General features: G+C 55.4%; 2 protein-coding genes and 1 long non-coding RNA gene across 3 annotated transcripts in view; 2 read left to right on the top strand and 1 right to left on the bottom strand.

The window, feature by feature from the left end:
* The window catches only part of LOC133775812 (USP6 N-terminal-like protein), a 14,308-nt gene extending 4,322 nt beyond the window's left edge, over positions 1–9,986 (top strand). Inside the window, exons 7-16 of the mRNA XM_062214298.1 lie at positions 837–885; positions 1,892–2,012; positions 2,651–2,745; positions 3,132–3,197; positions 3,855–3,954; positions 4,338–4,490; positions 6,008–6,635; positions 7,751–7,861; positions 8,354–8,393; positions 9,951–9,986. Of these exons, the coding sequence (XP_062070282.1) occupies positions 837–885; positions 1,892–2,012; positions 2,651–2,745; positions 3,132–3,197; positions 3,855–3,954; positions 4,338–4,490; positions 6,008–6,635; positions 7,751–7,861; positions 8,354–8,393; positions 9,951–9,986 (1,399 nt within the window). The remainder of the gene's footprint in view (positions 1–836; positions 886–1,891; positions 2,013–2,650; positions 2,746–3,131; positions 3,198–3,854; positions 3,955–4,337; positions 4,491–6,007; positions 6,636–7,750; positions 7,862–8,353; positions 8,394–9,950) is intronic.
* A 29,470-nt stretch (positions 9,987–39,456) lies between these two features.
* LOC133775810 (USP6 N-terminal-like protein) lies at positions 39,457–54,152 on the top strand. The gene is made up of 12 exons (XM_062214297.1): positions 39,457–39,557; positions 43,090–43,159; positions 43,322–43,407; positions 44,672–44,711; positions 45,149–45,223; positions 45,675–45,782; positions 49,309–49,429; positions 50,070–50,164; positions 50,557–50,622; positions 51,275–51,374; positions 51,758–51,910; positions 53,428–54,152. Exons 1-12 carry the CDS (start codon positions 39,457–39,459, stop codon positions 54,150–54,152), a joined length of 1,740 nt encoding a protein of 579 aa, XP_062070281.1.
* A 3,178-nt stretch (positions 54,153–57,330) lies between these two features.
* Positions 57,331–60,941, bottom strand: LOC133776255 (uncharacterized). Its single transcript, XR_009868367.1, has 3 exons — positions 60,561–60,941; positions 58,781–58,882; positions 57,331–57,457 (listed from the first exon to the last, which is right to left on the bottom strand). It is a non-coding gene; the product is annotated as an uncharacterized LOC133776255 (long non-coding RNA).
* Positions 60,942–69,549: the final 8,608 nt, after the last annotated feature.

Here is a 69,549-nt window from a genome sequence, read left to right as displayed (position 1 = left end):
AGGCGAGCGCCACTCTGGTTCATTGCAGGAACAAGCACAGTGGCCCAGGCCCCCGGCAGCACCCAGGGCCATTTCTCACAATGAGAGACACACCTTCCACACGAACCCCAGCACACACGCACATGTACACAACCACTAATACAGCGGAGTGCAAGAAAACCCTTACACAACATTCAGCGTTGTGTTCACAGTCAGTGGACGCAGGAGGAGGCTGCACGATGCTCAGTGGGGACACGGAGAAGCAGCCCGTGTCACAGCTGCATCCTAGAACGGGATTCAGGGAGAGGCAGGACGAGGCTCAGCCCTGGGCTGACCTGGAGGCCTCTCAGGTGCATTCTGCTGGGGGAGGAAGCGTCCCTCAAAGGCTACACATGCTGTGATCCACTCACAGGACATCTGCAAGAGGCCAAACCCTGGGACACACAACAGGGCAGTGGTGGCCACGGGCTGAGGGAGGTGGGGAGTTTGGCCACAGGCGGCTCATGGGGAACACATAGGCCACAGGAGCTGCTCCCTACCAGGCTGAACGTGCATGGGAGGCTGACTCTCCATGGCTTAGACCCACGGGACTGCACCTCCCACAGTGGGATGCTCACTTGTGCAATGAACACCCACCCAGGAAACGAAACTGCACGTGACTGCACCCTGGGAGGAGTGTGTGTCCCTGCAGGCAGCGCCCACCCACACAGTGGACAACACGCAGGTGCCCTGACGACATCCCTGCTCATGAGCAGAGTGTCACGGGCCCTGCGTGTGGATGTCTGGCTCTGTGAGGCAGAGCCACACTGAGAGCCTCGGCAGCACAGGACGCACAGCCTCTGTCCTCTCTCTTCCAGCCAACAAGCCTTATTCAACATCCTGATGGCCTATTCCGTTTACAATCCTGTGAGTATTCTGGGATCCTATCACAGGTGCTATCCCGGCAGTCCCTGCAGGGCACCCCTGGTCACAGAGATCCCAGCCTGGGTTGAGGGGGCCTCTCTCTTCCACAGCTCCGAGGAAGAGGGGTAGAGGCTAGGCTCCGGGCCTCCTCGGACCCAACCTCAAGTTCTGGGAGGAGAAAGACAGCCTTCTCCTGGGCTGGTCTCCAGACCCCAGGAGCTTGGCCGCATTGGGACGCCCCTCCCAGGACTAGCATTCCATACGGTGGGGCGGGGGGCGAAGGCAGGGCAGAGCAGGTGTATGACTTTGCTCATCCAAGTGGAGTCTGGGTCCCACTGATGCCGTTACACCCACCAGACATGTGGTTGGACCCCTGGACCTGAATCCCACTCCACACAGCGCCATTGCCACAACAACCAACTCAGACCTTTTTTCCCCATGCGTGGAGCAGGTGCGGGGCTCCATGGGTGACCCAGCAAGGCCTGGACATCCCCATCCCCCTGACCTGCCACTGGCCAACCCTGCCTGGTGCCCTGGTTCCCAGGGGGCCTGGCACTCAGGAAGCCCAGGCCTGCACCCGTGACAGAGGCACACCTCCTGTTCTGGTCCTGGTAGCACTTCCTGGCTTACATCTTCCTCATGTGAGAAGGGGCCACCAGGTCACCCGCAGAGCTCAGGGGCCCAGAAGCTTCCCTGGGCGTGGGTCTGGATTCCCACAGCAACCGGGCCCATCTGACATCTTGGGAGTAACAGCTGCCCATACTTGAGGTCTCCCCCCTGTGCTGCCTAAGCTCAGGCCCTGCAAGATTCCCTCCAGGAACTTTGAGAACTTCCATGGCTCCAATTCTTGGGCTGCTGACACCAAACGGCAGGATTCAGGCACAAGGGCTCGCTCCCCAATCTTCCTAGACCCTTCAGTGGGTGACCCTGATCTCCCTGGGAGGTGGGCCATCCCAGGAGGTCATTCTTGCCAGGGGAGGTCTCCTAAAGGCATTCTGGGATCTTGCAGGAGGTGGGCTACAGCCAGGGCCTGAGCCATGTGGTGGCGCTGCTCCTCATGTACATGCCCGAGGAGGACTCTTTCTGGGCCCTGGTCCAGCTCATGCAAAACAGGAAGCACGCGATGCACGGTAGGTGGATGGCGTGTGGGCCCCAGTGCATGCAAGTCTGTGCACGGCCCTCACTGGCTCCTGACTGTGCAGGACAATGTCCCTGGAGCGGGGGGGGGGGGGGGGCTCCCTAGAAGCCAGGGCTGGCAGAGGCCTCCCAGACTGAGCCAGCCCCCTTCTTTCACCGCCATCCAAAGGCCCTGCAGCTTGGCCATGGCCATCCTGGGTGTGGGAACCTTCAGAACAAGGGATCCTGTCCTTGTCCAGGACTCCGGTCGCTTCTGGCTCTTCTGCCTCACACATCTCCACGCAGACTCTCAAGCACAGAGCCACACCCAGGGAACTTGCAGAAGGCAGCATCCCCTGTAGGGTCACCCCCTCCTCGCTCCTGAGTGTCAGAATGGTCAGGAGGCACCCAGTTGGACAGCGCTCACCCCAGCGAGCTCCAGGGGGCAGCCTGGGCTGGGCTGCACACAGTCAGTCACCCACCTGCACGCACCTCCCAAGCAGATCCTCTGCCCTGGCCATGTTCGTTCCCACCTGCCCCTGTTCGAGCCTCCCCTGACCCTCAATGCTCAGAAACCCCACCCCGGCCTTGGGCTCTCCAGCCTCCTAAGAGGAGGAGGCTCTAATGTGGGGGTGTGGCCGATACTACTCAGGTTTCTACAAACCGAACTCCCCAAAACTGGAGCGATTCCAGCACCACCTGGGAGACACCGTGCATCGCGTGCTCCCCTCCCTGGAGAAACACCTGGTAAGTAAAGTATCTCCTTTCTCCTCTCGGGGGCCCTGTGCTCAGGGAGGGGAGGACAGAAAGGGGTACTGACTCCTTCCTGGGCCAGGGCAGGCCACGTCCTCACCAAGGCTTTCCTTGGTTACTGGGGTCCGTGGCAGCTTGGGTGTTGGTGTGTTTTCTAGCACTTGGTCCCCCAGAGTTTGTGTAGACTGCAGGGAGACGCTGTCCCCAGGGCAGAGTGGACTGAGGGACCTGTGTCCCTTCAGGAACCTGCATGGCTGGGAGAGGGGATGCACCTGCTGCTGGGCTTCCTGCACCCAGGGGCTCTGCCACAGGGCTCAGATGAGAGGCAGTCAGGCCTGGGCCCTGGGCCCTGAGCCCCCTCTGCCTCTGCCTCTTCTTAGGAGAAGGAGGGTGTGTGCCTGGAGGACTCCACCGCCCACTGGTACCTCCAGTGCTTCCTGGAGGGGGTAAGTGCCCCGGGGACCCCTTGCCCAGGGAAGCTCCTGCCCCAGTGCCTGGCTCTCCTGTCCTGGTGGCCTGTGCCTGAGCTGCCCCAGCCCCAGCACACACAGGAGGGAGCCTGCTCTGCAGACCAGCAGGCCTTGTCCTGCTACGAGTGGTCCAAGCTGAGGCTGAGCCTCAGGGCCAGCAAGGAGGGGACAGGTCCCACCAGGACCCACCCTGAGAGCCTGGCAAAGGCCAGAGCCCTACAGGGAGAGGCAGGAGATCCATAGACTCCCAGTGGCACAGGCTGGTGTCAGCGCAGCCCAAGGGCTGACCCATCCCCCAGGTCCCTGGCATGTCTGGCATCTCCAGTGTGGCTTCCAAAGTGTCCAGACCCCCAGGGTCCAGGAGAGGACATGGTCATCCTCTCTGGGTCTGGTTCCCTGAGTGGGCGGGGATGTGGCCATGAGGCATGGCCTCACCTACCAATGAAACGAGTCCCCCACCCTCCCCTCCCCTCCCCTCCCCTCCCCTCCCCTCCCAGGAGGAGCTCTGGCCTTCTTGTGTGATGCAGCCTCCTGGAGTCTCCCTCTGTCCTAGGAGAGTGACACTGCACACCCACCCTGTGGGCCCTACTGAGGCCCTGACGCGCGGGGTCCTCCAATGCCTCTGTCCCCCAGGTGCCGTTCCCCCTGGCTCTGCGGATGTGGGACGTTTACATCTTTGAGGGCGAGCACGTGCTCACCTGCATGGCTTACACGGCCCTCAAGATCCATCGCAGTAAGTCCTCAGGGCCCACAGAGGCCCAGGTGCTGGGGACGGAGGAGCTGGGGACAGCCCTGCCTGTCCCTCGTGAGCAGGGCTTGAGGGAGGGATGAGGAGGTTTGTGAGTCCTGGGTTCCTTTCAGGAGGGCACTGAGAATCCCCTGTTGCACCCGCAACCCCAGGCCCCCTCCCACCACAAGGAGAAGTGGCCAGGGTCATCGCCCAGGAAAGTGGCCCCTGAGCAGTCCCCTCCCCTCAGTCAAGTGCTTGGCTTGACAGCATGGGTGTCTAAGGGGGTCTGCAGCCCATGTCTGGGGCTGGGACAGGGCTTGGAGCAGCCATGGTGGCTGCGCCATCCCTAGGGCCCCTCCCAGCCTGACGCCCACCCCCGTATCTAGAGCGCCTGCTGAAGATGCCCCGGGACCACCTCCGGGAGTTCCTGCAGGTGACCCTGAAGCAGGCCTGGTCACTGAGCGAGGACGCAGTCATCAGGCAGCTGCGGGCCTCCATGCGTGAGCTGGGGAAGCACCAGTGCCTCCTGCCTCCCGAAGGTGAGTCCAGCACCCGGCCCCGGCCCATGCTCCCTTGGGGATTCAGTAGTGGGAGTGCCAGGCCCTGGCAGCCCCGCCCAGGACTCACCTCTTCCTGGTCCTCCTTGTCCTCCCTGGGCTCAGCAGTTCTGCTTTCTGAAGCTCTGACAGCATGGCCTGGCGGGGCCTTGGGCAGCTTCCCAGAATCCTCCTGTGGGTGAAAGCTCTCCCCCCACAACTCTGGGGCTGGGCTGTGGAGCTGTCCTCAGGGCCCTGTTGGTGGCTCTGGCTCCTCAGCTGACCCCCACTCTGGAGTGCATTCGAGGCCCCGCCCTGAGCAGGTGCCCTGGCTCTGTGGCCCCAGGAGCGCAGAGCACAGCTGGACCCCCACTCCAGCAAGATGAGAAGCAGCCCTGCCTGCCCAGGGGGCCTCTCCCCGACTGACCCCACACAGGCTCCTGGCCCGATGACCACAGCTGTCTGCACACAGGACCCTCCTAGGACAGGGGTGGGCAGGGCTCCCACCTGCATATAGGCAGGGCTCGAGGGAGGTGGGCCTGTGGGAGACCCTGCACACTGCAGGCCAAAGCCAGCCGGCACTGGATCCCCTTCAGCCATCTGAGGACCCCTGGAAGGCCCAGGTGCCCTGGGCCCAGTTGTGGGGGCCGAGTGCACTCCTGTGAGCAGGGTGGGTGCAGAGGCAGGCGCTGGGGGCCCCCGCAGCAGAACCCAAGTGCAGCTGAGTGTGGGCTCTGCAGTCCTAGCCTCGGGCCAACAGAAGTCAGCGGGACCCAGAGCAGCGCTGGCTTCCGGTGGGGAGGGGTGCCCGTACTCGTGCCTGCTCCTGCTGCCATCAAGGACCTGAGCGCCTGGGTCCCCATGCACAGCAGAGATGGGTTTGTCCCAGCTCTAGAGGCTGGCAGTGGGGGCCCAGGTGCAGGCTGTTCAGGCACTGGGGAGGCCCCACTGTGCTTCCAGGTGCTGCCTCCCCTGGGTGCTCGTGGGACAGAAGCGGTGACAGCCCAGTCTCACCGGGAAAGGGACAGTGGCCTAGATTCAGAGGACATGGCACCCTGCCAGCTCTTTAGAAACCGCACTCCCTGTCCCTGAGGGCCTGACCCAGACTCCATGTCTGCCCCACAGCCCCTGCTCTCACCTCCATCACCTTAGGCTCAGTTCCTTTCCAGCCATTTAGGAGGGACTCAGATGCGGGTAACTCAGCCAATACACTGTTAGGGCACAGGAGGTCAGGTGGGGTAGGTGACAGGGTCCTGAGTGGGTGCCTCGGTCCCCAGAGATGAGAGAGTGAGGCGGGCAGGGCAGGGCCATCCACCCTGTGGGGCTGTGCAGGAGGAGCCCGAGGTGTCCCAGGGCTCCCCTGGCCCAGGCTGCACACACCCTCCCCTCTGGGGCCAGCAGCCTAGGAGAGTCCTCAGCGTCACACGGGGTGATGGGGACCCCAGGGGGAGGCTGGGGCAGGCACCCGGCAGGCCAGACGGGGGCTGTGGAGAAGCAAACCGCGTCTCTTCTTCTTCCAGCCAAGGCCATCGAACGGTGCGGCAGGCCCCTGGGGCGGGCACACGTGTCCCAGAAGCACCTTCCTGCCCCCACTGCTCCGAAGCCCAATATGGCCATTCAGGACACAGCGGCAGTGTGGGAGCAGACCAGGGGTCCCCCTGCCTGTGCGGTGCCGATTCATCCTCCAGAAAGCTTTGGCCTCCGCATCGCCGTGAGGGAAGGCAGCCCAGAGCCCCTCGGCCTGGGCTCCCCTGTGGGGACCGCAGAGTCTCCATCTGTGGGCAGCCCCACGGAGAGCTCGTGGGGGAGGGGAGGCCTGTGCCAGTGCGCCAGTCTCCCTAACCTGAGCGGGCCAGGGCCCAGGGAGGACGACTCCTCCGATGATGGCAGCCGGGAGGGCCTGTGGATGTGGGCTCCTCCACAGGCCTTGGAGCCCCCGGAACCAGGGCCCATGCAGGCCGTCCCAGCCTGGGGGCCACGGCTGAAGACTGCCCCCTACCGGCATGGCAGCCCCACACAGTCTGGGGACAGTCATGGGCTGGAGCCAGCCAGAGCCAGCCCTGGGCTGGGAGACCAGGCCTGCGTACCCTCCCTGGCCCGACGCCGACGCCTCCTTGCCTCCTACTCCATGGGGCACCTGGATGATGGGTGCCTCCTACAAGAAAGGCCAAGCGCACAATGCGTCCTGCCCAGGCTGGGCAACAGCCTTCCGTGCGTCTACACGGCATCCTATATACTTGATTGAGCCCCCCCACGCCCAGCTCTTCCTTGGGCCAGAACACCCCGTCACTGGAACGATAGCAGTGCTGGGAGGCACTGTACTATCCCCCCTACTACCCCCCACCACCCTCAGGTGGTGCTGACCCCGTATTAAACCATATCATTGACACGAGTTGGCTCCAGTTTGTGACCCCGGCACCCAGCTGCAGCAGAGCTTCCCCGTGGTCCTGGAGAGTGTGGGGACGCTGTGTGTCTACCTCAGTGTCTTCACGGCCAGATGCCGCACAACGTGTCCCCAAACTGTTGGGAGTGGCAGAGTTCCCGGCTGCTTATTGATTCAGACCTTCCCATGTGCTAGCTCTGCCCAGTGTGTAGAGACTTCAGACCGCCCCCCTGCCCCAGAACGGAGGCCATGCTGGACATAAGCAAGGAATGTGAGAGTTGTCTATGGGCAGCCCCAGAGTTGTGGCAGGCAGAAGTAGTACATGGAGATCCCTTGGCTTGGGCTGTGGTGCTCCCTGGATACATGGATGCCAGGCTTGGGGAGGAGCATCCTTGCCAAGGGCAGGGGAGGCAGCTGGGGCTGTCCCTGCCCAACTGTCCCTAGACCCTGTGCTTTCGATGAGTCCTACTCCTGGGACCCGGCCGCCAGGTGCCCACCTGCCTGGCTATCCCGAGGGCTTCCCTGTGCTGGTTCACGTCTGCGTGAACAGCACTCGAGCTGTGTCCACAGGATCTGGGCACCAGCAGAGCAGTGGGCAATTGTCCAGCAGGTGCCTGGGTCAGGGGCCAGGCAAAAGGCTTATTAAACGCAGACTGAGGGATTGCCAGGGGTGTGGCATCTAGGGCTCTGGACCTGTCTGCAGGTTCCCAAAGTTCAGACGGGCGTGGGACTTCTTGTAGCTTAGGGCCCTGCCCCCAGGTCTTGGCTGGGAGGAGTGGGGCTAGGAGCAGGAGTCAGATTAGAGGCTCGGTGGCTGGAGGGTGGGCTGCGGTGACCAAGTGGGATGGAGCCCTCTCAGTCTGTGCCTGGTGTGACTCAGCAGCCCACCTGAGCTCAGGGATGGGGGCTCTGGCTCCATGTTGTGCCAGAACCTGGAGAAAAAGGAGCAGAGTGGTGGAGAGATGGCCACGGTCTGGGCTGACAAGGATGGGTGAGGTGTGGAGCCGGCACCTCAGGCTGCCAGTGCACAGGGGAGGGTGGTGGGCAGGGGGGCACCCTGGGAGGTGTGGGGGTCCCAGGTGCCTGGAGCCCCAGGTGCACACTCACAGCACTGAGCATCTCTCAGGCAGGCCACCCGCACTCGGTCCGTTCCAGGGTGACTTCTTGGGGAGAGCTGATGTGGGGACACTGCTCCCTCACCCCTGGGCAGCCTGGCCCTGCTCAGGACAGAAAGCCCCCAATCGCTGTGGGGGTGCTGCCACACGCCCAGGAAGCTGAACCTCTGACAGGCCTGGAGCTCCCCACTGGCAGCAAGGGCCCCTGCCTGGCCCAGGGCTCCCTGTGCTCACGGTCACCAGCCCCTCCCTTCCCGTCTCAGTGCCCTGGGCTGAGAGGATGAAGCTGGTCCTTCCCTGGCCCACTAGGGTGGTCGTGGAGCCGCTTGTGGTCCTGTCCTCACCTCTCCACCTCCCTTGCTTTCCAGTGAGCAGAAGTTGCCCCAGGACAGCACCCCGGGGGCCAAGGTAAGGACAAGTCCTTGGCCATGGGCCAGTCACCTGGGAAGCAGAGCTGGGTGGAGGGGGCACGTGGGGCTCGGTGATTGATAGCTACCCGAGACCCTGCAGTTCAGCATGTACACCCCAGCAGCTTGGACTCCATGCTTCAGCCAATCAATTCAAGAGGCATCGACCCCAAAGCCATCCAATCAAAATTTTTTTTTTCTTGACAGGCAGAGTGGAGAGTTAGAGAAAGGTCTTCCTTTTTGCTGCTGGTTTACCCTCTAATGGCCACTGCCACCGGCTCATCGTGCTGATCCAAAGCCAGGAGCCAGGTGCTTCTCCTGGTCTCCCATGCAGATGTAGGACCCAAGGACTTGGGCCATCCTCCACTGCCTTCCCGGGCCATAGCAGAGAGCTGGCCTGGAGGAGGGGCAACCGGGATAGAATCTGGCACCCCAACCGGGAGTAGAACCTGGTGTGCCAGCGCCGCAAGGCGGAGGATTAGCCTGTTAAGCCACGGCACCGGCCCATCCAACCAACTGTAGTAGGTCCGTTCCCGCCTCTGGAGGCACTAATCGATTCTTGGAGATGTCCTTTGAATTTCCCGGGGGATGAAATGATTTGCTAAATGGTACCATGGTGTACAGAATGTCTCAGAAAACCCTATAAAAACCCTGTTAACTGAAGGGTCGGGGCTCTCAATTCAGGCCCACTGTGTCGGTGTTGATTGAGAGACCAGGCCCGGATCTGCAACAAAACTCTCGTGTGCTTTAAAAAAGAAAGAAAGAAAGAAAATGAAACATTCAGGTTAGCTGTAACTCTTAAATCCTCAAACAGGGGCAGGCGCTGGACACAACTGTTAGGCCTCCACTTGGAATGCCCACAATTCCTCACAGTGCCTGTGTTGGAGTCCCGTCTCTGCGCTCTATTCCAGCTTCCTGCCAAGGTGTGCCCTAGGGGACAGCAGCTTAGGCCTGGCCAAGGCCTGGCCTAGCCCTGGCCATTGCAGGCCAGTAAGGAGTGAACCAGTAGATGCGTGGCTGACCTCTGTCTCCCTCTTTGTCTCTCTTTCCAATAAATAGAAAACATTTTCCTCAATTCCCACCCAATGATCTCCTCCTCCACAGGAGAAACAAGCAGTGATAACCCACCTCCTCGTCACTGCTGAACAGTAAGGCGGGTGCTTTCTTCGTGGAGGGCGCTGGAGGCTCTGCCTTCTCCTCACTCTGCACTGGCAGAGACGGTGTCGGCTTCTTAGCAGCTGTCGCCCCAAAAAGGTTATCCTGGAGAAACAGAAGGTAGAACGGTAGGACAACCTCCCCCACCCAGCGGAAAACCTAAGACTGTCTCCTGCCCCAAAGTGGCAGTGAGTTTCCAGTCAGGTTCAGAATACAACAGCTTTGGAGAGAAAAGCTTCTTTTTATGAGATGCAGGGAGCGAGCGAGTACGCTCCCATTCACTGGTTCTCCAAATGCTGACAACACCCGGGGCTGGGTTAAGGCTGAAGCCAGCAACTCAGTCCAAGACTCTCGCATGGGTGGCAGGAACCCAGTGACCAGAGCTGTCACCGCTGCCTCCCAGGGCTTGCACGAGCAGGAAGTCGGAGTCCGGAGCTAGAAGCAGGTCCTGACCAGGCACTCCAATGTGGGACGCTGGGCATCCTATCCACTAGGCCAAACACATCGCCTCTGCACACTTTCTCTCTTACCGTCTTCACGTCTGCTGTTTGTCTTAGCTGTCACTAACACCTCACTTACTGTCAGCCGCAAGGCTGAGACAGGCCCAGTCACTTGTTGAAGATTTCTGGCTTGCCAATGGGCCCGGAGTCCTGATGCCACGTCCTATGGGCCTGGCCTGCCCAAGGGGCCAGATGGACTTCTGTTCCTCATTTCTCTCCCCAGCTGTGGAGTCCCCACCCCGGGCTGGGAAGAAAAGCGAGGGCTCCACATGGCCACCTTCTCTCGTTCACTCCTACCTTATCCAAGACTGCTGTGGTGAACATTGGGCATAACATGGATCCACCCTCTACAAACAACTTCTCAAAGGCAGGTTCCAAAACATGACATCTGGGGCAGGCACCTGGCTAAGACATCAATTATGATGCCCACATCCGACATGAGAGTGGCCTGGGTTCAGTACCCAGCTCTGGTTCCTGCCTGGAGCCTTCTGAGAGACAGAGGGGATGACCTAAGCAACCGGGTTCCCGTCACCCACGTGGGAGACCTGGATTGCAATGCTGGCTCCTGCCTGCAGCAGCCGGCAGCTTCAGACATCTGGGGAGTGAGGCAGTGGAGGGGAGCTCACTCTCTCTCTCTCTCACTTTCTGTCTGCCTCTCAAAAACAAGGAAGTGAACTAAGGAAATAAGAAAGTGAAATCTATAAAGCCTTCCATGACAGGGTCATGAGTCTGCTGTCCTCCCCATGGTACAGCAAGGAAAACCTAGAGAGTCATTGAAATAGAAACAGATATTTTTGTGACATAGCTTGAGGAAACCAGTTTCCCCATCACCACCTTCTACTGTTGCACTTCTGGCCACACGTTTACCTCGGCAACTGTTTCCCTGTAAACTTAAAATAAATTATCCATGTTGCAACAGCCGTGCTTACCTCTTCCTCTTTGTCATCGAAAAGGGAGACTGACGTGGGCAGCTTGCTAGGCAGGAGAGATGCACCTTTTGACCTGCTTGCATTTTGAGAAGAAAACAAATCCTGTTGGACAGAGATTCAAGGTGCTGGTTACTCCATGTTATCAGCTTGCAGAGAATCAGCCAGTACAAAGCACCAGAGACTTGGACATGGTGGCTGCCAGGTGTCTGGGCCGCTCTGGTCAGAGAGGGAAGGCAGCTGAGACAAGGCTTAAGAATGCCAGGGCTTAGGAGCAGGCGCTGCGGGTCGGCAGGTTAAGCCGCCCCTCGGGATGTCCACATCCCATCCTGGAGTGCTGGTCCCAGCACCAGCTACTCTGCTTTAGATCTAGCTTCCTCCTGACATATACCTGGGAGGCAGTGAACAATGGCTCTAATACTTGGGAGCGTGCTGCAGAGGGGCAAGGCCCCTGCGGAGATTCCCCAAGACTGGGCGCCTGATGACAAGGCTGAAGGTCTCCAGCAGGTGACAAGCGAGAATGTGCAGAGCTGAGCGTGTGGGCACCCTCGGGCAGTGCCTCAGGTCAGGACTTTGGCTTTGCTGGACCCTGGATAATCACTAACTCATGCACAGGAGCTTTTCATGAAAGGTAGGCACAAAGGTGTGACTGACACCAAGGGTAAGCCTGCTTCCTCAGAATTCCTAAGCATCCATCCTGGCTGGGAGTGCACAGGCCAACCGTGAGAGCGCACCCTGACATCCACACTGGCTTGCAATCACACGTCAATTTCTGCCAGGTCCACATTCCGTTCCCATACAAGTTTCCGATCCTTTAAAAGGCTGGCCAAAAATTAATCCTACAAGGACCTACATCTGCAATAGCAGTGAAGCCTGTGAGAGCCGACACCACTGTGCCTTGGAAGGCCCTAGGCTGTCTACAAACCAGGTCTAGCAACAAGCTGTGACTAGTCAGGATAAATGGCGGTGCCACACACTGCACCACGGCCACTGGGGAGTGAGACACGCTGGTCTCCGTGCTGGTCAGCCTACATCTCCCTGTAGACCAAGAAATGATCGAAAATCCAAGCATCCTACACCATCATTTTCCTCTCAGGAGGCGCAATGGATTCGATGCCCAAAGGGTACAATCCTGTATACATTCTGCTTTCCAAGACTGTATGATCTCAAGAGGTTCCGTTCAAAGAACGGAAATGATTCTTTAAAAAGTCTACTTGAATGCATGGATTCCCCAGTGTTGTGCATCAAAGTAAGCTTCACTTTTTAATTCCATTGTTTGGGAGCTTGCTGAAGTCCCTGGTACCCTTCCTGAGAAAAACAATTTGAGGAAGTTTCAAACATCACATGCACACACTGAGACCCAGAGCTGAGAAAAAGAGAGAGAGAAAAAAAAGAGTTCTGTACCTCAGTGTCCTCCTCATCTGAAAACAAACCTTTGTGAGTCGTTGTGTCTGATGAAAGCTTGAGCTTTTTGTTGGAAGGCAGGGTTGCCTTTCGGGGGCCGGGTGGGGGTAGGAGAAAACACAGAGAAAGTGAGGATTAACAACAAGACACCTGGAAATGAGGACTGACCTGACCCCTCATTCAGAAAACGCACTGAGTCTGCTGAGAGTACACCTGGGGAATAAAGGTGCTGCGTGTGCACAGCTCACACAAACCACAGAGGGAGCGGGCACTGGGCGCAGGAGTTCCCATCTCACTTGGGACGCCTACATCCCTTATTGTGGAGTGCCCCGGTTCAATTCCTAGCTCTGCTTCCCATTCCAGCTTCTTGCGATCCTAGGTGTATGTATCCTAGGAGGTAGTAGGTGAAGGCATAAGCAACTGGGTCTCTGCCACCCACGCGGAAGACCAGATGGAGCTCCCAGTTTCCAGCATCAGCCTTGCTCCGCCCCAGCTGTTACAGACATCTGGGGAGTGAACCAGCTGGGAGAGCTCTGTCTCTCACTGCCTTCCCAACACATACAAGTAAAAGAATACAAAGGGAGTTATGGGTGCAAGTTAGGAAAGAGGGAAGAGGAATAGCTTGAGAAGTTGTGTTTCTCATGACAGACAAGGCCTGGGCAGCGTGAGACGGTCCAAGCTAGGATGTGCCAGGCAGAGGGGACCGCGTGACAAAAGAAAAGGCAGAAGGCACATGTGGTCCAGCAGACGCTGGGTCACGTGCGCCCTCAGAGACGCAGAGCCAGGCTGCCTGAGGAGCCCTGAAGGCTGGGACAGGTGGCAGGCAGGGCAGAGTCGGGCTCCACAGCAAAGAGAGGGCATGATGAGAAGTGCTTCCCCAAAGGAGCAAACGGGGCAGGACAGCAGGGGAGCAGCAGCGGTCGCAAGGAATAAAGACCCACACGCCACACAGCCCACTGGCTGAGCTCGGGCCAATAGGAGCACCAGTGAAGACCATGAAAGGTGGTAAATGGAACAGTAGATGGGAAACAAACAGTCCATGGTTCCACATCAACACTACAACCTACTCAGAAGGCAGCCAGCCCGTAAACATGGAGGAGACACAGTACCAGACAGACATTCTTACACCCCTAAGGGACAGCTGGCTCGGGAAAAGACCATCAGTGGTGTGAGAACCACCGAGCAGGTGGCTGGCACACAGGGTGCTTGCCTAGTGTCCGTGTCTCACTCAGACACCCACTTCCTGATGGCAGAGCAGGACATCGGTCCAACAGAGACTGTGTGGTGGGCACCATTTTAGCCTAGCGACCAGGCTGCAGCACCTGGGTGGGGGTAGACCTGAGGTGTCTCAGGAGGAGACACTGTGGGAAGTACACACCTTGCTTGTCTGTATTCTTGTCAGAAACACTTTACGTGGGGCTGGCATTGTGGCCCAGCAGGGTGAGATGCCACAGGAGATGCCTGGATCCCATACCCAAGGGCAGTCCATATCAGGGTGCTGCTTCTGAGTCCAGGCTACTTCTCTTTCCATCCAGCTCCCTGAAAATACGCCTGGGAAGGCGGCAGGTGATGGTCCAGTACTTGGGCCCCTGCTACCCACCTGGGAGACGGGGATGGAGTTCCTGGCTCCTGGCTTCGGCCTGCCCAGCCCCGGCTATTTTAGCCATTTGGGAAGCACACCAGAAAAAGGAAGAGAGCTTTTTCTCCATCTCTCCCCCTCTGTTACCCTGCCTTCCAGTGAATACATATGTAAATTTTTTTTAAAAAAAAGCAATGTAGGCTGGCGTCATGGCTCAATAGGCTAATCCTCTGCCTGTGGCACCAGCACACCGGGTTCTAGTCCCCATTGCTCCTCTTCCTGTCCAGCTCTCTGCTCTGGCTCGGGAGTGCAGTGAAGGATGCCCCAAGTCTTTGGGCTCTGCACCCGCATGGGAGACCAGGAGAAACACCTGGCTCCGGGCTTTGGATCAGTGCGGTGCGCCGGCCACAGAGCAAGGCCGCAGCGGCCATTGGGGAGAGAACCAATGGAAAAAGGAAGACCTTCCTCTCAGTCTCTCTCTCTGTCCACTCTGCCTGTCAAAAAATTAAAAATAAAAAAAAAGCAATGTTTACAATGAATGTAACCATAGCAAAAATCAGGTAAATCCGCATGATATTCTACAAAAAAAAAAAAAAAAAAAAAAAAGAAAGAAAATAAAAGAAAGAAACTGGCTGTCCATAAAAAGAAACAAAACGCTATAAAGGCTATCTGGAGATGAGAGAGAGAGAGAATATTAGGATACAGACCATGCAGGAAGATGGTTTTAAATCAGTCTCACTGTTGGGTGTTTTTCTGGGGCAAACTGGAGCCATGTGAATGCAGGCCAGACATCAGATTCTACTGCAGAATCATTGTTCTTCATGGGCTGTTGAAAATGGTGCTTTGATTTTATGGGAGTCTTTCCAAAAGGTACTTCATGAAATATTTAGGGGCAAAACACCATGATGGCCACAACTTTGTACATGTAAATGTAGAAAGGTTCAGAAACACAAAAGGATTGGCAAACTCCTAGGAATCACAGAACCTGGATGGCAGTTGGCTCCCTGTTTGTCCTACCCACTCTCTCTGCCTTCTCCCACTTAGAGGTTCTTGGGTCTAATCGTGAAGGGGCAGAGTATGTCCCTCTGGGTTGCAGAAGGGAGAACGGGCTGGCCCACGCCATGCCTCACGGACCCTTCCCTCTGGCTCACCTTCTTCTTGGCTCTTGCTTTATTTTCATCTGTCTGATTCACAGTATCTTCTGGCAAAGCCGCTGGTTTTTCTTTGAATAGATCTCCCTCCTCTTTGTCAAAGATATCGGCACTAGGTTTGACTTTGTCTCTGAAAAGATACCACAGCACAAAATCACACCAAGGTAATGACAACAACAACAAATTCCCACCATAAAATCCATAGGTTCAGAGTTCTTTCGGGCTGGCAGCACTGTGGAGTACTGGGTAAAACCACCACCTGTAGTGCCAACATCCTATGTGGGTGCCAGCTCGAGTCCAGGTTGTTCCTCTTCAGATCCAGCTCTCTGCTATAGCCTGGGAAAGCAGTAGAAGATGGCCCAAGTCCTTGGGCCCCTGCACCCACGTGGGAGACCCGGAAGAAGCCCCAGGCTCCTGCCTTCAGATCGCCTCAGCTCTGGCTGTTACGGCCTCTTCAGGAGTGACCAGCGGATGGAAGACCTTCCCCCATCTCTCCCCATCTCTCTCTCTCTCTCAGCCTCTGTCTCTCAAATAATAGATAAACCTTAAAACACAAAAAAAGTTCTTCCCGTCTGGAATAAAAAGAAAACGTCTGTTGTTTCTTGAGTAGTTATAAGGAAGCATTAAGGGGAACTGGAAGTTAGCCCTGGAATTTGTCAAGGCCCACCACAGCAGCTCAGACAGTTTAACCCCGGCCGACACGCCTGTCCAAGCAGCAGCACCCTATGCTTACAATGGTGTGGGCTAGCTTACAGGGTGAAGAGAAACCTATGGAACGAAAGATCACTTACAAGGGCCATCCGAGGCCACCACAGGTATCTGAGACGTAAGGGCTGGCTCTGGCTGTTTTAAAAAACCACACTATACAGAAATGGATTAAAGCTAAGACGGAAACCCCCCTAACTCTATCTGCCCGCTCAAGCAAGCAAGGCAAGCACGGGTCTCCCACTGCCCCGTGGGGTTTACTAACATATTAACAGGAGCGGTCCACAGCCAGGCTTTCACGTGTCAGAAAACCAGGACAGTGTCTACCCATGTGCATTTTCCCTGTCCCACTTACTGCACCTAGGAATGTGCCCAAGCTGAGCTGCCTGCCCCTCCTTCTTTCTAACAGCCCAGAGAGGCCAAAGTTGGAAGAAGCACCGCTTGCTCTCCTGGCAAGCATTTGGCTGTTTTCACTTGCACAAGTGCCTGCCGCCCTGAATGATGCAGGGAGTTGCTGAGATGAGGCCACTGCTTGGGCAATGTCCCCAGAGACCAAGAGATGTCAAGAGAGGAAAAAAAAAAAAGCAGCACCAACTTCTCTGGGATTCTGGGTCCGTTCAGGATATCCAGCCCCTAGGAGCTCTGTGTGGCCGCAGGAGGCACACCTGCCTGCCGGCCTTCAGTCGTGCCAGCCGGCCTAGATTCGAGCGGACCATGGAGCTGTGCTCTTTCTACAGTGCTGAGGCTACCACCTGCTCACAAGCTTCACTTCAGCCTGACTTCCCACCCCTGCCACTGGAAAGACAGCCACGTGCAGCTGCCCTGCTTCTCAACGCTCTCTGCTTCTGCCAGTTCCGCTCCTCGCTCACTCCTTTTCCAAGTCCTTGAAATGTGCCTGCACTTGGGTGACCCACCCTTCCCTTCTGGGTCTGGCCACCCCTGGTGTGACCCCCCCAAAGCAGGGATCCCCACCCACCAGGGCACTTGTGAGAAATGCAGATGCTCAGGCCCCATCCCACACCCACCGGAGCAGCAGCCTAATGCTGACAACAGCCTCTGTTCCCCGGAAGTTTCTGGGGCAGAAAAGAGCAGTCTGTTACACAGAGGCCTCCGAGGCACGCGACTACCGGATACAGACAGAACAACACGACTACAGGAAAGCTGGGGAAGGAATTATGGTACTGAACACCCCACAGAGCTCTGGCAGCTTTGTCCCGTTTCCGCTCAGCATGTTTTTTTGTGTTTTCTTCCAGGCTAAATCCCCAGCAGCGGAGGCCGGGATGAGCACCTGTCTTGGAAGGTTTGCTGTGAGATGCCGCAAAAAAGTAATCGTAGTCCTCATCATCATCAGCAAACAGGCCAGCGGGAGCTGGGGGGGGGGGGGGCTCTTCCTGGGAGGGGGCTGCTCAGGCTTCTGGGGTCCCTTCCATGAGGGTGCAGAGGTGGCACCAAACACAGCAGTGTCCCCTGTGGGTGGAGAGACAGGACCGCCACACCCTGAGCTGTGCCGCCTACTAAGGACTTCATGTTCATCCACCACACACACTGCCTGGGCCCCATCACCTGGCAGTTACCATGACACATGTCCCCACATGGCCACCAATGCCACTTGAGACATCAGCAGTGTAGCTGAGTCCACGTGCCAGCACCGCACCCTATTCCAGCTTCCTGCTAATGTGCTCCTGGGGAGGCAGGCGGTGACAGTTCGAGTCCATGGATCCCAGCCTCCCACATGGAGATCTGAGCTCTGGGCTCCCGGCTTCAGTTCCAGCTCTGGCTCCTGACTATCTGCCTGCTAACGCAGACCCTGGGAGGCAGAGGTGATGCCTCAAGTAATGGGGTTCCTGCCTCCCACAGGGGAAACCAGGGTTGAGGCTCTGACTCTCAGCTTCAGCCTCAGCCATCTGGGACGCCTGGGAGTGAAGTAGCAGATGTGAGCCCTATCTTCCAAATAAGTAACAATGAAAACAAAACACCCAACAGATGGTCTAATGCAGGTTGAGACAGGGAATTAACTGATCTCCAGCCTACAGGGAAAATATTAGAAATGTTCCTTCAAATTAAACTTCACTAAACTAAAACTACCCTCAGCACTGCTATCATGTCCTTTTCCTGACATTTTCATGCATTCTCTCCTGAGAAAGGAAATATTGAGACACGGGTTTAGAGACGGCACAGGTTTTCCCAAGACATAAACTCCTGAGGATTTAGCTTTTAGCTGGTTCAAGCTTCTTGCTGGACAACAGAACACAGCTTGAGAAGCACCTCTGGGGCCCCACCTACCTCCTGCTGGGAACGACACAGCTCTGGGGACTCGGCCAGCCAAGCAGCAGAGGCAGCCCAGGTCCCGGCCCCAGCTCACCTTCGTGCACAGGGGCCCGGCTCTGCTGCTCCTGCAACGCGTCCGTGAACAGGTCACTCTGCAATGCCGGGGGACAAAAAATGCTTCATGTAGGGGGAGAAGTGCAAGTGTGTCTCAGGGTTTGGAATCCACAAAATATAAAGGAACCCATGAAATGGGAAGCTGCACAACTGTTCTGCCAGAGGATCGGCTGCCAAGCGCAGACTAGCTGTGGCCTCGGTCCAGTCCTGGCTGTTCTTGAGTAGACACAAACCTAAAAATGTTCTCCCAAGGTCCCCAGAAGCAACTCGCAAGCATGAGGCCACTTTCCCCCACGGAAAGACCAAAGCCTATGGATTCCTGAGGAGTGCACCCCGCGGCAGGTAGGGAGCGCTGCTGTGTCACCCGGACTCACCTCCTCATCCTCCTCATGGAAAAGTCTCTGCCCACCACTGAACAGCTGCCTCTGAAAGCAAACGGGGAGAAGTCTTCATCGCTCAGCTTAGGGGGTGCAAGCAAACCATCGTCATCATCTAGAGAACAGAAAACGACGGCGTCCAGGCAGGGTTCACAGTGGGTTTGGACTCGGATCTCCGCGGGCCGTCTCTGCACCAACAGTGGCACGGGGTTCATGGACCCGTATTTAACAAGGAGAGTTCAAGGGCAGGCACGAGCCACGGCAAGTGCCCTGAGTCCCTCAGCAGGCTCTGCACAGCCTGAAACAGACGGGGTGAAGCCTCGCGGCGCTCTCCCTCCACGTGGACCTGTGTATTCTGAAACACTCGGCTCATCTGCCCCCAGATCCTGTCCCGCTACGGATGCAAAGACCAACTGAAAAGAGACCTGCAGACTGCCACGGCCAGGAGGGGAATGGAGGGGACACCGGTGCTGAACATGCAAGGACCTGACATGCCCTTTATTGGAAGCAAATGCCAGAGAGCCCCAGTTTCCAGACTTCCAGAGAAGTCCAGGGAGACCTAAGTGCTACAGATGCTGGTGATGCAGATCTCACAGGCATTCTCACTCCATCCACCGCTAATCCTAGAACAGCCCCCAAACAGGCTTTCGGCTGCTCTGAGAAAGTGAATGAGCCAGAACCCGGTCCTCAGCACGGCAAGCAGCACGTCATGGATTGTGTCAGCCACGTTTCCAAGTCAACAGGCTCCCAGAATAAAGGAAGCAGCGCGGCGCAGGAGGAGGCCTCCCATCTCAAGAGGAGCTCTCGCCCTTCCCCTCGGCCCACGGCTTCTGAGGGTTCGCTCCTCCTGACAGTAAGGCCTGAAGGATATGGCATGGTTTCGACAACATGTGGTCCGCCCTTACTATCTCCATGTGGATTCTTTTTCTCTATGAAGCAAATTGGAACAAACATAAAAATGGTACACATGTATATTATGGGATGGTTTTTTAAACTTGTTTAAAGATTTCTTCATTTGAGAGACAGAGTTACAGAGAGGGAGAGACAGAGAGAGAGAGAGATCTTCTATTTGCTGGTTCACTCCCCAAATGGCCACAACAGCCAGACCTGGGCTGATCCAAAGCCAGGAGCCAGGAGCTGCTTCTGGGTCTCCCACGTGAGTGTAGGGGCCCAAGCATTTGGGTCATCTTCCACTGCTTTCCCAGGCCATAAGCAAAGAGCTGGATCAGACAAGGAGCAGTCGGGATGCAAACAGGAGCCCGTATGGGATGCCAGCACTGCAGAAGATGCTTAGCCTACCACGCCACAGTGCCAGCCCCATCTAGTTTTACCACAGAAATTTGCAGTCACCTGCTGTGCAACAGAAGCCCAGGACGTCTTGCTCCAATCTAGCCACTACTGTTCAGTCAACCTCTCACCACCCCACCCTCCCCACTGCCCTGTGCGTTGCACCTTGACCTTCTCTGACAGCCCCTTCTTTAGACCCCCCACATGCTATACCCTGACCCTTTAGAAAACATCTGCCATCCCCCTACTCACAAGCCTAGCGCAGGTCAGCCCCACCCGGGCACCAGAGGTGGCGCCAAAATACCTGCCTGGAACATGGGCTGCAGCCACATGCATGCCAGAGGCCCGCGCACACCAGGGCTGCCCGTGTGTGAGTGATCTGGCAAACTTCCCACCCAGCTCAGGGACTAGGACATACCCTACAGTGCATTTTAGTTTGATCCGATGGATGGGAGTCAATGTGAAGCCAGGGATTCTTCCCTGGCGCCATGGTGCTCTGGAGGACCCGGTGGTGCCCTGCAAAGGTTTATGACAGATATGCAGTCACGCCCACGAGTGTTTCCCCGGTGAGGTCCATAGTGTGCCGTTTTTACAGGCAGTCTGCAGAACAAACAGTGGGAACCACAACTGATGCCTTGTGCATCCTAGTCACCAAAAAAGGAGCTCTGGAGCCGGCGCTGTGGCGTAGCAGGTGAAACCCTGCCTGAGAGGCCGGCATTCAACTTGTGCACCGGTTTGAGTTCCGGCTGCTCCACTTCCAATCCTGCTCCCTGCTAATGGCCTGAGAAAGCAGTGGAGCTTGGTCCAAGTGCTTGGACCCCTGTACCCGCCCATGAAACCCAGATGAAGCTCCTGGCTCTTGGCTTCGGCTTAGCCCAGCCCTGACCACTGTGGCCATTTGGAGAGTGAACCAGCAGGTAGAAGACCTCTCTCTCTCTCCCCCTGAACTTTCTCTCTGTCTCTCCCTTTCTCTAACTATTTCAAATAAATAAAACTTTAAAAAAAACTCTCTGCCTCTCCTCTCTCTGTGTAACTCTATCAAGTAAGTAAATAAATCTTAAAAAGAAAGAGCACTACCTTGCTCTTTTTCCACCCTTGGTGAAGCCAGCAGAAAGTCCCGTGTGTCACCAAGTAACCCCAGTTAAGTCGTCCTGGTGCCCACCTGTCTGTTCTTCTTCCAGCCGGCTGTGGGCGTCTCCTTTGATTCGTGCTGCCAGCTCATCAGCAAATGATGTGGGTCTTTTCTACAGGCAGGAGAGACCAAGAGAATCCATTTTTCTAACAGGCTAAACTAGTGTGCATTACTTTTGGACACCACACAAAATTAAATGTGTAACCGCAGAGAAATTGAACTGAGGAGACTCCTTTCAATAAAGGGATTTCCACTCTCTTCAGATCACTCAAGGCACAGGACTCATAAAATGTGCCTCTCGCGGGAAACAATTTATTTCCTTATTCATTCATACCTCACTTTGTTACTTGAAAATTTGCATCAGAAAACTAGAACAAGGCACTCAGGAGGAGAGGCAGGAACACTGAGGGGTCGGCATTGTGGCACCAGGGGTTAAGCTACTGCTTGTAACAGGAGCATCCCATATCCAAGTGCTAGTTCAAGCCTCAATGACTCTGCTTCCAATCCAGGGTCCCGATAAGGCACCTGGAAAAGCAGCAGATGAAGGCCCAAGTACTTTCTGGAGATCTGGATGGAGTTCCTGGCTCCTGGCCTTCGCATGGCCCAGCCCCAGCTGTTGCAGCCATTTGGGGAATGAGCAAGCACATGTTAAGATCCAAATCTCTCTCTCTTCCTCTCCCTCTCTTCCTCTTTCAAATAAAGAAATCCTGAAACAAAACAAAACAGACCAAAGAACCCTCTAGAATTGAATCTACTCTGAATGATCTGCCTGCCTTGTGAAGTCCTCACAGCTGGACAAGAAAGTGGTCCGTTCAAGGCAATTATTTCCAAGCACATAAATGAAATCACAGACACCATGGAACGTGGGAAGGCTGCGAATACAAGTAGCCAGGTGAGGAATGAGTCCAAGGGCCCACTTGTAAGCCAGGGCCAGGTGATTCCAGCTACACGCTCCCTTACAGGCTTGGAATTTCCATTGGCTTCTTCGACATCCTCCCTCTCAGAGTCAGCGAAAAGGTCACAGCCGTGGTCATCCTCTTCCTCATCGCTCCTCTGCGCCACGTGCTGGGAGTGTAAGAGGCCAGCTTAGAGCTCTGGAGGCTGTCGTCAGGCTGGGGGAGCCACTGACACCCTGCCTCCAGGTGCCTGCTTTGAAAACGGAATGACTTCTTAACGTGATGACGATGAGCACGCACAGCACGTCATGAAGCAGCACAGCACACGTGTGCTAGCACGTGCCCGCACAAACACTATCCGAGGACCCAGAGAAGCATTTCACCCTTTACCAAGGAGAACAGCCAGAACATAAAAGCGAAACACTGAAATATTCAAAATGCCCATCACTAGAGAAATAAAAACAAAGTACAGTCTTATGTTCGTAAGAATACTAGTGGTAGGTATTTGGAGCACCGTTAACTCGACACTTGGATGGCTGCAGCCCTTAATCAGTGTACCTGTGTCCTAGCCCTGGCTCGGGGCCCGATTCCAGCTTCCTACTAGGCACACCCTGGACAGCAGAAGCTGATGGCTCAAGTACTTGGGTCCCTGCCACCCACATGGGAGACGCAGAGTAAGTTCCCAGCTCCCAGCTTCAGCCTGGACCAGCACTAGCTATTGTGGACGCTGGGAGAGTAAACCAGCCAAGGGGAAATCTGACTCTGGAATAAAATGAAAATAAATAAAAAAGTTTGGGCTCAGCAGTTAAGACCCTGCTGGGAATGCCTACAGCCGATACTGGAGTGCCTGGGTTCATGTCCCAGCTCTGGTTCCTACTAAGGTACACCCTGTGAGGCAGGAGATAACGGCTGGAGTACTGGATCTCTGTTACTCACACGAGAGACCTGCATGGAGCTCCCAGCTCTTGGCTTCTGCCTGGCCTAGTCCGAGCTGTTGTGAGCATTTGCAGGAGCAAACCAGCAGTTGGATCTCTGTCTGTCGGTCTCTCTCTCTCTCTGCCTTCCAAATACATTTTAGAAACTAAAAACAAAGAATCCTGAGTAGGTTAAGAGAAAAAAGGCAGGTCAAGTACAGAATTTCAGAATGACAAGTCCAGGGGGACACCTGCCCCTGGCCCCACATATACTCCCCTACCATCTCTATGCACACATATGTATCAGTGAAAGCAAAGGAAATGACCTGCATAGACACTCACAGAACACAACACCAGTCACCTCGGGAGAACACGTGCAGATGAGGACTGGAGGCCTACACCTAGCCTGACCTGTCAGGTTCTAATTTTCCAAATCTACCCACTGGTACACGTATGGCTACCGTAAACATTCTTTAAATGCTTAAATCAGTCATTTGTGCCAGGCACTATGCTAAAAGTCACTTAACATGCTCTAATTTAATCATTACATCTCTGCCACTAGGTGTGGTGTGTGAAACCACTCTACCTTTAACAGAAAGGTACTTCAAAAAGTTTGTGGAAAAATGGAAGGATCAGTTTATGTTTGAGGCACACACACACACACAAAAAATTGGAAGCTCATGTATAGTTTTTTCCATAACATGTAGGAGTTTTTTTTTTTTAAAAAAAACCCTCCATAAAAACCAGAGTACATCAATGCTTTTCATCACTGTATTGTACTGTTTGAAAATTATCTAAGTATAAAGTCCACAGAAATATTTTCCAAAAATAGAATGTTAAAATCAGAGACCAGTAGCATTCACGAATACAAAATTTTCTGTACCCAAATGACCTTATCTTTTCCTTCCATTTTCCAAGAACTTGTGGAGTACCCTTGGTATGCGCAATAAAAATCTCGCTGACATGACCGGCCCCGTGCTGATGACAATGTAGCAAAATGGGGCTGACGATCGGTATCGTGGAGCATCCATCACACAGGGGTGCCACGAGCCCACTCACGTGTGACTCCCCCTCATATTCCCAAGAAACAGTTCACAGACGCGAAGACACTTCTACGTGTGACCACACCGAGAGCTGCGTACCTCAAAAGCAAAACTCTAGGCCTGCTTCTCCCACTTAAGCGTCGCTGACAGTCTCACCCATCAGCAAGTTTAAAAATGCAGAAATTCACAAAGCAAATTTTAGAGACCGTTGAAAATGACAAGGAAATTCACGTGTTAACTACCATGAGACAGTGCCCGTTCTGAGAATGCTCTGTCCTCCGAGGGAGATACAAAGCGGCAGTTAACCGTGTGCCGACAAAATGGCCAGAAGAGGTTCATCTGTGAATCGGCGCTTGCCAGCGTTCCTGCCGCCTTGTCTTCAGTGTGGCAGCTGAGTGACGTGGAAAGAACCTCTCAGAGGCTCTGTTTCTCAACTGTGCTTCTTACCCTCTCTGATGTCTCAGAAAGAGAGACAATTTAGGAAAGTAAAACTGACAGAAAGTACACGAGAGTCTTCAATGCACCAAGTACTTAAAGAAAATTCCTCACTTGCTATCAATCTTCACAAGGGATTTTAAGTCTACAGGCTAAGCTTCAGGTAGAAGTTGAAAACAAAGTCGCTTCAATGCAGGGGCCTTACCTGGTTCTGATCATTGTCACTCGGATTGGCAGAATCTTCATTGGTGTCCTATGGGAATGGTGAAAAAGGCTTTGTCGTTAACACAGGCTTTATCGAGGAGCACAGAATGATTTCAGGTCTAAATGTCGGGGGCAAACTGATGCTGCCCTGTGTGCAAAGGCTGTGGCTCAGTTTCTGCCACTGACCCCCCACCCCCCGTCACCCAGGGGATCAAGGAGCACCCACGAGAGGGAGCTGGCAATGTGGCGAAGGGCTGCTCCCTGCCAACACCTAACTTCTGTGGTTCATTTAAACACCTCTGCACTTCCAACTCTACTCCTCAGATTGAAAGGGAGAGTGGCACATTAAATTAATGAAAACATCAGCCAGTGCCATGGCTCACTAGGCTAATCCTCCACCTGCGGCACCGGTACCCTGGGTTCTAGTCCCGGTTGGGGCGCCGGATTCTGTCCCGGTTGCTCCTCATCCAGTCCAGCTCTCTGCTATGGCCTGGGAAAGCAGTGGAGGATGGCCCAAGTGCTTGGGCCCCTGCACTCACATGGGAGACCAGGAGGAAGCACCTGGCTCCTGGCTTTGGATCGGCGCAGCCCCAGCCGTAGCAGCTATTTGTGGGGTAAACCAACAGAAGGAAGACCTTTCTCTCTCTCTCTTTCACAGTCTAACTCGGCCTGTCCAAAAAAAAAAAAAAAAAAAATTAATGAAAACACCTACAGTTGCTTTGTGTTATTTTACATTTGGAAACCGCTCTGCATATTCCGAAGAGCTAAGATAGCTGCTTCCTCGGGCCCAAGAAAGGAACAATGGTATTTGCTACCAGCAATCCGCTAAAAGGGCCACAATCAACGGCGACAGCTAGAAACAAATGATTCAGCTAATGGCCATCTATCCCAGCAAGGTTAGCTGGAAAAACCTAGGTTTTCTTTGAGGCTGGAGCAGGGATGGTAGGAGAGGAGACACAGAGGGTGATGAGAAAACAGGCAGAGGCACATAGCACAGTCTGCTGAGAAATCGAGACATTGTACAAGCACTGACCACTGGCCAGTGAGCAGCGTTCTGTTTAAGGGACAACTCCAGCCAGAGACATGTGTGGTGAGGGCCCACAGACTCTGGGAACCCTGGACTAGTGAGTCAGATTATGCTTTGTGGGGGCAGTGTTTGGCCTGCTGCTTGGGGCCTATGCATTCCATATTCCAGTGACTGGAGACCCAGCTCCGCCCCTCATTCCAACTTCCTGCTAATGCACATCCCCGAGGTAGCAGGGCACGGCCCAAGTACTTGTGTCCCTGCCATATGTGTGGGACACTCGGATTGAATTCCTGGCTCCCAGCTTTAGCCCTGCGGGGTCTGCCCTGGCCTCAGCTGCCACCGGCATTGGGAGAGGGGACCAGCAAATGGGAGATCTCATTGTCTGTCTCCCCAACCCTTGGCTCCCTTGCCTTTCAAATAAACAAACTTTAAAATTCAATTTCAAAAAATGTATGTGCATATGAAGACATCGGAGATGGAAGCAAAGCTAAATGCTCTAGGCATCCTCTGGTGTAGATTTTATGGTATGAAAGAAGGGAAGTTTTAAACGAAGACTTCTTTGCCCTACAATTATCTGAAGATGGAACGTACTGCCAGACTGGGTCTCAGGCTGGGATTCCACAGGAACAGCTAAGCTGCCCTCCTCAAAATATCCCAGGAGGAAGAAGGGTTAGGTGCTGTGGTGGGAGGAAGGGTCACAGCTGAAAAAAACTAAAGCAGTTTGCAACGTTTTTGGACCTAGGCAGATAAGAAACCTAACCCAAGGAGAACGCTCCTGCAGATGGCTTCTCCCGAGCAGCTTCGTGAAAACAGAGCGCTAGCTCACCAAGATGGTACGTACTTAGCTTTATGAAAACAGACCGCTAGTGAAGTACTCTGGTACCTACTCAGCCTGCTGGACAGGCTCCTGCTCACCATGATGCGGTCACGTCACGGCGTCCTCACCACCTCTTCCTTCTCTTCCTCGCTGTCCACAATACTGTGCGATCGATCGCTGCCCACAGGACCTTCTGTCCAGAAGAGAGGTCGGGATGAATGGCACGGTCACCAGCTGTCCTCAGCTTCACGGCAAAATGCAAGCAAGCCACCGCACAAGGGCATCCGAGATTCTGACGAAGCCATCTGTACTCATTTGCTGGCATCGAAAGTGTCACGACATCTACATAGTCTCAATGTTATTTCCCCATCAGGTGCTTCCTTACCAAGAAAATAAACTGGTCTGTGCTCTTCCAAGGTGTCATAAAACACCAAGACAGCCTAGGAATTGGACCAGATGAAGGATGAATGACGGACTTGCTACTACATGCTGGGAGTAGGTCTGGACTGCGGTCTGGACCAGCGGAAACAGAGACTACAGAGGACATTACCAGCAAAATCTGAATACGAATGAAGATGATGTAGCAGTAATACGGCCAGAAAAATGTCCTGATTTTGACAACTACCCTGTAGTTAGGTAAGAGAATATCCTTGTTCTTAGAAAATGCAGCAATAGGCCCAGCACTGTGGCTCAGCAAGTTCAGCCATTGCTTGCGATGCCAGCACCCCACACTGGAGTGCTGGTTCAGTTCTGGATACTCTGCTTCCAATACAGCTCCCTGCTAATGTGTCTCAAAGAGCACAGGAAGATGGCCCAAGTACTTTCACCCCTGCCACCCATGTGGGAGACCCAGATGGAGTTCCTGGATCCCGGCTTAAGCCTGGCCCAGACCTAGCCGCTATGGCCATTTGGGAGGAGTGAACCAGCAGACAGAAAATCTCTGTCACTCTGATTTTCAAATAAATTAAACAAACTAACACTTAAGAGTAATGGGGCATGATGTCTCTCAAACAGGATCTGAGGGACATATTATGTTCACATGGGGAGAATGATAAAATAAAGGTAGCATGTCAACAACTTAGATCCCAGGTGATGGAGGAAGCTCCTGGCTCCACATCGGCCCAGCTCCAGCTGTTGAGGCCATTTGGGGAGTGAACCAGCAAATGGAAGACCTCTCTCTCTCCTTCTTTCTCTCTCTCTCTACTCTCTCTCTCTCTTCCTCTGTGTGTAACCCTGCCTCTCAAACAAATAAAACCATAAAAAAAAAAAAAAAGAATCCCGGTTGAATGGTTAATGGGAGTCCTTTGCACTATTCTTACACTTGGTGCAATGTTGGTGATGACTGAAAGGCAACAAGTCAAGCAAGATAGAACAGCTGAGAGGCCGGCGCCGTGGCTTAACAGACTAATCCTCGGCCTTGCAGCGCTGGCACACCAGGTTCTAGTCCCAGTTGGGGCGCGGATTCTATCCCGGTTGTCCCTCTATCAGGCCAGCTCTCTGCTATGGCTCGGGAAGGCAGTGGAGGATGGCCCAAGTGCTTGGGCCCTGTACCCGCATGGGAGACCAGGAGAAGCACCTGGCTCCTGGCTTTGGATTAGTGCGATGCGCCGGCCGCAGTGGCCATTGGAGGGTGAACCAACGGCAAAAAGGAAGACCTTTCTCTCTGTCTCTCTCACTATCCACTCTGCCTGTCCAAAAAAAAAAAAAAAAAAAGCAGCTGAGAGCAACCCAGGCACCCACGGGGGAACAGCACCTTCGCTGGACAGCTCTCCCAGCCCCACATCTTCCTGCTCCACGAACAGCTTCGAGCCAATCAGGTAAGGCAGAGGTCGATCCACAAACAGGTCCTGTCAACAGGAATGGGAAAATAAACCACTGCATACGGACACACAAAAATAAAACAGGCTTTCTCTTGCCTATTTAATCCCATCAGATTACTCCAAACAAGTGACAGAAACAAATGTTACTGGGGCCGGTGCTGTGGCGCAGTGGGTTAACACCATGGCCTGAAGCACCAGCATCCCATATAGGCACCAGTTCAAGACCTGGCTGCTCCACTTCCAATCCAGCTCTCTGCTATGGCCTGGGAAAGCACTAGAAGATGGCCCAAGTCCTTGGGCCCATGCACCAGTGTGTGAACCGCGAGGAGGCTCCTGGCTCCTGGTCTCCTGGCTTCGGGTTGGAATAGCTCCAGCATTGTAGCCACCTGGAGAGTAAACCAGAGGATGGAAGACACCTCTCTCTTTCTCTCTCTCTCCCTCTCTCTGCCTCTGCTTCTCTGTAACTCTCTCAAGTAAATAAAGAAAATTAAAAAAAAAAAGAAAGAAAGAAATCAAACCAAGGCATTCCAAAATGGAATGCTGAAATCAAAGTGGTGTTACACTACACCAACATACTTCATCTCCAGCAAACATTTTAAAAAAAGCTAATTCTCTATGATCCGTTCCAGAAGATAGTAGAAGGAATACAAATTACATGAAGCCAAAAATACTGTAATATCAAAACAAAGTAAAAATGTATACCAAAAAATTCCAGACTGGTATCTCTCACGAACATGCACAGCAATGTGCACACTAAAATATTCACAAACTGAAGCCAATAACATTTATAAAGAATCATACACCGAGGCTGGCAGCACCGCTCGCAGTGCCAGCATCCCTTATGGATGCCGGTTCGAGTCCCATTCGAATTGCTACTCCAATTCTGATCCAGCTCTCTGCTATGGCCTGGGAAAGCAGTAGAAGATGACCCCCATACTGGGATCCTGCACCCACACGGGAAACCCAGAAGAGGCACCTGGCTCCTGGTTTGGGATCGGCTCAGCTCCAGCCATGGTGGGTAATTGGGGAGTGAGCCAGTGGATGGAAGACCTCTCTCTCTATCTCTTTGCCTCTCGTTCTCTCTCTGTGTAATTCTCACTTTCAAACAAATAAATAAACCTGAAAAAAAAAAAGAATCATACATCACAACCAGTGGAGCTCATTCCAGGTATGCAAGGCTACATCGACATGTCAAGGACCAGTCAGTGAAGTACATCACATCAACAAGCTAAAGAAGAAATAGATCATCAGCGCGTGAGTGGGCTGAGACAACATCAGACAACATCCAACATTCTCTCATGACACAAACCCTGAGCTAACTAGGAACAGCGTGGAACTTTCTGAATCTGATAGGGAATGTCTACAAAATGTAAATTTTACAGTTTACTCTCTAACATCAGAGTAAGGCAAGAATGTCATCTCTCACCACTGATTCAGCACCACCTGCTGGACACTCTACCTACTGCAATCTGAGGAGAACACAAACTAAAAGCTGTGGGAACTGGGAAGGAGAAACAGAATGATCTTCGTTCACAGGTGACATGATACCATACACTATAAATCTGTAAGAATCAGAAAAGGAAGGGAGGAAGGGAGGGAAAAGGCAAAGAAACTCTTGGGATTAATATGCTATTCTAAGAAGGCGGCAGGATACCAGGCTAGGATGCAAAAGTCAATTGTAGGGCCAGCTCTGTGGCGTACCAGGTAAAGTCGTGCCTGTAGTGCCGGCTTCCCATAAAAGAACTGGTTCAAGTCCCAGCTGCTCCACTTCTAATCAAGCTCTCTGCTATGGCCTGGGAAGCAATAGTCCTTGGGCCTGGGAAGCCCCCAGTCCTTGGGCCCCTGCACCCATGTGGGAGACTCCGCGGAAGAAGAACTTGGCTCCTGGCTTTCAATCTGCCCAGATCCCACCATTGCCGCCATTTGGGGAGAACCCAGCAGATGGAAGACACCTCTCTCTCTCCCTCCCTCCCTCCTTCCCTTTCTGTAAATCTGCCTTTCAAATCAACAAATCAATCTTTTAAAAATAATAAACTATCAAGTCAATTTTCCATATGAACAACAATGAACAATGTCGGCTCTGGTACACTGGGTTAAGTGGCCTAAGCCTGCACCTGTGATGCCGGCACCTCCCTATGAGTACTGGATTCAATCCCAGCGGCTCCACTTTGGATTCATCTCCCTTCAAACCGGGCCTCGGAAGGCAGCAGAAGTTGACTCAAGCTCTTGGGCCCCTGCCATTCATGAGGGAGACCAGGATGGAGTTTGGCCTCATAGATTTTGCCTGGACCAGTCCTGACTATTGTGACCATTGGGGACATGAACCAGCAGATGGACGATCAACCTCTCTCTATAACTCTGCCTTGCAAATAAATAAGTAAATCCTTACAATCGACAGAACAATAGAAGCAACGAACCATGAAAATGTAAAATCATTCCGTAAAGTTCTCATGTCTTCCAAAACTGACCTACAGGTTTCCTCTAATCCTAACCGGAGTGTCAGCATGTTCTTCTGTGGACGTCAACAAAGTGACTGAATGTCATACAGAATGGCAAAGGATGCAGAAATCTGTGTCCCACTGCAGGCAAACCAAGAATAAGAACTGACACTACAGCTCCACAACCTACTGTCTAGGGTGGGTATTTCACCTGGCATTTGGTTGACAGGCTAGATAAGACACCGGTCCCATATGGAAGTGCCTGGCTTCAAAACCTGGCTCCACCCTGGACTCCTAATTCATGACAGTGCAGATCCTGGGAGGCAGCAGGGATTGCTCAAGTGAATCCATTTCTGCCACCCAATGGGAGAGCTGGAGTGAGCTCCTACTTCCCAGCTTTGACCCAAATTCCAGATACTCCAGGCAATGGAAGACTGAACCAGTGAAGGAATGAACTTGATCTCTCCCTCTCAGTGTATAGACAGAACACGAGGGACAGGTGGTCAGCCTGGCAGTGGACTCACCAGTTCGGATGCCTGCATCCCAGATCACAGCACTAGTTTGATACTCAGCTCCGGCTCCTGGCTTCCAGTTCCTGTTCATGCAGGCCCTGGGGGGCACGGATGATGGCTCAAATGACTGAGTTCCTGCACCCTTGTAGGACACCTGGATTCTACTCTGGCTCCCACTATTGGCATCAGCCTGCTCCAGCGGTGGTGGGGCTGTAGGGAAAGCACCAGATGATGAGAACACTATCTATATATTGACCTCTATTTCCACATCTATTTCTTTGTCTCCTTCTGCCAATAATTTTTAAAAAAACATTTCTGTATTGCATGTTGCCAAGTATACTGCCTTCTGGAAAAGTCAGAGAATCAAGACACAGTTCATAGACTAGCAGTTGACAGGAGTAGGGAGAAGGGTAAATGGGTGGAGCCCAGTGGACTTACAGGACACTGAAATACTCTGTGTGTCACTGTATTAGTGGACCCAAATGGCATGGATTTCTCAGAACCCACAGAATGTACAACACAGATCAACACTATAGACATTATCTAATAAGACTGTTGTATCTCCACAGTGGTTCAACAATTGTAACCAATATGTCACACTCAAGCAAGATGTTAATTCAATGGACACACTGAAACTTGGGGATGATACAGAAGGACACTATGCTGTCTGCTCTGTTCTCTGCAACCTGAAATGGCATAAAAAACCTATCCCATTGACTGACAAAACAGGAAAACTACAGACTGGGAGAAAATATTTGCACATCAGATACTTTAGATAAAGGAACGGAATGGGGAAACATAGACACTCAGGATTCAACACTAACAAACCAAACAGCAAAATAAAAGGGAAGAAATACTGAACAGACAATACACAAACACAGACATTCAAACAGCAAATAAAAACCTGAAGAAATGCTCCACAGTATTCATTGAATACGGTAACAATGAGGTACAACAACCCATTAAAATGGTGAATACTGACAAGGAGGAAAATGGAACCAAAATCTTGGGGAGAATATAGAGCAACTAAAATAGCCACACATTCCAAGTGAAACTCCAAATGCAACACTTACTATTTCTGTTAATTTGTACTTATTTATTTCAAAGGCAGAAATCAGAGAGACAGAAAGGCCTCCACACTGCTGCTTCACTACCCAGAGGCTCCAAACAGCTGTGGTAGGACCAGGGGGAATCCAAAACCGCGAATTCAATCTGTGTGGACTCGTCCTGGGAGGCCTGCCCTGCCGGGATGGTGGGACAACTGCGTTCTTCGACAAAAACCACCAGAGACAAGTTTAGTGAACGTGTCCATGTAAACGACCAAGCATAAGCTTTTAAAGGGCAAGCAGAGGGGGCGGAGCTAACTCAGGACAACACTATTTCTATATGATAAAGCCGATATTGGCGCCACTGTACCCCTCCACTTAGCTTGAGGTCACGTAGCCTAGGTAGCCTTCCTGATGGGCCAACAGGGTTCTACTCATGCCCTGTGGGTGTTCGGCTCTAAAGGGGAGAGCTCAGTGCTTGGCAATCCCAAGGCTCTGCAACAGAAGGCGGGGCTGAGGGAAATGTGCCTGGGGCTCCTGCCACCTGCCAGCAGTCAGGTTAACCTCCTGCATGGGCTAGCCAGGCAGTGTCCCGGCCAGGCACAGGATCACCCACAAACCTGAGTCTGCCACAACAGTAGCAGGGAACCACCTCCTCGAGCCATCACTTGTGCCTCCCAGGGAGGGAATTAGCAGCAAGCTGGAATGGAAGTGGAGCTGAAACTCAGAACCAAGCACTTAGATTTGGGATGCAGGTATCATTAGCACCATTCTACCCACTAATCAAACACCTGCTCCAAGCAGCTGCTCCACAAAGGGCTTGGACCAGGGCCAGCACTGTGGGGCAGTAGGGAAAGCCGCTCCTGTGGAGCCGGCATCCCATGTGGGGTGGTTCGTGTCCTGGCTCTGCACTTCTGCTCCAGCTCTCTGCTTATGGCCTGGGAAAGCAGTGGAAGGTGACACAAGTGTTAGGACCCCTGCACTCGCATAGGAGACACAGAAGCAGCTCCTGGATCCTGGCTTCAGATTACCGTGTTCCAGTTGTTGCAGCCATTTGGGGAGTGAACCAGTAGATGGAAGACCTTTCTCTCTCTCCCTCTCCCTCTCATATAAAGTACTTTGACCATTTCCTTAAAGAGAAACATCCTGTGAGCAGGCAACCCTGCAATTCCATCCCTATATATTTACTCAAGGGAAATGAAACCACAGTCACAGAAAAACTAGCAGTCAAAATCCACAGTGCTTTACACGTGATCTTCAAAGCCAGCAAAGGCCCAGACGGCCTTCAACAGGCATGCAGTGAATCCTGCCTGCTAGGAAGGGTAGGCGGGAAAGGGGAGAGGAAGGCTGAGTGATGCACACCTAAGTTACAATCTGATACATTCCCAGTGTCCTCAAGCACAGGGAGCCTTCCCCACACACAGACACCAACTATGTTTCTCAGAAGTCCTGGAAAATGGAGCTCCAAGGCTCTGATATACAGAGAAATAAGGAGATGGACATGCTCATTATTCTGATTGATCATTACAACTGATTACAACTATGAAATTACAATACTGGGGCCAGTGCCATGGCTCACTTGGTAATCTTCCACCTGCAGCATCGGCATCAAATATGGGTGCTGGTTCTAGTCCCAGTTGCTCCTCTTCCAGTCCAGCTCTCTGCTGTGGCCCGGGAGGGCAGTGGAGGATAGCACAAGAACTTGGGCCCCTGCACCCACATGGGAAACCAGGAGGAAGCACCTGGCTCCTGGTTTTGGATCAGCGCAGTACGCCAGCCGTAGTGGCCATTTGGGAGGTGACCCAACGGAAGGAAGACCTTTCTTTCTGTCTCTCTCTCCCTCTCTCTCACTGTCTATAATTCTACCTCTCAAATAAATATATTAAAAAAATAAGTTACAATACCATACCCCACAAAGACAAGTCTTACATCAATTAAATCTTCAAAATTTTAAAAATTCAAAAAATGAGCAATGTCTTGGACACTACATGATGGAATGCTGCTGTGAACAGCCAAGAAGCACAAGAAAAAGTGCTCACCATGAAAAGTCGGTAGAGAACACACAAATGAAGACCACGTGGGGTACACTTACACCCTAAAATCTTAATGTGAAGAAAGACTGACGGCAGTGTACACGGACAAGGAGGGGGAGAAGCTGGAATTAACAGGCAATGGCTGGACAGAGTGTAACACGGTGCAAACGCATTGTGAAATCCTTTGGCAAGGTCTTCCCCAGGTAAGCACACACTCCCTTCAGAAGCCACTATCGCACAGCTAGGTACATTTCCTCTAGAACAATGAAAATATGCGTCCACAGGCACACTGGGACAAGAACACACTTCACAGCAGCTTTGCTCAGAAGAGCCAAAAACTAGAAATGACGCAAATGGCCAACAGATTAGAAGGGGGTAATGGGGCCGACGCTGTGGCACAAAGGGCAAAGCCTCTACCTGTGACACGGGCATCCCACACTGCTGGCCTCTTTCCATTCAGCACTCTGTTATGGCCTGAGAAAGAAACAGAAGAAGGCCCATGTCCTTGGGTCCCTGCATATACGTGGGAGACCAGGAAGAAGCTCCTGGCTTCACATCAGCCCAACTCCTACCATTGTGGCCATTTGGGGAGTTACTAGGGATGGAAGACCTCTCCCTCTCTCTGCCTCTGCCTCTCTGTAACACTACCTTTCAAATAAATCTTTAGAAAAATATATAAGAGAAGTAGAAGAAGAAGGGGTAAACAACATGGTTCTACTCCTGCCCTGTGAGCATTCGGCTATAAAGGGCAGTGCTCAGTGATCTGTGTGGCAGCGTGGATGCTGAGCCAGGGTCTGGAAACAACATTGCATTTGGGGAAGCTTCAGAACAGGCTAAACCCACTTCAAAATGTTCAAGACGGGCACACTGGGAAAAGCACTATATGGACATTACAAAGTTGTACTGCCCCAAAATAAAATGATATTTTAATTACTAATGCTTCCAGGAACTTTTTGAAGCACCTCAATGGACTGGAAATGCACAAGAGGAGATGTTCTGGGGCCGGCAAAATTCTGAAACTTAAGAGAAGCACTGTGTTTAATGGTGCAACTTAACACCTCCATTGCCAGGAAAAACCAGGATTCCAAGCAGCAAGGAAACATATATGACCCCCAGGACACTCCCAATGAGGAAGAGAATAGGAGGGTGACCAGATAAGGGAGGTCCCTGGTCACACAGGGGCCAATGCTAGAATAGCACAATAAAGGAGCTGCCACTTTAGAGCCCCTGGGCATAGCTGGGAGCCGAGCAAGAGTGGGTTCTATGGCTGCACACATTTATCAAACTCATCAAACCACACTTCAGATCTGGGCACGTCACTGCATCTAAATTACACCTGGGTACGGCGAAGTGGCGTAACAGGTAAAGCCACCACCTGCAGGGCCAGCATCCCATATGGATGCCGGTTCTAGAACCAACTGCTCCACTTCTGATCCAGCTCAATGCCGTGGCCTGGGAAAGCAGTAGAAGATGGCCCAAGTCCTAAGCACACTGCACCCTCATGGGAGTCCCGGAGAGGGCTCCTGTCTTCTGTTGGCACAGCTTGAGCCTTTAAGGCCGAGAAGTGAACCAACAGATGGAAGATGTCTCTGTCTGTCTCTCTCTCTCTCTCTCCCCTTCTTCTCTCTCTGTGTAACTCTGTGAACTAAATAAATAAATTTTAAAAAAGTATAAAGCATCCCCTCACACAGTAGCTGTGTGACAACTACCAGTGGCTTCCATGACAACTCGCTGGAGGGCCAGGGCCAGCTCTTGTGGACAGGAAGCACCAGGACTCACACGGTGCTGATGGGGAAACACAGCAGCACCCACACCTTAGAAAGCAGCCCCAGAGATGAAGATGTGCAGCCGAGGCCACAGCCCCTGCAGTCCCAGGTGCACTTCCAGGAGAAGAATGCGGGGGGGGGGGGGGGTGTCAGGTGCTGCGGTCAGCATTCCAGTGCACAGTCACAGAGTATCTGGGCTTCAATGCACACGGCACAACTACTACTCCAATGGCATCAAGAATGCAGCCAGAGACTACCGTGTGCTGGGAATGAGCCCTCGACAAAGACCTGAAAGAAGGAGACTCTCACAAAGATAATGCGTCCAACATACCAGCGACACTTCTGGTCCCACTCTCCACACTTGTGAACCACGCAGGTAGCAGGTGATGGCCCAAGTACTTGGACCACAGCCACCCTCATGGGAGACCTGGATGGAGTTCCTGGCTCCTGGCTTCTGTCTGAGCCAGCACTGGAAACGGCAGCCACTTCAGAAAACAGTCACTGGACGGTGGATCTCCAGCTCGCACTCTCTGTTCTGCCTAATAAATGAGTAAAAATCACATAACCCCACACATACAGACACATAAATACATACACACACCCAAACCACCTGACCCAGAGTGTTTATGGTTCCCTCAATTGACCCAAAGGTGCAGTCGAGACTCAGGGAAGAAGTAATGGAGGGAAAGTCTCCCTCCCAATGCCGGAGGTGAAACTGAAGCCCCACAGAGGGTGCCAGCCACAGCTGGTCCAGGCCAGGGGCAGGTAAATGGTGGCCCGAGGTACAGAATGTGACAGCAGGTGAGGGGGTCGAGCCTGAACAGACCACTGCCATGCCCTCAAAATAAAGGCAGAAAAAACCAATGCGATATGGGTAAAGAAATCAGGACATGCGCAATTGTAATGGAAGTCGTTGAAATCTCAGTAACTGGCCACATAGAATCTGTAATGAAATCCCAAAATCATCAGTGATTGATTGCATTCCACTGCCATTTAGAAAACACTTTTGGGGCCGGCGCTGTGGCACAGCGGGTTAAAAGTCCTGGCCTGAAGCACCAGTATCCACTATGGGCGGTTCTAGTCCCGGCTGCTCCTCTTCTGATTCAGCTCTCTGCTATGGCCTGAAAAAGCAGTCGAAGATGGCCCAAGCCTTTGGGCCCTAGCATTCACGTTGGAGACTCAAAAGAAGTTCCTGGCTCCTGGCATCAGATCAAGCGCAGCTCCAGCCATTGCGGCCATCTGGGGAGTGAACCAGTGGACACAAGACCTCTCTCTCTGTCTTTACGTCTCTCTATAATTCTGTCTTTCAAATAAATAAACAGAAAACACTTTTGCTGATGATTGAAGATACGCAATTTCAAATACACATAGAGCACTTCCCATAATGAACTACGTTCCAGGTTTCAGAGCATGACTCAACAATTTTATAAATATCATATGAATTAACTAATATCATGCATATGTTCTTTATAACAATAGAAGGAAAATAAAAATTAGTAACAAACATAACTGGAAAATTTCAAAATACTGAGAAATTTAAAACCACAATTCTGAATAATATAGGAGTCAAGAACAAAGTAAAAAAAGGCAAGGCGGCCAATGCCATACTCACTTGGTTAATCCTCTGCCAGCAGCACCAGCATCCCAGATCGGTACAGGTTCTAGTCCCGCTTGCTCCTCTTCCAGGCCAGCTCTCTGCTGTGGACCAGGAAGGCAGTGGAGGAAGGCCCAAGTGCTTGGGCCCTGCACCTGCATGGGAGACCAAAAGGAAGCATCTGGTTCCTGGCTTCAGATTGGCGCAGCGCGCCGGCTGTAGTTGCATTCTGGGGTGAACCAACGGAAGGAAGATCTTTCTCTTTCTCTCTCTAACTCTACCTGTCTAATTAAAAAGAAAGAAAGAAAGAAAGAAAAGAAGGTAAGAAGAGACACTCGACAGAGAAGGAGAAAAGGCAAACACAGCATCCTCACACTGTGTGATGCACTGCTGGAGATGAAGTCAACGCAACACTTCTGGGGGGCAGGTGTGCGGCACAGCAGTGCGGATGCTGCTGGGGAAGCCTGCGTCAGAGATGGAGATGCCTGAGGTGAGGCCCGAGCTCTGCTTCCAACCCAGCTTCCGGCCCATGTATGCTCTGGAAGGCAGCAAGTAATGGCTGAATCAGCTGGGTTCCTGTCACCCACGTGGGAGACTCACAATGAGCTCCCCCCTCTTGACTTCAGCTGAAGCAGCCTCGGCGGTCACTGGCCTTTGAGGAGTGAGCAAGACAGAGAAGATCCACCTCCCTGTCTTCAATCACTCACACCTTTCTCATAAATACACACTTTAAAAGCAATAAAGGCAGGGGCCGGCACAGTAGTGCAGATAGTTAAGCCCCAGCTGGCCCCACCAGCACTCCCTGTGGACGCTAGTTCAAGTCCCAGCTGCTCCACCTCCAATCCAGCTATTGCTAATGAGCCTAGGAAAGATGCTGAGGATGCCCCAAGTCCTTGAGCCCCTCAATCCACAAGGGACACCTAGAAGCTCCTGGCCCAAGCTTTGGCCTGGCCCAGACAGGGCTTTACCCACTAAGCTATGGCACCCCCCCACCCGCCCAGCGTCCAACCTGACACCCACACCCCACCCCTGCCACCAAGCTGTTCCACTTGGGATCCAGCTGTCTGCTAACAGCCTGGGAAAGCAGAGGAAGCGGCCCAAGGACTTGGGCCTCCGAACCCACACTGGAAACTGGAGGAGGACCTGGCTTCTGCTTGGGCCTGGCCCAGCCCAGGCCGTTGTAGCCACCTGGGGTGGAACGGATACATCCAAGCTCTCTTCCCCACCGCCCCATCTATAACTCTGCCTATCAAACAAACCTTTAAAAGGAAAAAAACGGGGACTTACCCTGAGGCGTCAGAGCCCGGGGGCAGGCTAGACCCGAGCTCAGGGGGATTCCCGGCTTTCTCTGAGGTCTGCGTGTCCGCCGCGTGTGCAGTCCGTGTAAACTCACCAGAGGCCGTGCGCGTTCACTCGGGCCCGGGGCCCGTGTCCTGCACACACGTCACACTTCAGAGCAGCCCGGCCGAGAGGCCGACCGGGGCTCCGACACGGCCAAGGCTACTTCCGGCCAGGGACACAAAACCCCAAAACCAAACCGGGGCCCGGGGGCAGTTCTTGCTCTCCAACCCCCCCTCCCCCGGGGCGTCCCTCTCCTCCCTCCTCTCCCCACGAGCACGGCTTCCCCTCCCTCTCGCCCCCACCTCCGCGCCCCCTCTTCACTCTGCCCTCCCTCCCCCCTCCTGTCCCGCGCCCCCTCCCACGCACACGCCCTGCCCCCTCCGCCCCCCCAGGCCCAGCGCCCGGCCCCGCCTACCCGGTGACAGGAGGCCTCCTCACTGACCACACACTGCGCCCAGCTCCCCAGAGAGGACCTTTCTGTGCCTCAGGACACGAATGGAGTCCTGAGAGCAGACTTCCGGGAGGGCCCCAGGAGAGAGCCCGCCTAGAAACTTCCAGAACCCAGGGAACCGCCGCGGCCATGGCCGACCTGACCCCGCACGGCCCCGGCCGCTGGGGCTCCCTCAGGCTCGGCCAGCGGCGTCCAGGCGGCTCCTCAGGGCCTGCGCTGGCTCTGGGAAGGCGAGGACGCCGCGCTCACCGCCACCTGAACACCGCGGGGCAGGAGGGGCCACGCGTGCCCATGCACTTCCGGGTCCCAGCGCCTGGCGCAGGCGCAGTGCGCACCGGCGTCCGTCTGGGGTCACCCCCGGGTGCACACAAAGGCCAGGGCTGGGCCAGGCCGAAGCAGACTCAGGGCCTTCAGCAGGTCCTCCCGGGTGGGGCAGGGCCTGAGTGCTGGGGCCGTCCCCCTCTTCTTTCCCAGGCTGTGAGCAGACAGCGGGATCCCAAGGGGGAACGGCTTCGGGGGAGGGGCCGGCTGTGGGGCAGCTGGGAAAGCCCCCGCCCGCAGGGCCGCCATCCCATATGGGCGCCTGTTCGAGTCTCGGCTGCTCCACTTCCGATGCCGTGCTCAGCTAGGGCCTGGGAAAGCGGCCCAAGATGGCCCACGTCCTTGGGCCCCTGCACCCACTCAGGAGGCCCCGGGAGGCTCCTGGCTCCTGGCTGAGGATCTGCTCCCCTCCGGCTGCTGCGGCCTACTGGGGAGTGGGCCAGCAGAGGGAAGACCGCTCTCTCTGCTTCTCTGCCTCTCTGTGTGTGACTCTAAATAAATAATTAACTCATCTTAGAAAAATAAAAAGGAAGCCATAGCTATCAATAAAATACGACATGAAGGCCAACTACTTAGTTTATTTAAAATTTGATACTATACACATAGCATACACTGTTAATGCAGACTTTGAAAAAGAATGTAACTCCGTCTTAGAAAACATTTTGCTGCCCATTCGTTCTCTTCCTCCTTACAAACATGCTGTGTGGTATTATTTCTGACTTACATATGAAGAAATCTTTGTCATCTAGTTGTTCAGACACTTATGTACCCACTTGCACAAGGACCAGAAATACCTGTGCTCTACAAAGGTCTCTTCTGAACACAGGTCTGCCCTCCATAGCCTAGCCATGCATTTAACATATGGATCCTGTTTTTACATAGGACAAGTCGTGTGTCCCACAAACAAGAACGAATACATAAAGGTAGCATCCGGGGTCACTGTTGACATTTTCTACATGGACTTTATAATGGTGGTATTTTTAATCTCATTTCCCAATGGTCCAATATGGCTTAATTTTAATGTTGGTACAATAGAAGAAACGGATTCATGTTTATACTGAAGGTGGGATTCTTTGGATATTTAGACAGTTGGAAATTTCTAAAATTAAGGATTTTGTAATGTATAATAAGCACTTACATGTTGTATGTTTAAAAATGTCCACTCAGCCTCACCCACGCGTGCTGCACTGAGGGGCACAGCATGCATGAAGGTGGGCGCACTCAGGTCCTGCCAGGCCACCCACACCTCACGTGACCTGTGTGCCCCTCGTGTGGGGGAGCTGCCGCATGGGGCTGTGCCCTCGGCATCCCCCCATCCCCACCAAGAAACAGCCCAGCGAGGCAGGCTGCACCAATTCCAGGACCCTTGGTATTACTTGGTATTACCTTAGTACTGCCAGCATGCCAGGAGGTGACAATGACAAAGACCAAACTAAGCATTTGTGGGGCTGGCGCCGTGGCTCCCTTGGTTAATCCTCCACCTGAGGTGCCAGCATCCCATAGGAGCACTGGGTTCTAGTCCCGGCTGCTCCTCTTCCAGTCGAGCTCTCTGCTGTGGCCCAGGAAGGCAATGGAGGATGACCCAAGTGCTTGGGCCTCTGCACCTGCATGGGAGACCAAGAGGAAGCACCTGGCTCCTGGCTTCAGATAGGCATAGTTCCAGCCATAGCAGCTATTTGGGGGGTGAACCAACGGAAGGAAGACCTTTCTCTCTCTCTTTCTCTCTCTCTCTCACTATCTGACTCTGTCAAATAAATAAATAAGCATTTGTGTGCTTCAGATGTGGAGCCTCCAGCCCCAGGGAGAGCCTTGGAGCAGACACATCTGGGTATCCAGGTGTGCTCCCGTCACACAGAGGAACACGAGTACCGCACAGGGAAAGGCAGCTTCCCTTTCACCAGGAGGAAAGCAGAGGAAGCACATGGAAGGCAGCCTGAGCCAGGGCCCACGCGGCTGAGCCAGGCCCGCAGGGGCCTCCTGGCCTCTGCAGAGTCAGTGCCGAGCACGACCGGCCAGGTGCTGGAAGGGATGAGCTGCTGCTGACAGTGAGCCCTGGGTCTCCCCGGGCTGGGCGTCCTGGCCGTCAGCAGTGCTGGGAGCTGTGACTGTGGCTGCTCTGGCCCCACATGTGCTGTCTCTGCCCTTCCTGCCAGCACAGGCCTAGAGTTAGCAGCATGCGGATGAGGTGCTTGTCCGGAGGAGTCACAGTGATCTGTCTGAACCCCAGGTCAGGGTCCAGGAGAGGGCCCTGGTTCCCGCTCTGGACAGTCTGGGCCACGCTGGCTTGAGGTCCTATGCAGGTGGTGCTCAGCGGGCAGTGCTGGGGTGGGGCCTGTGGGAGGACAGGAGGCTACAGCCCTGGGAGTCTCAGTTCAGGTCATTGCAGGGGCAGCCACAGAGTGTGGGGACAGGGCTCTGTGGGGCTCCCTATGCCAGCCTGTGTTCATAGAAAGAGGCCTTCACGGTTGTGCTGTAATAAAATTGCAGAGGAAGAAAGGAGGGCCAGGAGGTGCAGGTTGCCTGGGACTTGGGACCGTTACGGCAGGTGGCGGAGGGCCCTGGCACTCCCGGTGCTGGGGAAGTTCTGCCAGAGCCCTGCCCTCTTCACCTGGGCCCTGGGGAGGACCTGGGCCCCACTTCTGGTGACCTTTAATGAGGCCAGGGCTGAGCACCCTGACCCCTGCCACAGCAGAGCACTTGGGATTGGCTGGCAGGCTTCTGTGATGTCACAGTCACTGAGGGTGCGCACTCTGGCTGGGAGGCGACCAGTGGCCAGTAGTGCGTCTACTGCCCAACTGACCGGGTGTTGGTAGCGTAGGCAGGAGGCACATTGGACAGAATCCAATGGATTCAAGACAGAGGTGAGTGGGACTGGCTCTCTACGTGACCTGTGACACGGGGAAGGTGCGCCCAGGTGGGTGGCACTGGTCTCCCCCGCCGGGTTCCATGAGTGATGTGGCTGAGCTCTCAGTGGGCCCCTGTGTGCAGAGCGTGTATACAGTCGTCTCATTCCTCCCGCTCTGCTGGCCATCAGTGTCGAACGGGCCTTGGTGTGAGTTGTGTCAGACACGGGTTCAAGACTAGGTGTCAGGTCACCTGGTATCAGGTGGGGCAGGGAGGCTGGCTCTGAGAGCCCCAGAGATGCGGGGGCTGGGAGTGGGCAGGGAGACCCTTAGACGTGGGCTCCCTGGAGGACACATGGATGCCAGGCTGGGGGAGGAGCGTCCTTTCTGAGGGCGGGGAGACAAGGTGGGGGCTGTCCTTCCACAGCCATCCCTAGTCCCTGAGCTCTGGACAAGTCATCCTCCTGGGACGCGGCCACCAGGTGCCCACCCGCCTGGCTGTGTGACTGTCCCCCGTCTGACCAGGGGGACAGCCCTCAGAGCAGCAGTTCCCGCGGGCTCCCCTGTGCTGGCTCACATGTGCGTGTGTGTCTTACAGATTGGATATGAACGCCCTGAGGTCCCGGAGGGCCCAGGAGCGAGCAGCCATCATAATGCAATATGAGCAGGTATGGGCCAGGGTGCTGGGGGAGGAGGTGGGGCCCTGCCTCAAGGACTGTGCCTGTGAGAGCCAGACCCCGTCTTCCTGGGGACACAGAGCCGGGCGGGCGGCTCAGCTCCCCCAGTGACTGAGACCCGGGCTTCTCATCCGGGTCCCCTCTCGGCTGCAGGGACGCCGAGGAGCGGCACTGGTGCAGCCTGAAGAAGAGGACGATGAGGGCGGCTGCCTCGTCCCAGACAGGCTTGGGTTCCTGCAGTGAGTCCTCCGCACCCCACCCCACCCCACCCCAGGGCAGGGACTGGGGTCAGACAGCCCAACATGAAGTGGCACACCTGTCCCCAGGCCCCAACCTTGAGCCCAGCTGTGGTCACGGGCAGGCACTGGTCATCATTTGGCCAGAGCCGAGTGACCATGGGACTCAGGACTGCAGACAGGGACAGAGCTGGATGTGGGGCAAGCACTGGGCACTCTTACTCTGAGGCCTCTGTTTCTGTTAGGTAGAGGGGGTGGCTTGAGGGTCCCCATGCTCGCAGGCAACACAGCCTGGCCATCGCCACTCCAGAGCTGTGTCCACAGGGTTGGGGCACCAGCCTAGCAGCTGGGCAGTTGTCCAGCAGGTGCCTGGGTCTCAGGGCCCAGGCTCCAGGCTTCCGAAGACCTAGTCTGAGGGATGGCCAGGGGTGCGGCCTCTGCAGCTCTGAACCTGCCTGCGGGCCCCCACAGTACAGACCGGGGGGAGGGTGCAGCTGAGGGCCCTGCCCCCGAGTCTACTCAAGGAGTGGGGCCTGGGAGCAGGAGTCAGACTTGGAGGCTGTTCCCACAGATGTCAGGGAGAGAGGCCCCGTGGCTGGAGGGTGGGCTCCGGTGACCTAAGGGATGGAGCCATCTCAGGCTGTGCCTGGTGTGACTCAGCAGCCCACCGGAGCACAGGGATGGGGGCTCTGGCTCCATGCTGTGCCAGACCCTGGAGAAAAAGAAGGAGCAGAGTGGTGGAGAGATGGCCACGGTCTGGGCTGACAGAGGAGGGGTGAGGTGTGGAGCCGGCACCTCAGGCTACCAGTGCACAGGGGAGGGTGGTGGGCAGGGGGGCACCCTGGGAGGTGTGGGGGTCCCAGGTGCCTGGAGCCCCAGGTGCACACTCACAGCACTGAGCATCTCTCAGGCAGGCCACCCGCACTCGGTCCGTTCCAGGGTGACTTCTTGGGGAGAGCTGATGTGGGGACACTGCTCCCTCACCCCTGGGCAGCCTGGCCCTGCTCAGGACAGAAAGCCCCCAATCGCTGTGGGGGTGCTGCCACACGCCCAGGAAGCTGAACCTCTGACAGGCCTGGAGCTCCCCACTGGCAGCAAGGGCCCCTGCCTGGCCCAGGGCTCCCTGTGCTCACGGTCACCAGCCCCTCCCTTCCCGTCTCAGTGCCCTGGGCTGAGAGGATGAAGCTGGTCCTTCCCTGGCCCACTAGGGTGGTCACGGTGCCACTTGTGGTCCTGTCCTCACCTCTCCGCCTCCCTTGCTTTCCAGTGAGCAGAAGTTGCCCCAGGACAGCATCCCGGGGGCCAAGGTAAGGACAAGTCCTTGGCGATGGGCCAGTCACCTGGGAAGCAGAGCTGGGTGGAGGGGGCACGTGGGGCTCGGCAGTGGTTATTGGGAGCGCCACAAGGTCCTGCGATGCGGTACTCACTTGGCACCTGCTCACATCTGAACACACTCGCCTGTCCCGAACTGAGCCGCTGTTCAGGGGTGTCTGCCTGTCAGCCAAAATGACTCATTGCCATGGTTGGGAGTGACCTGGCTGGAGCTCAGGGGCTCTGCCTTGAGGACGGGGCAGCTCGGGTCAGAGGCCAGGCCACCGACGCTCCCCCAGACAGAAGCCCTGGGGCTCACGGTCTGTGCCTTTTCTGGCTCCTTCCTTGAGTGCACACAGAGCTCCTGAGCTGCATCTGAGGGCCACTCTCAGAGCCTGAAGCTGGGCTCACACCATCCTGTCTTGTTTTCCAGCGTACACAGGTGCGCAGGACCCAGAAATGGGTGAAGATGATCAAAAACTATAGTAAATACCACGGCAGCAAGAAGGTACCGTTGAGCTGAGGGGGGCCCCTCGGGAATACTGAGAGCTGAGTCGGGGTTTTGAACAGTGTCCATTCCCGTGCCAGGCACCGCCTGCCTCTCAGATGCCCAGGGGCAACTGTCCAGCCCCCGGGGACACAGGTCATGTGCACCCCTTCCCCATACACAGGACACTGTCCTGGTAGAAAATCTGAAGTCACTGCTGAAGACAATCCCGGATGCAGGGCAGGTGTGGTTCCAGGAGCCCCGTAGGGGGCAGTCAGTGCAGGGCAGAGCCGGTGCCCCTGAGCCCTTGGCCCCCAGTCACTGTGGGTCATAAGGCCCCCATCTGTGTTGGCAGAGCCTCCCTCTGCCAATACACACGGAGCCCCTGGCTTCTCCCTCCTGCTGTCTCACCCTGCGCTCCCTCCCCGAGTGGCCACGTTCACCACTCACCAGAGCCTCCTCTCTCCTGTAGTTTCAGCGCAGAATCTATAAGGGCATCCCTGCCCAGGTGCGTGGAAAGGTGTGGGCTGTGCTGCTGGAGGTGGACAGGAAGAAGGCCCAGAATCCAGGAACATATGAGGTATGGCTCTGCACTCAGCCCAAGGGGGCCCGAGCTGCTCGGGCCTGGTCAGGAGCCTGAGACTCCGTGGAGGACCGTCCCTCACTGAGCCCTCGGGAGCCTCCTCCTCATCCTGCCTTCCTCTCCCTACATCTCAGTCAGTGCCTCCTCCACATCCATCTTCCCAGACCCAGCTGGGACTGACTGCACATGTGTGTTTTGTGCCAGAGGCTTTAACCTGCTCTCTGCTGAGCTCACCTGGGCAGCTTGGCATAAGGCCAGAACAGAGGACTTGCTGGTCCATGATGGGCGGGGGCCTCCCAGTATGAGATCACAATGGTGTGAGGTAGGGACCCCCACAGGCTCTGTGCTAACAGGGCCTGCCCACAGCCTGCCCTGCCTTCACATGGACTTGCAGCCCCTGGCACTGCCCTTGCCTGGAGTGGCTGGTCCAATGATCAGACAGCCCTCAATGCTTCTGGGAAAGGAGGGAGCGAGGGCTGGTGTGAGCAGAGGGCTGGCAACTGCAGCTGGCTCTCATGTCCCCGGCTGCCATCAGGGAGCAGGGCCCAGCTGTGTGGCCCACCCTGCCTGCCCCAAGTCTGCAGTTTGGGGCTGGCCCTTGGAGCTGGGCCTGGAGACAGTCATTGCCCAGGCTCGGCTCAAGCCAAGGGCTGCTTCCAAAGTCTAGATGGAGATGGGCCCCTCCAGCAGGGGGCAGCATGGAGCAGTGGTCAGGCTGTGGCTGACTCCTGGAGGGCAGGGCCTGAGATGCCAGCGAGGAGGCTCAGAAGCCTGGCTGGGGGCAGACTGCGTCTGTGCTGAGAGCTGAGGGCAGGCAGGGGTAGTGCACAGGGACCTTTCAGAGCCCCTGAATGATGCTGACCATCGGGGCCTCAGCGGCCCCCTCAGCAGGGATGCCGGCCACGGGGGTGACGTGGACGTTGAGGCAAGTAGGGAGCCCAGGACCCTCCCTCAACGTGGGACCCAGAAGGGAATGAGCTCCCTGCAGGGAACTCTCCCTGTCAGCCAGCACAGCTGATGTGGAGTAGAGGTCCTCATGTGGCAATGGGGCTTTTGCTGGTCCTGAGGCTGGCCCCTCCCCCTTGAACCTCCCTGCAGGAGATGAAGGAGCAGGCTAGGCTGGGCGCCACTCACTTCCATCACATCGATTCTGCCATCACATGGACTTTCAGAAACCACCTCATGTTCCGAGAACGCTACGGAATGAAGTGAGGCCTCTGGGCTGGGGAGGACCCGGGGGTGGGAGGAGCAAGGGCCCTGGGGCACATGGGGTTCCTGGGGAAGACTTGGGGGCAAACCTAAATCAGTTCCTTTAGCACAGCAACAAAATGGATCCATGGGCCTTTTGTGATTCTATAAACTTTCCCAAAGACACTGTGGAGAGAATGAAATGAAAGGTATTATCTCTAGAATCTTCAAGGAGCCCTTCAGCTCAGTAACAAGGAAGCAGTGGGCACCTCCCGGCGCCCCAGGCACACAGGCTCGGGAGGGCCCCTTCATGTAAGCCCACACAATTCACCTCCTCAGCACATGAACACACGCTTAGTACCTAAACCACAACGGGCACCAGCGCACAGCTGTGAGAATGGGGGAACTAAAACCACCGAGGACGCTGGGTGCTGGGGAGAACGTGAGGCGAGCGCCACTCTGGTTCATTGCAGGAACAAGCACAGTGGCCCAGGCCCCCGGCAGCACCCAGGGCCATTTCTCACAATGAGAGACACACACCTTCCACACGAACCCCAGCACACACGCACATGTACACAACCACTAATACAGCGGAGTGCAAGAAAACCCTTACACAACATTCAGGGTTGTGTTCACAGTCAGTGGACGCAGGAGGAGGCTGCACGATGCTCAGTGGGGACACGGAGAAGCAGCCCGTGTCACAGCTGCATCCTAGAACGGGATTCAGGGAGAGGCAGGACGAGGCTCGGCCCTGGGCTGACCTGGAGGCCTCTCAGGTGCATTCTGCTGGGGGAGGAAGCGTCCCTCAAAGGCTACACGTGCTGTGATCCACTCACAGGACATCTGCAAGAGGCCAAACCCTGGGACACACAACAGGGCAGTGGTAGCCACGGGCTGAGGGAGGTGGGGAGTTTGGCCACAGGCGGCTCATGGGGAACACATAGGCCACAGGAGCTGCTCCCTACCAGGCTGAACGTGCATGGGAGGCTGACTCTCCATGGCTTAGACCCACGGGACTGCACCTCCCACAGTGGGACGCTCACCTGTGCAATGAACACCCACCCAGGAAACGAAACTGCACGTGACTGCACCCTGGGAGGAGTGCGTGTCCCTGCAGGCAGCGCTCACCCACACGGTGGACAACACGCAGGTGCCCTGACGACGTCCCTGCTCATGAGCAGAGTGTCACGGGCCCTGCGTGTGGCTGTCTGGCTCTGTGAGGCAGAGCCACACTGAGAGCCTCGGCAGCACAGGACGCACAGCCTCTGTCCTCTCTCTTCCAGCCAACAAGCCTTATTCAACATCCTGATGGCCTATTCCGTTTACAATCCTGTGAGTATTCTGGGATCCTATCACAGGTGCTATCCCGGCAGTCCCTGCAGGGCACCCCTGGTCACAGAGATCCCAGCCTGGGTTGAGGGGGCCTCTCTCATCCACAGCTCTGAGGAAGAGGGGTAGAGGCTAGGCTCCGGGCCTCCTCGGACCCAACCTCAAGTTCTGGGAGGAGAAAGACAGCCTTCTCCTGGGCTGGTCTCCAGACCCCAGGAGCTTGGCCGCATTGGGACGCCCCTCCCAGGACTAGCATTCCATACGGTGGGGCGGGGGGCGAAGGCAGGGCAGAGCAGGTGTATGACTTTGCTCATCCAAGTGGAGTCTGGGTCCCACTGATGCCGTTACACCCACCAGACATGTGGTTGGACCCCTGGACCTGAATCCCACTCCACACAGCGCCACTGCCACAACAACCAACTCAGACCTATTTTCCCCATGCGTGGAGCAGGTGCGGGGCTCCATGGGTGACCCAGCAAGGCCTGGACATCCCCATCCCCCTGACCTGCCACTGGCCAACCCTGCCTGGTGCCCTGGTTCCCAGGGGGCCTGGCACTCAGGAAGCCCAGGCCTGCACCCGTGACAGAGGCACACCTGTTCTGGTCCTGGTAGCACTTCCTGGCTTACATCTTCCTCATGTGAGAAGGGGCCACCAGGTCACCCGCAGAGCTCAGGGGCCCAGAAGCTTCCCTGGGCGTGGGTCTGGATTCCCACAGCAACCGGGCCCATCTGACATCTTGGGAGTAACAGCTGCCCATACTTGAGGTCTCCCCCCTGTGCTGCCTAAGCTCAGGCCCTGCAAGAGTCCCTCCAGGAACTTTGAGAACTTCCATGGCTCCAATTCTTGGGCTGCTGACACCAAACGGCAGGATTCAGGCACAAGGGCTCGCTCCCCAATCTTCCTAGACCCTTCAGTGGGTGACCCTGATCTCCCTGGGAGGTGGGCCATCCCAGGAGGTCATTCTTGCCAGGGGAGGTCTCCTAAAGGCATTCTGGGATCTTGCAGGAGGTGGGCTACAGCCAGGGCCTGAGCCATGTGGTGGCGCTGCTCCTCATGTACATGCCCGAGGAGGACTCTTTCTGGGCCCTGGTCCAGCTCATGCAAAACAGGAAGCACGCGATGCACGGTAGGTGGATGGCGTGTGGGCCCCAGTGCATGCAAGTCTGTGCACGGCCCTCACTGGCTCCTGACTGTGCAGGACAATGTCCCTGGAGCGGGGGGGGGGGGGGGGGGCTCCCTAGAAGCCAGGGCTGGCAGAGGCCTCCCAGACTGAGCCAGCCCCCTTCTTTCACCGCCATCCAAAGGCCCTGCAGCTTGGCCATGGCCATCCTGGGTGTGGGAACCTTCAGAACAAGGGATCCTGTCCTTGTCCAGGACTCCGGTCGCTTCTGGCTCTTCTGCCTCACACATCTCCACGCAGACTCTCAAGCACAGAGCCACACCCAGGGAACTTGCAGAAGGCAGCATCCCCTGTAGGGTCACCCCCTCCTCGCTCCTGAGTGTCAGAATGGTCAGGAGGCACCCAGTTGGACAGCGCTCACCCCAGCGAGCTCCAGGGGGCAGCCTGGGCTGGGCTGCACACAGTCAGTCACCCACCTGCACGCACCTCCCAAGCAGATCCTCTGCCCTGGCCATGTTCGTTCCCACCTGCCCCTGTTCGAGCCTCCCCTGACCCTCAATGCTCAGAAACCCCACCCCGGCCTTGGGCTCTCCAGCCTCCTAAGAGGAGGAGGCTCTAACGTGGGGGTGTGGCCGATACTACTCAGGTTTCTACAAACCGAACTCCCCAAAACTGGAGCGATTCCAGCACCACCTGGGAGACACCGTGCATCGCGTGCTCCCCTCCCTGGAGAAACACCTGGTAAGTAAAGTATCTCCTTTCTCCTCTCGGGGGCCCTGTGCTCAGGGAGGGGAGGACAGAAAGGGGTCCTGACTCCTTCCTGGGCCAGGGCAGGCCACGTCCTCACCAAGGCTTTCCTTGGTTACTGGGGTCCGTGGCAGCTTGGGTGTTGGTGTGTTTTCTAGCACTTGGTCCCCCAGAGTTTGTGTAGACTGCAGGGAGACGCTGTCCCCAGGGCAGAGTGGACTGAGGGACCTGTGTCCCTTCAGGAACCTGCATGGCTGGGAGAGGGGATGCACCTGCTGCTGGGCTTCCTGCACCCAGGGGCTCTGCCACAGGGCTCAGATGAGAGGCAGTCAGGCCTGGGCCCTGGGCCCTGAGCCCCCTCTGCCTCTGCCTCTGCCTCTTCTTAGGAGAAGGAGGGTGTGTGCCTGGAGGACTCCACCGCCCACTGGTACCTCCAGTGCTTCCTGGAGGGGGTAAGTGCCCCGGGGACCCCTTGCCCAGGGAAGCTCCTGCCCCAGTGCCTGGCTCTCCTGTCCTGGCGGCCTGTGCCTGAGCTGCCCCAGCCCCAGCACACACAGGAGGGAGCCTGCTCTGCAGACCAGCAGGCCTTGTCCTGCTACGAGTGGTCCAAGCTGAGGCTGAGCCTCAGGGCCAGCAAGGAGGGGACAGGTCCCACCAGGACCCACCCTGAGAGCCTGGCAAAGGCCAGAGCCCTACAGGGAGAGGCAGGAGATCCATAGACTCCCAGTGGCACAGGCTGGTGTCAGCGCAGCCCAAGGGCTGACCCATCCCCCAGGTCCCTGGCATGTCTGGCATCTCCAGTGTGGCTTCCAAAGTGTCCAGACCCCCAGGGTCCAGGAGAGGACATGGTCATCCTCTCTGGGTCTGGTTCCCTGAGTGGGCGGGGATGTGGCCATGAGGCATGGCCTCACCTACCAATGAAACGAGTCCCCCACCCTCCCCTCCCCTCCCCTCCCCTCCCCTCCCAGGAGGAGCTCTGGCCTTCTTGTGTGATGCAGCCTCCTGGAGTCTCCCTCTGTCCTAGGAGAGTGACACTGCACACCCACCCTGTGGGCCCTACTGAGGCCCTGATGCGCGGGGTCCTCCAATGCCTCTGTCCCCCAGGTGCCGTTCCCCCTGGCTCTGCGGATGTGGGACGTTTACATCTTTGAGGGCGAGCACGTGCTCACCTGCATGGCTTACACGGCCCTCAAGATCCATCGCAGTAAGTCCTCAGGGCCCACAGAGGCCTGGGTGCTGGGGACGGAGGAGCTGGGGACAGCCCTGCCTGTCCCTCGTGAGCAGGGCTTGAGGGAGGGATGAGGAGGTTTGTGAGTCCTGGGTTCCTTTCAGGAGGGCACTGAGAATCCCCTGTTGCACCCGCAACCCCAGGCCCCCTCCCACCACAAGGAGAAGTGGCCAGGGTCATCGCCCAGGAAAGTGGCCCCTGAGCAGTCCCCTCCCCTCAGTCAAGTGCTTGGCTTGACAGCATGGGTGTCTAAGGGGGTCTGCAGCCCATGTCTGGGGCTGGGACAGGGCTTGGAGCAGCCATGGTGGCTGCGCCATCCCTAGGGCCCCTCCCAGCCTGACGCCCACCCCCATATCTAGAGCGCCTGCTGAAGATGCCCCGGGACCACCTCCGGGAGTTCCTGCAGGTGACCCTGAAGCAGGCCTGGTCACTGAGCGAGGACGCAGTCATCAGGCAGCTGCGGGCCTCCATGCGTGAGCTGGGGAAGCACCAGTGCCTCCTGCCTCCCGAAGGTGAGTCCAGCACCCGGCCCCGGCCCATGCTCCCTTGGGGATTCAGTAGTGGGAGTGCCAGGCCCTGGCAGCCCCGCCCAGGACTCACCTCTTCCTGGTCCTCCTTGTCCTCCCTGGGCTCAGCAGTTCTGCTTTCTGAAGCTCTGACAGCATGGCCTGGCGGGGCCTTGGGCAGCTTCCCAGAATCCTCCTGTGGGTGATGGCTCTCCCCCCACAACTCTGGGGCTGGGCTGTGGAGCTGTCCTCAGGGCCCTGTTGGTGGCTCTGGCTCCTCAGCTGACCCCCACTCTGGAGTGCATTCGAGGCCCCGCCCTGAGCAGGTGCCCTGGCTCTGTGGCCCCAGGAGCGCAGAGCACAGCTGGACCCCCACTCCAGCAAGATGAGAAGCAGCCCTGCCTGCCCAGGGGGCCTCTCCCCGACTGACCCCACACAGGCTCCTGGCCCGATGACCACAGCTGTCTGCACACAGGACCCTCCTAGGACAGGGGTGGGCAGGGCTCCCACCTGCATATAGGCAGGGCTCGAGGGAGGTGGGCCTGTGGGAGACCCTGCACACTGCAGGCCAAAGCCAGCCGGCACTGGATCCCCTTCAGCCATCTGAGGACCCCTGGAAGGCCCAGGTGCCCTGGGCCCAGTTGTGGGGGCCGAGTGCACTCCTGTGAGCAGGGTGGGTGCAGAGGCAGGCGCTGGGGGCCCCCGCAGCAGAACCCAAGTGCAGCTGAGTGTGGGCTCTGCAGTCCTAGCCTCGGGCCAACAGAAGTCAGCGGGACCCAGAGCAGCGCTGGCTTCCGGTGGGGAGGGGTGCCCGTACTCGTGCCTGCTCCTGCTGCCATCAAGGACCTGAGCGCCTGGGTCCCCATGCACAGCAGAGATGGGTTTGTCCCAGCTCTAGAGGCTGGCAGTGGGGGCCCAGGTGCAGGCTGTTCAGGCACTGGGGAGGCCCCACTGTGCTTCCAGGTGCTGCCTCCCCTGGGTGCTCGTGGGACAGAAGCGGTGACAGCCCAGTCTCACCGGGAAAGGGACAGTGGCCTAGATTCAGAGGACATGGCACCCTGCCAGCTCTTTAGAAACCGCACTCCCTGTCCCTGAGGGCCTGACCCAGACTCCATGTCTGCCCCACAGCCCCAGCTCTCACCTCCATCACCTTAGGCTCAGTTCCTTTCCAGCCATTTAGGAGGGACTCAGATGCGGGTAACTCAGCCAATACACTGTTAGGGCACAGGAGGTCAGGTGGGGTAGGTGACAGGGTCCTGAGTGGGTGCCTCGGTCCCCAGAGATGAGAGAGTGAGGCGGGCAGGGCAGGGCCATCCACCCTGTGGGGCTGTGCAGGAGGAGCCCGAGGTGTCCCAGGGCTCCCCTGGCCCAGGCTGCACACACCCTCCCCTCTGGGGCCAGCAGCCTAGGAGAGTCCTCAGCGTCACACGGGGTGATGGGGACCCCAGGGGGAGGCTGGGGCAGGCACCCGGCAGGCCAGACGGGGGCTGTGGAGAAGCAAACCGCGTCTCTTCTTCTTCCAGCCAAGGCCATCGAACGGTGCGGCAGGCCCCTGGGGCGGGCACACGTGCCCCAGAAGCACCTTCCTGCCCCCACTGCTCCGAAGCCCAATATGGCCATTCAGGACACAGCGGCAGTGTGGGAGCAGACCAGGGGTCCCCCTGCCTGTGCGGTGCCGATTCATCCTCCAGAAAGCTTTGGCCTCCGCATCGCCGTGAGGGAAGGCAGCCCAGAGCCCCTCGGCCTGGGCTCCCCTGTGGGGACCGCAGAGTCTCCATCTGTGGGCAGCCCCACGGAGAGCTCGTGGGGGAGGGGAGGCCTGTGCCAGTGCGCCAGTCTCCCTAACCTGAGCGGGCCAGGGCCCAGGGAGGACGACTCCTCCGATGATGGCAGCCGGGAGGGCCTGTGGATGTGGGCTCCTCCACAGGCCTTGGAGCCCCCGGAACCAGGGCCCATGCAGGCCGTCCCAGCCTGGGGGCCACGGCTGAAGACTGCCCCCTACCGGCATGGCAGCCCCACACAGTCTGGGGACAGTCATGGGCTGGAGCCAGCCAGAGCCAGCCCTGGGCTGGGAGACCAGGCCTGCGTACCCTCCCTGGCCCGACGCCGACGCCTCCTTGCCTCCTACTCCATGGGGCACCTGGATGATGGGTGCCTCCTACAAGAAAGGCCAAGCGCACAATGCGTCCTGCCCAGGCTGGGCAACAGCCTTCCGTGCGTCTACACGGCATCCTATATACTTGATTGAGCCCCCCCACGCCCAGCTCTTCCTTGGGCCAGAACACCCCGTCACTGGAACGATAGCAGTGCTGGGAGGCACTGTACTATCCCCCCTACTACCCCCCACCACCCTCAGGTGGTGCTGACCCCGTATTAAACCATATCATTGGCCGGCGCCGCGGCTCACTAGGCTAATCCTCCGCCTTGCGGCGCCGGCACACCGGGTTCTAGTCCCGGTCGGGGCACCGGTCCTGTCCCAGATGCCCCTCTTCCAGGCCAGCTCTCTGCTGTGGCCAGGGAGTGCAGTGGAGGACGGCCCAAGTACTTGGGTCCTGCACCCTATGGGAGACCAAGATAAGCACCTGGCTCCTGCCATCGGATCAGCGCGGTGCGCCGGCCGCAGCGCGCCAACCGCGGCGGCCATTGGAGGGTGAACCAACGGCCAAGGAAGACCTTTCTCTCTGTCTCTCTCTCTCACTGTCCACTCTGCCTGTCAAAAAAAAAAAAAAAAAAAATAAATAAATAAATAAATAAATAAACCATATCATTGACACGAGTTGGCTCCAGTTTGTGACCCCGGCACCCAGCTGCAGCAGAGCTTCCCCGTGGTCCTGGAGAGTGTGGGGACGCTGTGTGTCTACCTCAGTGTCTTCACGGCCAGATGCCGCACAACGTGTCCCCAAACTGTTGGGAGTGGCAGAGTTCCCGGCTGCTTATTGATTCAGACCTTCCCATGTGCTAGCTCTGCCCAGTGTGTAGAGACTTCAGACCGCCCCCCTGCCCCAGAACGGAGGCCATGCTGGACATAAGCACGGAATGTGAGAGTTGTCTATGGGCAGCCCCAGAGTTGTGGCAGGCAGAAGTAGTACATGGAGATCCCTTGGCTTGGGCTGTGGTGCTCCCTGGATACATGGATGCCAGGCTCGGGGAGGAGCATCCTTGCCAAGGGCAGGGGAGGCAGCTGGGGCTGTCCCTGCCCAACTGTCCCTAGACCCTGTGCTTTCGATGAGTCCTACTCCTGGGACCCGGCCGCCAGGTGCCCACCTGCCTGTCTATCCCGAGGGCTTCCCTGTGCTGGTTCACGTTTGCGTGAACAGCACTCGAGCTGTGTCCACAGGATCTGGGCACCAGCAGAGCAGTGGGCAGTTGTCCAGCAGGTGCCTGGGTCAGGGACCAGGCAAAAGGCTTATTAAACGCAGACTGAGGGAAGGCCAGGGGTGTGGCATCTAGGGCTCTGGACCTGTCTGCAGGTTCCCAAAGTTCAGACGGGCGTGGGACTTCTTGTAGCTTAGGGCCCTGCCCCCAGGTCTGGGCTGGGAGGAGTGGGGCTAGGAGCAGGAGTCAGATTAGAGGCTCGGTGGCTGGAGGGTGGGCTGCGGTGACCAAGTGGGATGGAGCCCTCTCAGGCTGTGCCTGGTGTGACTCAGCAGCCCACCTGAGCTCAGGGATGGGGGCTCTGGCTCCATGTTGTGCCAGAACCTGGAGAAAAAGGAGCAGAGTGGTGGAGAGATGGCCACGGTCTGGGCTGACAAGGATGGGTGAGGTGTGGAGCCGGCACCTCAGGCTACCAGTGCACAGGGGAGGGTGGTGGGCAGGGGGGCACCCTGGGAGGTGTGGGGGTCCCAGGTGCCTGGAGCTCCAGGTGCACACTCACAGCACTGAGCATCTCTCAGGCAGGCCACCCGCACTCGGTCCGTTCCAGGGTGACTTCTTGGGGAGAGCTGATGTGGGGACACTGCTCCCTCACCCCTGGGCAGCCTGGCCCTGCTCAGGACAGAAACCCCCCAATCGCTGTGGGGGTGCTGCCACACGCCCAGGAAGCTGAACCTCTGACAGGCCTGGAGCTCCCCACTGGCAGCAAGGGCCCCTGCCTGGCCCAGGGCTCCCTGTGCTCACGGTCACCAGCCCCTCCCTTCCCGTCTCAGTGCCCTGGGCTGAGAGGATGAAGCTGGTCCTTCCCTGGCCCACTAGGGTGGTCGTGGAGCCGCTTGTGGTCCTGTCCTCACCTCTCCGCCTCCCTTGCTTTCCAGTGAGCAGAAGTTGCCCCAGGACAGCATCCCGGGGGCCAAGGTAAGGACAAGTCCTTGGCCATGGGCCAGTCACCTGGGAAGCAGAGCTGGGTGGAGGGGGCACGTGGGGCTCGGTGATTGATAGCTACCCGAGACCCTGCAGTTCAGCATGTACACCCCAGCAGCTTGGACTCCATGCTTCAGCCAATCAATTCAAGAGGCATCGACCCCAAAGCCATCCAATCAAAATTTTTTTTTTCTTGACAGGCAGAGTGGAGAGTGAGAGAAAGGTCTTCCTTTTTGCTGCTGGTTTACCCTCTAATGGCCACTGCCACCGGCTCATCGTGCTGATCCAAAGCCAGGAGCCAGGTGCTTCTCCTGGTCTCCCATGCAGGTGTAGGACCCAAGGACTTGGGCCATCCTCCACTGCCTTCCCGGGCCATAGCAGAGAGCTGGCCTGGAGGAGGGGCAACCGGGATAGAATCTGGCACCCCAACCGGGAGTAGAACCTGGTGTGCCAGCGCCGCAAGGCGGAGGATTAGCCTGTTAAGCCACGGCACCGGCCCATCCAACCAACTGTAGTAGGTCCGTTCCCGCCTCTGGAGGCACTAATCGATTCTAGGAGATGTCCTTTGAATTTCCCGGGGGATGAAATGATTTGCTAAATGGTACCATGATGTACAGAATGTCTCAGAAAACCCTATAAAAACCCTGTTAACTGAAGGGTCGGGGCTCTCAATTCAGACCCACTGTGTCGGTGTTGATTGAGAGACCAGGCCCGGATCTGCAACAAAACTCTCGTGTGCTTTAAAAAAGAAAGAAAGAAAGAAAGAAAATGAAACATTCAGGTTAGCTGTAACTCTTAAATCCTCAAACAGGGGCAGGCGCTGGACACAACTGTTAGGCCTCCACTTGGAATGCCCACAATTCCTCACAGTGCCTGCGTTGGAGTCCCGTCTCTGCGCTCTATTCCAGCTTCCTGCCAAGGTGTGCCCTAGGGGACAGCAGCTTAGGCCTGGCCAAGGCCTGGCCTAGCCCTGGCCATTGCAGGCCTGTACCGAGTGAACCAGTAGATGCGTGGCTGACCTCTGTCTCCCTCTTTGTCTCTCTTTCCAATAAATAGAAAACATTTTCCTCAATTCCCACCCAATGATCTCCTCCTCCACAGGAGAAACAAGCAGTGATAACCCACCTCCTCGTCACTGCTGAACAGTAAGGCGGGTGCTTTCTTCGTGGAGGGCGCTGGAGGCTCTGCCTTCTCCTCACTCTGCACTGGCAGAGACGGTGTCGGCTTCTTAGCAGCTGTAGCCCCAAAAAGGTTATCCTGGAGAAACAGAAGGTAGAACGGTAGGACAACCTCCCCCATCCAGCGGAAAACCTAAGACTGTCTCCTGCCCCAAAGTGGCAGTGAGTTTCCAGTCAGGTTCAGAATACAACAGCTTTGGAGAGAAAAGCTTCTTTTTTTGAGATGCAGGGAGCGAGCGAGTACGCTCCCATTCACTGGTTCTCCAAATGCTGACAACACCCGGGGCTGGGTTAAGGCTGAAGCCAGCAACTCAGTCCAAGACTCTCGCATGGGTGGCAGGAACCCAGTGACCAGAGCTGTCACCGCTGCCTCCCAGGGCTTGCACGAGCAGGAAGTCGGAGTCCGGAGCTGGAAGCAGGTCCTGACCCAGGCACTCCAATGTGGGACGCTGGGCATCCTACCCACTAGGCCAAACACATCGCCTCTGCACACTTTCTCTCTTACCGTCTTCACGTCTGCTGTTTGTCTTAGCTGTCACTAACACCTCACTTACTGTCAGCCGCAAGGCTGAGACAGGCCCAGTCACTTGTTGAAGATTTCTGGCTTGCCAATGGGCCCGGAGTCCTGATGCCACGTCCTATGGGCCTGGCCTGCCCAAGGGGCCAGATGGACTTCCGTTCCTCATTTCTCTCCCCAGCTGTGGAGTCCCCACCCCGGGCTGGGAAGAAAAGCGAGGGCTCCACATGGCCACCTTCTCTCGTTCACTCCTACCTTATCCAAGACTGCTGTGGTGAACATTGGGCATAACATGGATCCACCCTCTACAAACAACTTCTCAAAGGCAGGTTCCAAAACATGACATCTGGGGCAGGCACCTGGCTAAGACATCAATTATGATGCCCACATCCGACATGAGAGTGGCCTGGGTTCAGTACCCAGCTCTGGTTCCTGCCTGGAGCCTCCTGAGAGACAGAGGGGATGACCTAAGCAACCGGGTTCCCGTCACCCACGTGGGAGACCTGGATTGCAATGCTGGCTCCTGCCTGCAGCAGCCAGCACCTTCAGACATCTGGGGAGTGAGGCAGTGGAGGGGAGCTCACTCTCTCTCTCTCACTCTCTGTCTGCCTCTCAAAAACAAGGAAGTGAACTAAGGAAATAAGAAAGTGAAATCTATAAAGCCTTCCATGACAGGGTCATGAGTCTGCTGTCCTCCCCATGGTACAGCAAGGAAAACCTAGAGAGTCATTGAAATAGAAACAGATATTTTTGTGACATAGCTTGAGGAAACCAGTTTCCCCATCACCACCTTCTACTGTTGCACTTCTGGCCACACGTTTACCTCGGCAACTGTTTCCCTGTAAACTTAAAATAAATTATCCATGTTGCAACAGCCGTGCTTACCTCTTCCTCTTTGTCATCGAAAAGGGAGACTGACGTGGGCAGCTTGCTAGGCAGGAGAGATGCACCTTTTGACCTGCTTGCATTTTGAGAAGAAAACAAATCCTGTTGGACAGAGATTCAAGGTGCTGGTTACTCCATGTTATCAGCTTGCAGAGAATCAGCCAGTACAAAGCACCAGAGACTTGGACATGGTGGCTGCCAGGTGTCTGGGCCGCTCTGGTCAGAGAGGGAAGGCAGCTGAGACAAGGCTTAAAAATGCCAGGGCTTAGGAGCAGGCGCTGCGGGTCGGCAGGTTAAGCCGCCACTCGGGATGTCCACATCCCATCCTGGAGTGCTGGTCCCAGCACCAGCTACTCTGCTTTGGATCTAGCTTCCTCCTGACATATACCTGGGAGGCAGTGAACAATGGCTCTAATACTTGGGAGCGTGCTGCAGAGGGGCAAGGCCCCTGCGGAGATTCCCCAAGACTGGGCGCCTGATGACAAGGCTGAAGGGCTCCAGCAGGTGACAAGCGAGAATGTGCAGAGCTGAGCGTGTGGGCACCCTCGGGCAGTGCCTCGGGTCAGGACTTTGGCTTTGCTGGACCCTGGATAATCACTAACTCATGCACAGGAGCTTTTCATGAAAGGTAGGCACAAAGGTGTGACTGACACCAAGGGGAAGCCTGCTTCCTCAGAGTTCCTAAGCATCCATCCTGGCTGGGAGTGCACAGGCCAACCGTGAGAGCGCACCCTGACATCCACACTGGCTTGCAATCACACGTCAATTTCTGCCAGGTCCACATTCCGTTCCCATACAAGTTTCCGATCCTTTAAAAGGCTGGCCAAAAATTAATCCTACAAGGACCTACATCTGCAATAGCAGTGAAGCCCGTGAGAGCCGACACCACTGTGCCTTGGAAGGCCCTAGGCTGTCTACAAACCAGGTCTATCAACAAGCTGTGACTAGTCAGGATAAATGGCGGTGCCACACACTGCACCACGGCCACTGGGGAGTGAGACACGCTGGTCTCCGTGCTGGTCAGCCTACATCTCCCTGTAGACCAAGAAATGATCGAAAATCCAAGCATCCTGGCCGGCGCCGTGGCTCAACAGGCTAATCCTCCGCCTTGCGGCGCCGGCACACCGGGTTCTAGTCCCGGTCGGGGCACCGATCCTGTCCCGGTTGCCCCGCTTCCAGGCCAGCTCTCTGCTGTGGCCAGGGAGTGCAGTGGAGGATGACCCAAGTGCTTGGGCCCTGCACCCCATGGGAGACCAGGAGAAGCACCTGGCTCCTGCCATCGGAACAGCGCGGTGCGCCGGCCGTAGCGCGCTACCGCGGCGGCCATTGGAGGGTGAACCAACGGCAAAAGGAAGACCTTTCTCTCTGTCTCTCTCTCACTGTCCACTCTGCCTGTCAAAAAAAAAAAAAAAAAAAAAAAAAAAAAAAAAGAAAGAAAATCCAAGCATCCTACACCATCATTTTCCTCTCAGGAGGCGCAATGGATTCGATGCCCAAAGGGTACAATCCTGTATACATTCTGCTTTCCAAGACTGTATGATCTCAAGAGGTTCCGTTCAAAGAATGGAAATGATTCTTTAAAAAGTCTACTTGAATGCATGGATTCCCCAGTGTTGTGCATCAAAGTAAGCTTCACTTTTTAATTCCATTGTTTGGGAGCTTGCTGAAGTCCCTGGTACCCTTCCTGAGAAAAACAATTTGAGGAAGTTTCAAACATCACATGCACACACTGAGACCCAGAGCTGAGAAAAAGAGAGAGAGAAAAAAAAGAGTTCTGTACCTCAGTGTCCTCCTCATCTGAAAACAAACCTTTGTGAGTCGTTGTGTCTGATGAAAGCTTGAGCTTTTTGTTGGAAGGCAGGGTTGCCTTTCGGGGGCCGGGTGGGGGTAGGAGAAAACACAGAGAAAGTGAGGATTAACAACAAGACACCTGGAAATGAGGACTGACCTGACCCCTCATTCAGAAAACGCACTGAGTCTGCTGAGAGTACACCTGGGGAATAAAGGTGCTGCGTGTGCACAGCTCACACAAACCACAGAGGGAGCGGGCACTGGGCGCAGGAGTTCCCATCTCACTTGGGACGCCTACATCCCTTATTGTGGAGTGCCCCGGTTCAATTCCTAGCTCTGCTTCCCATTCCAGCTTCTTGCGATCCTAGGTGTATGTATCCTAGGAGGTAGTAGGTGAAGGCATAAGCAACTGGGTCTCTGCCACCCACGCGGAAGACCAGATGGAGCGCCCAGTTTCCAGCATCAGCCTTGCTCCGCCCCAGCTGTTACAGACATCTGGGGAGTGAACCAGCTGGGAGAGCTCTGTCTCTCACTGCCTTCCCAACACATACAAGTAAAAGAATACAAAGGGAGTTATGGGTGCAAGTTAGGAAAGAGGGAAGAGGAATAGCTTGAGAAGTTGTGTTTCTCATGACAGACAAGGCCTGGGCAGCGTGAGACGGTCCAAGCTAGGATGTGCCAGGCAGAGGGGACCGCGTGACAAAAGAAAAGGCAGAAGGCACATGTGGTCCAGCAGACGCTGGGTCACGTGCGCCCTCAGAGACGCAGAGCCAGGCTGCCTGAGGAGCCCTGAAGGCTGGGACAGGTGGCAGGCAGGGCAGAGTCGGGCTCCACAGCAAGGAGAGGGATGATGAGAAGTGCTTCCCCAACAGGAGCAAGCGGGGCAGGACAGCAGGGGAGCAGCAGCGGTCGCAAGGAATAAAGACCCACACGCCACACAGCCCACTGGCTGAGCTCGGGCCAATAGGAGCACCAGTGAAGACCATGAAAGGTGGTAAATGGAACAGTAGATGGGAAACAAACAGTCCATGGTTCCACATCAACACTACAACCTACTCAGAAGGCAGCCAGCCCGTAAACATGGAGGAGACACAGTACCAGACAGACATTCTTACACCCTAAGGGACAACTGGCTCGGGAAAAGACCATCAGTGGTGTGAGAACCACCGAGCAGGTGGCTGGCACACAGGGTGCTTGCCTAGTGTCCGTGTCTCACTCAGACACCCACTTCCTGATGGCAGAGCAGGACATCGGTCCAACAGAGACTGTGTGGTGGGCACCATTTTAGCCTAGCGACCAGGCTGCAGCACCTGGGTTGGGGTAGACCTGAGGTGTCTCAGGAGGAGACACTGTGGGAAGTACACACCTTGCTTGTCTGTATTCTTGTCAGAAACACTTCACGTGGGGCTGGCATTGTGGCCCAGCAGGGTGAGATGCCACAGGAGATGCCTGGATCCCATACCCAAGGGCAGTCCATATCAGGGTGCTGCTTCTGAGTCCAGGCTACTTCTCTTTCCATCCAGCTCCCTGAAAATACGCCTGGGAAGGCGGCAGGTGATGGTCCAGTACTTGGGCCCCTGCTACCCACCTGGGAGACGGGGATGGAGTTCCTGGCTCCTGGCTTCGGCCTGACCAGCCCCGGCTATTTTAGCCATTTGGGAAGCACACCAGAAAAAGGAAGAGAGCTTTTTCTCCATCTCTCCCCCTCTGTTACCCTGCCTTCCAGTGAATACATATGTAAATATTTTTTTAAAAAAAAGCAATGTAGGCTGGCGTCATGGCTCAATAGGCTAATCCTCTGCCTGTGGCACCAGCACACCGGGTTCTAATCCCCTTCGCTCCTCTTCCTGTCCAGCTCTCTGCTCTGGCTCGGGAGTGCAGTGAAGGATGCCCCAAGTCTTTGGGCTCTGCACCCGCATGGGAGACCAGGAGAAACACCTGGCTCCGGGCTTTGGATCAGTGCGGTGCGCCGGCCACAGAGCAAGGCCGCAGCGGCCATTGGGGAGAGAACCAATGGAAAAAGGAAGACCTTCCTCTCAGTCTCTCTCTCTGTCCACTCTGCCTGTCAAAAAATTAAAAATAAAAAAAAAGCAATGTTTACAATGAATGTAACCATAGCAAAAATCAGGTAAATCCGCATGATATTCTACAAAAAAAAAAAAAAAAAAAAAGAAAGAAAGAAAATAAAAGAAAGAAACTGGCTGTCCATAAAAAGAAACAAAACGCTATAAAGGCTATCTGGAGATGAGAGAGAGAGAGAATATTAGGATACAGACCATGCAGGAAGATGGTTTTAAATCAGTCTCACTGTTGGGTGTTTTTCTGGGGCAAACTGGAGCCATGTGAATGCAGGCCAGACATCAGATTCTACTGCAGAATCATTGTTCTTCATGGGCTGTTGAAAATGGTGCTTTGATTTTATGGGAGTCTTTCCAAAAGGTACTTCATGAAATATTTAGGGGCAAAACACCATGATGGCCACAACTTTGTACATGTAAATGTAGAAAGGTTCAGAAACACAAAAGGATTGGCAAACTCCTAGGAATCACAGAACCTGGATGGCAGTTGGCTCCCTGTTTGTCCTACCCACTCTCTCTGCCTTCTCCCACTTAGAGGTTCTTGGGTCTAATCGTGAAGGGGCAGAGTATGTCCCTCTGGGTTGCAGAAGGGAGAACGGGCTGGCCCACGCCATGCCTCACGGACCCTTCCCTCTGGCTCACCTTCTTCTTGGCTCTTGCTTTATTTTCATCTGTCTGATTCACAGTATCTTCTGGCAAAGCCGCTGGTTTTTCTTTGAATAGATCTCCCTCCTCTTCGTCAAAGATATCGGCACTAGGTTTGACTTTGTCTCTGAAAAGATACCACAGCACAAAATCACAGCAAGGTAATGACAACAACAACAAATTCCCACCATAAAATCCATAGGTTCAGAGTTCTTTCGGGCTGGCAGCACTGTGGAGTACTGGGTAAAACCACCACCTGTAGTGCCAACATCCTATGTGGGTGCCAGCTCGAGTCCAGGTTGTTCCTCTTCAGATCCAGCTCTCTGCTATAGCCTGGGAAAGCAGTAGAAGATGGCCCAAGTCCTTGGGCCCCTGCACCCACGTGGGAGACCCGGAAGAAGCCCCAGGCTCCTGCCTTCAGATCGCCTCAGCTCTGGCTGTTACGGCCTCTTCAGGAGTGACCAGCGGATGGAAGACCTTCCCCCATCTCTCCCCATCTCTCTCTCTCTCTCAGCCTCTGTCTCTCAAATAATAGATAAACCTTAAAACACAAAAAAAGTTCTTCCCGTCTGGAATAAAAAGAAAACGTCTGTTGTTTCTTGAGTAGTTATAAGGAAGCATTAAGGGGAACTGGAAGTTAGCCCTGGAATTTGTCAAGGCCCACCACAGCAGCTCAGACAGTTTAACCCCGGCCGACACGCCTGTCCAAGCAGCAGCACCCTATGCTTACAATGGTGTGGGCTAGCTTACAGGGTGAAGAGAAACCTATGGAACGAAAGATCACTTACAAGGGCCATCCGAGGCCACCACAGGTATCTGAGACGTAAGGGCTGGCTCTGGCTGTTTTAAAAAACCACACTATACAGAAATGGATTAAAGCTAAGACGGAAACCCCCCTAACTCTATCTGCCCGCTCAAGCAAGCAAGGCAAGCACGGGTCTCCCACTGCCCCGTGGGGTTTACTAACATATTAACAGGAGCGGTCCACAGCCAGGCTTTCACGTGTCAGAAAACCAGGACAGTGTCTACCCATGTGCATTTTCCCTGTCCCACTTACTGCACCTAGGAATGTGCCCAAGCTGAGCTGCCTGCCCCTCCTTCTTTCTAACAGCCCAGAGAGGCCAAAGCTGGAAGAAGCACCGCTTGCTCTCCTGGCAAGCATTTGGCTGTTTTCACTTGCACAAGTGCCTGCCGCCCTGAATGATGCAGGGAGTTGCTGAGATGAGGCCACTGCTTGGGCAATGTCCCCAGAGACCAAGAGATGTCAAGAGAGGAAAAAAAAAAAGCAGCACCAACTTCTCTGGGATTCTGGGTCCGTTCAGGATATCCAGCCCCTAGGAGCTCTGTGTGGCCGCAGGAGGCACACCTGCCTGCCGGCCTTCAGTCGTGCCAGCCGGCCTAGATTCGAGCGGACCATGGAGCTGTGCTCTTTCTACAGTGCTGAGGCTACCACCTGCTCACAAGCTTCACTTCAGCCTGACTTCCCACCCCTGCCACTGGAAAGACAGCCACGTGCAGCTGCCCTGCTTCTCAACGCTCTCTGCTTCTGCCAGTTCCGCTCCTCGCTCGCTCCTTTTCCAAGTCCTTGAAATGTGCCTGCACTTGGGTGACCCACCCTTCCCTTCTGGGTCTGGCCACCCCTGGTGTGACCCCCCCAAAGCAGGGATCCCCACCCACCAGGGCACTTGTGAGAAATGCAGATGCTCAGGCCCCATCCCACACCCACCGGAGCAGCAGCCTAATGCTGACAACAGCCTCTGTTCCCCGGAAGTTTCTGGGGCAGAAAAGAGCAGTCTGTTACACAGAGGCCTCCGAGGCACGCGACTACCGGATACAGACAGAACAACACGACTACAGGAAAGCTGGGGAAGGAATTATGGTACTGAACACCCCACAGAGCTCTGGCAGCTTTGTCCCGTTTCCGCTCAGCATGTTTTTTTGTGTTTTCTTCCAGGCTAAATCCCCAGCAGCGGAGGCCGGGATGAGCACCTGTCTTGGAAGGTTTGCTGTGAGATGCCGCAAAAAAGTAATCGTAGTCCTCATCATCATCAGCAAACAGGCCAGCGGGAGCTGGGGGGGGGGGGGGCTCTTCCTGGGAGGGGGCTGCTCAGGCTTCTGGGGTCCCTTCCATGAGGGTGCAGAGGTGGCACCAAACACAGCAGTGTCCCCTGTGGGTGGAGAGACAGGACCGCCACACCCTGAGCTGTGCCGCCTACTAAGGACTTCATGTTCATCCACCACACACACTGCCTGGGCCCCATCACCTGGCAGTTACCATGACACATGTCCCCACATGGCCACCAATGCCACTTGAGACATCAGCAGTGTAGCTGAGTCCACGTGCCAGCACCGCACCCTATTCCAGCTTCCTGCTAATGTGCTCCTGGGGAGGCAGGCGGTGACAGTTCGAGTCCATGGATCCCAGCCTCCCACATGGAGATCTGAGCTCTGGGCTCCCGGCTTCAGTTCCAGCTCTGGCTCCTGACTATCTGCCTGCTAACGCAGACCCTGGGAGGCAGAGGTGATGCCTCAAGTAATGGGGTTCCTGCCTCCCACAGGGGAAACCAGGGTTGAGGCTCTGACTCTCAGCTTCAGCCTCAGCCATCTGGGACGCCTGGGAGTGAAGTAGCAGATGTGAGCCCTATCTTCCAAATAAGTAACAATGAAAACAAAACACCCAACAGATGGTCTAATGCAGGTTGAGACAGGGAATTAACTGATCTCCAGCCTACAGGGAAAATATTAGAAATGTTCCTTCAAATTAAACTTCACTAAACTAAAACTACCCTCAGCACTGCTATCATGTCCTTTTCCTGACATTTTCATGCATTCTCTCCTGAGAAAGGAAATATTGAGACACGGGTTTAGAGACGGCACAGGTTTTCCCAAGACATAAACTCCTGAGGATTTAGCTTTTAGCTGGTTCAAGCTTCTTGCTGGACAACGGAACACAGCTTGAGAAGCACCTCTGGGGCCCCACCTACCTCCTGCTGGGAACGACACAGCTCTGGGGACTCGGCCAGCCAAGCAGCAGAGGCAGCCCAGGTCCCGGCCCCAGCTCACCTTCGTGCACAGGGGCCCGGCTCTGCTGCTCCTGCAACGCGTCCGTGAACAGGTCACTCTGCAATGCCGGGGGACAAAAAATGCTTCATGTAGGGGGAGAAGTGCAAGTGTGTCTCAGGGTTTGGAATCCACAAAATATAAAGGAACCCATGAAATGGGAAGCTGCACAACTGTTCTGCCAGAGGATCGGCTGCCAAGCGCAGACTAGCTGTGGCCTCGGTCCAGTCCTGGCTGTTCTTGAGTAGACACAAACCTAAAAATGTTCTCCCAAGGTCCCCAGAAGCAACTCGCAAGCATGAGGCCACTTTCCCCCAGGGAAAGACCAAAGCCTATGGATTCCTGAGGAGTGCACCCCGCGGCAGGTAGGGAGCGCTGCTGTGTCGCCCGGACTCACCTCCTCATCCTCCTCATGGAAAAGTCTCTGCCCACCACTGAACAGCTGCCTCTGAAAGCAAACGGGGAGAAGTCTTCATCGCTCAGCTTAGGGGGTGCAAGCAAACCATCGTCATCATCTAGAGAACAGAAAACGACGACGTCCAGGCAGGGTTCACAGTGGGTTTGGACTCGGATCTCCGCGGGCCGTCTCTGCACCAACAGTGGCACGGGGTTCATGGACCCGTATTTAACAAGGAGAGTTCAAGGGCAGGCACGAGCCACGGCAAGTGCCCTGAGTCCCTCAGCAGGCTCTGCACAGCCTGAAACAGACGGGGTGAAGCCTCCCGGCGCTCTCCCTCCACGTGGACCTGTGTATTCTGAAACACTCGGCTCATCTGCCCCCAGATCCTGTCCCGCTACGGATGCAAAGACCAACTGAAAAGAGACCTGCAGACTGCCACGGCCAGGAGGGGAATGGAGGGGACACCGGTGCTGAACATGCAAGGACCTGACATGCCCTTTATTGGAAGCAAATGCCAGAGAGCCCCAGTTTCCAGACTTCCAGAGAAGTCCAGGGAGACCTAAGTGCTACAGATGCTGGTGATGCAGATCTCACAGGCATTCTCACTCCATCCACCGCTAATCCTAGAACAGCCCCCAAACAGGCTTTCGGCTGCTCTGAGAAAGTGAATGAGCCAGAACCCGGTCCTCAGCACGGCAAGCAGCACGTCATGGATTGTGTCAGCCACGTTTCCAAGTCAACAGGCTCCCAGAATAAAGGAAGCAGCGCGGCGCAGGAGGAGGCCTCCCATCTCAAGAGGAGCTCTCGCCCTTCCCCTCGGCCCACGGCTTCTGAGGGTTCGCTCCTCCTGACAGTAAGGCCTGAAGGATATGGCATGGTTTCGACAACATGTGGTCCGCCCTTACTATCTCCATGTGGATTCTTTTTCTCTATGAAGCAAATTGGAACAAACATAAAAATGGTACACATGTATATTATGGGATGGTTTTTTAAACTTGTTTAAAGATTTCTTCATTTGAGAGACAGAGTTACAGAGAGGGAGAGACAGAGAGAGAGAGAGATCTTCTATTTGCTGGTTCACTCCCCAAATGGCCACAACAGCCAGACCTGGGCTGATCCAAAGCCAGGAGCCAGGAGCTGCTTCTGGGTCTCCCACGTGAGTGTAGGGGCCCAAGCATTTGGGTCATCTTCCACTGCTTTCCCAGGCCATAAGCAAAGAGCTGGATCAGACAAGGAGCAGTCGGGATGCAAACAGGAGCCCGTATGGGATGCCAGCACTGCAGAAGATGCTTAGCCTACCACGCCACAGTGCCAGCCCCATCTAGTTTTACCACAGAAATTTGCAGTCACCTGCTGTGCAACAGAAGCCCAGGACGTCTTGCTCCAATCTAGCCACTACTGTTCAGTCAACCTCTCACCACCCCACCCTCCCCACTGCCCTGTGCGTTGCACCTTGACCTTCTCTGACAGCCCCTTCTTTAGACCCCCCACATGCTATACCCTGACCCTTTAGAAAACATCTGCCATCCCCCTACTCACAAGCCTAGCGCAGGTCAGCCCCACGTGGGCACCAGAGGTGGCGCCAAAATACCTGCCTGGAACATGGGCTGCAGCCACATGCATGCCAGAGGCCCGCGCACACCAGGGCTGCCCGTGTGTGAGTGATCTGGCAAACTTCCCACCCAGCTCAGGGACTAGGACATACCCTACAGTGCATTTTAGTTTGATCCGATGGATGGGAGTCAATGTGAAGCCAGGGATTCTTCCCTGGCGCCATGGTGCTCTGGAGGACCCGGTGGTGCCCTGCAAAGGTTTATGACAGATATGCAGTCACGCCCACGAGTGTTTCCCCGGTGAGGTCCATAGTGTGCCGTTTTCACAGGCAGTCTGCAGAACAAACAGTGGGAACCACAACTGATGCCTTGTGCATCCTAGTCACCAAAAAAGGAGCTCTGGAGCCGGCGCTGTGGCGTAGCAGGTGAAACCCTGCCTGAGAGGCCGGCATTCAACTTGTGCACCGGTTTGAGTTCCGGCTGCTCCACTTCCAATCCTGCTCCCTGCTAATGGCCTGAGAAAGCAGTGGAGCTTGGTCCAAGTGCTTGGACCCCTGTACCCGCCCATGAAACCCAGATGAAGCTCCTGGCTCTTGGCTTCGGCTTAGCCCAGCCCTGACCACTGTGGCCATTTGGAGAGTGAACCAGCAGGTAGAAGACCTCTCTCTCTCTCCCCCTGAACTTTCTCTCTGTCTCTCCCTTTCTCTAACTATTTCAAATAAATAAAACTTTTAAAAAAACTCTCTGCCTCTCCTCTCTCTGTGTAACTCTATCAAGTAAGTAAATAAATCTTAAAAAGAAAGAGCACTACCTTGCTCTTTTTCCACCCTTGGTGAAGCCAGCAGAAAGTCCCGTGTGTCACCAAGTAACCCCAGTTAAGTCGTCCTGGTGCCCACCTGTCTGTTCTTCTTCCAGCCGGCTGTGGGCGTCTCCTTTGATTCGTGCTGCCAGCTCATCAGCAAATGATGTGGGTCTTTTCTACAGGCAGGAGAGACCAAGAGAATCCATTTTTCTAACAGGCTAAACTAGTGTACATTACTTTTGGACACCACACAAAATTAAATGTGTAACCGCAGAGAAATTGAACTGAGGAGACTCCTTTCAATAAAGGGATTTCCACTCTCTTCAGATCACTCAAGGCACAGGACTCATAAAATGTGCCTCTCGCGGGAAACAATTTATTTCCTTATTCATTCATACCTCACTTTGTTACTTGAGAATTTGCATCAGAAAACTAGAACA

Source organism: Lepus europaeus, chromosome 17 (assembly GCF_033115175.1).
Source record: "Lepus europaeus isolate LE1 chromosome 17, mLepTim1.pri, whole genome shotgun sequence".
Classification (NCBI taxonomy): Eukaryota; Metazoa; Chordata; class Mammalia; order Lagomorpha; family Leporidae; genus Lepus; species Lepus europaeus.
This window is presented reverse-complemented; position numbering and strand designations above follow the sequence as displayed.

Excerpts from the sequence above, each read along its gene's own strand:
- LOC133775810 (XM_062214297.1), top strand. The coding sequence starts at position 39,457 with ATGGCCGACCTGACCCCGCACGGCCCCGGCCGCTGGGGCTCCCTCAGG. Across the intron at positions 43,408-44,671 it reads GACAGGCTTGGGTTCCTGCA|TGAGCAGAAGTTGCCCCAGG; the intron begins GTGAGTCCTCCG and ends CTTGCTTTCCAG. Across the intron at positions 49,430-50,069 it reads CAGGAAGCACGCGATGCACG|GTTTCTACAAACCGAACTCC; the intron begins GTAGGTGGATGG and ends GATACTACTCAG.